Source organism: Cupressus sempervirens, chromosome 5 (genome assembly GCF_028749045.1).
Source record: "Cupressus sempervirens isolate cs-2001-9-10 chromosome 5, ASM2874904v1, whole genome shotgun sequence".
In the NCBI taxonomy this organism is placed as follows: Eukaryota; Viridiplantae; Streptophyta; class Pinopsida; order Cupressales; family Cupressaceae; genus Cupressus; species Cupressus sempervirens.
This window is the reverse complement of record NC_143122.1, coordinates 994,302,788-994,374,876: the sequence shown is the minus strand read 5'-3', so window position 1 is coordinate 994,374,876 and position 72,089 is coordinate 994,302,788. Positions and strand designations below refer to the sequence as shown.

The following is a 72,089-nucleotide window of genomic DNA, read 5'->3' as shown; positions in this document are numbered from 1 at the left end:
TAGTTGTAAAGAAAAAAGAACGATTGGTATGTAAAGGTTACTCACAGCAAGAAGGGATAGATTATGAGAAGACCTATGCTCCAATGGTAGAATATAAGCAGTAAGATTATTTTTAGCCTATGAAACATAAAAGAAATTCAAAGTGTATCAAATGGATGTCAAGTTAGCATTTCAAAATGGAGAACTTGAAGAAGAAGTGTACATAGAGCAGCCTGAATATTATCCTTTGATAGATGATAAGGATATAGTATGCAAACTAAAGAAATCATTGTATGGCTTGAAGCAAGCACCCAAAACCTAGTATGGAGGGTTGGAAAAGCATTTGACAAAGCTTGGATATAGAAAATTTATGGCAGATAGTAATCTATATTGGAAATAAATTAATGATTTTGGTAATATTTGTTGATGATATCATATTTGGAGGAAATGATGATGAAAGTGAAAAAATTGCTGAAAAGATGAAGAAAGAATTTGAAATGAGTATGATAGGAGAAATGAAATATTCTCTAGGATTATAGATTTTATAGAATAAAGAAGGAATCTTTTTTTTTAGACTAAGTACTCGAAGGATTTACTAAAAATTTTTGGGTTGGAAACATATAAACTTGTTAGAACACCTATGGTAACTGGACACAAGTTATCTACAAAGGATGAGACACCTATGGTTGAGTAGAAAATGTGCAGATATATGATTGGAGGATTATAATATCTTACTCATACAAGGCTAGATATAGTAAATGCATTTGGAATTGTTGCAAGATTCCAAGATGATCCCAGAGAAGCACATTATGTAGTAGTCAAAAGGATATTTAGATATTTGAAAGAAACATCTAAGTTCAGATTGTGGTATGATAGATCTAATAATTTTACTCTAAGTGCTTATATTGATGTTGATTGGGTAGGAAGTATGGATGATAGAAAGAGCACCATTGGTGGAGCCTTCTTTCTTGGAGGAAGATTGGTTTCTTGGTTAAGCAAGAAGTAGGATTGTACATCATAAAGTACAGCAAAAGTAGAGTATGTTGCAGTAGCAAACAATTGCAATCAAGTCATTTGGATAAAGCAGATGCTAAAGGATATAAGGATAGAAATCAGTGAACCTATTGTCATACATTGTGACAACACAAGCACAGTAAATATGTCTAAGAATCCAATATTGCATTCAAGGACTAAATACATTTACGTTAAGTATCACATGTTGAGAGAGAAAATTATAGAAAAGGAAATCAAATTGGAGTATGTGACCATTAAAGAGTAGATTATAGATATATTCACTAAGCCTCTTCCAAAAGAGACTTTTGAGTATTTGCGAGGTATGATTTTGGTTATGCCCCTTCCCACTTTAGAGTAGAAGATACAAGTGTGTTGGAAATATAGATGAAGTAACTGAGAGTGGAGGGGTGAATCAATTACTTCAACAATATATCTCAAAAATAAAATCCCTTAGATGTCTTTACTTACTGCTGTAATCACCTAAAAATGGTCATCTAGACTATTAGCCCCCTTTTCAACATTTTGGCTAAATTAATTTAATCACTTACTTAAGCCAAATTGCTAATAATCAATTTATTTGATTATAACCTATAGTTTGACTATGCTATCCTAAGTTCATTATTTGATTAAAAGAACATGTCCCCTTTTAATTAAATAAAAGACCCCATTCTTATAACCCACTTAAAGTGCACACATAAAGTCCTTTTTCTATTTTGCAATTAAAAGAAAAGGCTTTGTGACTTTTGTCTTATATGACAAGTCAACTTATATTCTATTGGTTGATTTGTGTGTGCACATGGATCACTCCTATTTTTGAATTCCACCGTTGATCATCCACTATCTTCATCTTGATCTCCACCGTCCATACATCTTTAAAAGGGAGAGAGCTTTCCTCATCCATCAATCCTCATTTTTGAATATTGTTATGCTGCAAGTTTTCTAACAGGTTTCTTTGGAGCTTTGTGGAGAACTTCTATTTCTTGTCTACATTCTCTCATACCATAGCATCTTAGCTTAGCTTTCATTTTTACATGTAGCTTAATCTCACATAGCTTAATAATGGTATTGTAACACTCTCATACATGTTTTAGCATAGCTGCATTTTGCATTATCATCCTAGTTTAATTTTCATTTGCATTGCATTCTTGAGGAACTCCTTGGGACATTTGCATTCTTGCATCTTGTCTTTGGAACCTCCCATTGCATGGTTTACTAGCAAGAAGAGTGTCTCTAAGGCTCATCTGAGAGCCCTTGAACTTGAAATACACTCTCTTGCACTCCGTGGATAGGGAGCTCTAAGCCGGCATCCAAGCATTCCAAACTCATGGAATCGTTTGGATAGAAAGGTTTAGAGTGGGACACTTTCGAGTGTACATTTTTGGCGCCCACCGTGGGGCTTGAATCAAGTTTCTAGTTCCATTTGCTTTTATTTTTCATCTCTAGTTTTTTACAGCAGCATATTGGATCTAATCAAATGCTTTTGTAGAATTATCACTTTGATTTTAAGGCCAACCCATAAGTAAATTGGTTTGAAGGTCAAAAACTTAATTGGTTTAAAGATTTGATCATATCTTTTAAACCGCTTGGAGTTTGGTTCTGAAATTTTTTTTTCAAGTTGAACATATGATCAAAATGTCTCAGTACAATTTGTAGAGCATTTTGATCTTATTTTCGAGAGTTATGAGTTTTTCTTATTTTTTCATAAAAAGCCGTTTTTGATCGCAAATCAGTGAATTTTTTAAAAAAACTTATATTTTCAGAAATTGTTTTCAATTCTAATGGGGGTTCATTTTTTGTATTTTGAATTTTGAAGTCTTATTAAAGATCAAAAACTCGATTTGATAAATTTGGTCTGTTTTGACAAAATTGATCTTTAGAGCGCAAATGAAAAGATTTTTTAAAATTTCTTGCATTTTTGGAAAGCTCTCTGATTTTTAATAGGGTTCTCTTCTTTTCATTTTCATTTTTGGATACAAAATCATAGTAAACAAGTCTAATCTTGTTGACTAGGTCAAAATCAAAGAGTAAAAATGAGAGCATTTGTGATTAACTTGCACTTTCTTTGCATGCACTTGGTTGGAAGATAAATTGGATTTTTGAGGCAACTCACCACTTTTTATTGCAGATTTTTATGTTATTTCATACTAACTTTTGGTGCTAACAAGTTGTGATTACAGGTTGCCATCCTTATGAAAAAAAAAAAATTGAAACATTGCATAAAAAGAACGCATGTCAAAGCTTCAAATGCGCAAGGGCTGCTAACATTGTTTGCAGGGCTGCCCAAAGCATAAAAACCCAAAATTTCTTGTTTTTTAGTTTTCATGTGCAGCATATACTAGTTGTTTATTTTTAGGCACATTAAAACTTACAATTGGGATCTTTTGGTGATAGGAGAGTATGCTCTTCACCCTTGTGGTGAATCAGAAATCTTGACTTACCATTTGGTTTCAAGAGTAAGAGGCAATTGAATCTTCTTGGCGTGTTTGGGAGAAAATGATTGGAATAGGAGAGTATGCTCTTCACCCTTGTGGTGAATCAGAAATCTTGACTTTCGAAAGTTGATCCACTCTTTGTGTAGTTAGAATCTTTTAGAGGGCCTGCTCTCGGACAACCTGAGAGGAACGACCCAAGTGGGAACAAGCCGATTACCTGGCTCTTCCAACCCACTATAAACTCAAAGCTATCAAGGACACAAAACCTTGGTAGACGTAGTGTTTATCTTCGTCTAGTGTGATCGCTTATGGGATTTTGACCATAGGGAGATCACTAGGCAAGAATGCTTAAGGTACTCTTGTGATCACGAGATCGGTTACTCATCGCAAGGTGAGGTGTCCTGTAATTGGGAGCAAGAGGAACACTATGAACGGAAGCCCTATCTAAACACCCTAAGTTAGTAACTACCCTTTTTTAGCCGCTCAACTTCTTGGTGCAAGGATTGATCCTAGTGGATTACCCGGATCACCCCAAGATTTATACTCACCATCTGTGTTCCCTTGGTTGTGCTTATGGCACTTCCATGACAAAGCTAATATCTCTTGTGGGAAACCACTTGGTGTGAGGCAAAGGAGCATCAAGCGTGGGCCAATTTGTTGAGTAATGAACCATGGCATTTAGGTAGATATTGCTTGATGTGTTCTCGAATGTGGTATACTTGTGAAAATCTTTTGAACATACACATGACGATAATTCTAGGAAATTCTTTTGAGACATCACATATGCTTGTATCATGTAAGGTTGCTTTTTCCCTTGCTTGATTGTTTGAAGAATACTCCATGTGTCACTATCTTGCTTGGAAAGAAATTGTTTTTGAACATCAAACTTGTTATGCTATCAACTATTGTCAAACTTTGTCAACCAAGTCTTAAACATTTTTCTTTTGTTGCTTGCTAAGGGGAGTCTCATCATTTGATTTTTATTTTCTATGTCTCTAGTTCTTGAACATGCTTAAAGTGACTCTTTGGTCTTAGTGCTCATGGTCTTCCTATCTTCATGGTCTATGTTTTCTTGCTAGTTATCTTTTTGCTGAAATGGTTTCCTTGATTTCTTGACTACACACTTGGGTTGGAGAGTTGTTCACTTGTCACCCTGCTTGCTCTATCTATTTGGCTATTTGGGCATCTTGCCTTGCTATTGACTTGAGTCATTCATGTCGTAAGTTTTTTGGACATATTGTTTGACAAGTCACTTTAATCTCTCTCTACTATCTTGGCAAGTGGACACTCTACCTCCTATAGTTTCAACATCAAGTTATCTTCTAGGCTCTTTTATGCTTGGCTTTGCATCTAAAACTATGGGATCTAACCCTTGTGCTATCAAACCTTGGCCAAATTTAGATGATCATGATATCCTCCATGTCACTAAAGAGTTTCAAGATCTATATGCACAATACAAAGAACTAGAAGAGACAAACAATCTTTCTTACCTTCGTCTCTCTAAGCGCATGATGGAAATGAAGTCTAAACTTGAGAAAAGGTTAGAGGAGAAGATTGTATCACTAAATGAATCTTCCTTAAGGTCTTTACATGCATGTGAGTCACCTTCTTTGAGTTCATCCTCTTCTTTTAGGTCTACATGCTCTACTTCAAGACATCAAATGTCTTCATCTTCTAGATCTAAAGACCTTTGTAGAGAACAAGCACTTGAGGCTATGCCAAAATTTCATGATGGACCTATCTTTGAAAAAGATAATGATGAAGACATGAACGCATGTTATTCACTTGAGAAACAACAAGAAGACTCTAGACATACTTCTAATAGAACTTTTGCTCCCTTGGAAGATTCTTATGATGAAACTTTGCAAAAACTTCTCGGCAATAAGATCATCATGTTGCCTAAGTCTAGCTCCTATGGAAATCCATTCTTGGATACTTATTGTGCCTATCATCGATCTAATGACTATGCTACTTTAGATTGCATTGAGCTAAAACATAAAATCCAAGATCTTATTGATAATGGAATTATTGGAACCTCTAGTGACCCATGTGATGAGGATACTTTTCTTGAGCAAGATCATATTAATGAGCCTATGTCTAGTGATGGTTTCCTTGATACCTCCACTTCTTCCAACACTCATGCATCTCCCAACACTTCAAATCTTTCCAACATGCCTCCATCAAATAAAGAACCTAATGCTTTCCACATAGACTATGTGTATCCTCAAGGGCTACCTCTAAAAGAAACTCAAGCTAACCTTCACTTGGCTGCAAACCTTTTCCATGCTACTAATCCTAAACATCCTCAACCTTCATGCACTACTATGCCTAATCCAAGCACTACTCCATTTACTCTTCATTCTCCCTTGTCCTTAGAAGTGGCTCTATGTCAAGAGGACTCTCAAAAAGACAAAGCTATAAATGTCAAGAAAGATCAAGATCAAGCACCCTTTCATCTCTTTCAAGATTTTTCCCCTCCATATCCTATATCTTGTCCACCTCCTAAGTATGATGAAGATAGCACTTCCATTATCTCCCTTGAGCTTACTGAAAATTATGAGAAAAGTTCTCTTCCTATGCTATCCAAAGCTACTTGTCAAGATCAAAGCATCCCCTCATGTTCTACTTCTCCATATCCACTTCAAAATTGTGCTCACGGTTCAAGTGCTCCTACTAAAAATGTTATTCCTATCAAAGCTACTCATGAGTCTATTGATGGCTTTGACTATGTTGCTCAATCTAAAGATGTTGATATCCCTTTTCACTATCCATTTGCATCTCCTAAGTCTATCCTTGGTCCTCATCCATCAAAGCTAAAGTCTTCAAACCTTCCATCTATATTGGGACCTTATGTTCCTCCATCTCCTACATTCACTCTTAGCTCATTCCTGAGCTCTCCCATCATACCTCAAGATCAACAAAGACACTCATCCTTGATGACTTTTCACCCATCTATCCACCTAAACCAGTCATATCAGCTTTATTCATCCACAAATCCCAAGTCCTTTGGAAGTGAGAATAAACATAAGAATCCATTGAAAAATGAAGATCATTATGTCCCATCTAATCGACATGTGAATGCTAAGAAGGAAAATACACAAAAAAGACCGCAAAGCTCCACTACTCAAAGAGCTAAACCAAAGAAAATATGGGTTCCTAAATCCATCATTGAAGAAATGCACTCTCAAGCACCCAAAGAACGAGGAAAATATAAAGCTATGTGGATTCCCAAGTCTCTTTTAAAAGAATTGAATATTGAAAATACTTCAAAGTTGACATTCAAGCTTCCAAAGGCTTCCATTCCATCTTCTTCCAAAAATCTTCCTAAAATTATTCCAAAGCCTTCCACTCCACCTTTTTCCAAATCTCTTCTACCACCTCATACATCTAAACCTCAAACTACTTCATCCATGATTCCTCCATCATTCCAATACCCTTCAAGGTGTGTGTCAATGTTGATCTTGTACAATATTTCAACTACCCTCATGAAATTCTCTAAAGCTTACACCTTCTTTCTATACATGAACTCTTATCCTCCATATATTCTTCCTACTACCATTTCCCTTTCATCACCCTATCAACATCTTTGAGCATACCTTTTTATGGTCTTGGCTTATCATGACTTATCTTTTCTATAGTAGCACTATCTACATTCAAAAAGCTTGAGCTCTTTCTAAAAATTCAAAAAAAAAAAAAAAAAAAAATGAAAAAAATGAAAATGTGCCTTAGTGAAAACCACATCTTGTGGCACCTTGGTAGCAAAAGTAAAGACAAATAAATTTATCCTATGGTGAAAACTACTTCTTGTGGCACCTTAGATAAGTACCATGATGAAAACCTAGCAAACAGGCATCATGCGTAATTCTTCCATCATCCATCTATCCGCTCTTCTCTCTTTGATCTTGAAAATGTTGAGCTATCTTTGCATATTGGCTATCTTATCCATGAGATTCTCTATTTGTTCTTTCTCATTCCCTCATAGCCTCCATCTTGAGCTTTATTTTTATTTCTCTATCCCATCGCTATCCTATCTAGTTGACCCCTTGGTCTTGATCATAATAAATGAAACATGGTTCTCATAGGTCTCTTGACATGGCTACTCTCTTGGATTGCACGCTTTTATGTTATCTCTCTCATTGGCTTCTATTGCTTATCCTACATGATATCTTACTCATTGGCTTCCATTGCTTATCTTATATGCTATCGCACTTGTTGGTTTCATTTCTTATCCTACATGCTATCTTTCTCATTACTTCCATTGCTTATCCAAAACATGCTTCATATGACTATTTCACCTCTTTCCCTAGCTTGGGTACTCTTGAGGAGTCAGTCCTTGAGGATCACTTTCACTTGCTTCACATTCCTTTCTTATGCATTATTGCTTATCCACTAGCTTGTTTCTCCATCATGTCCTATACCTCGCTAGACATTAGGAGAAAATGATGTGATCTTGCTCGAGAACTAGCAATCTCTAAAACCTTCTAAAAAATTCCAAAAAAAATCATATATGATCTTGAAAAAAATCCTAAAAATCAAAAAATGTCCTAAAAAAATGATCATCTTAGTGAAAACCTCACTTTGATGTATCACCCCAAAAAAATAAAAAATTGAAAAAAGTCCTGAAAAAATTTGTCAAAGTGGTGAAAACCTGGAAACAGGCGCTACTTGAAACCCTTGCACCTATGTCTATCAATCTCAATCATCCACTTCACTACACATTTCCTAGCTTGGAATTGTTTCTTGTCCTCATCTTGGGGGCATAGCTACTTAGCCTATTGAGGTATTCTTGTGCATTAGGGTTTCTTTGACAACTCACAAAATAGTTTTTCTCAACACTTCCCCCACCTTGACATCAAGTGTTTTTCAACACTTTTCAGATAGTTTACCTACGGTCTCCGATGTTGTGATATTTCTCACTATCAGAATCAAGTCTTGAAGAAATGGCCAAGTGACTTGCACACATGCACTTTAACGCTTAAACGACTGAGCTATGCTGATCTATATCTACTTTGTGTATTTTCTATGATGATTTCTTTGCCCTGTGTTCCCTCCCTAATAGTCTTTCGAGGATATCATTGACTAGAAGACTGGGGGCATGGGACATATTTTCTTGATTTCTGCCTGTGGGTATACTTTTGTTTTTCTATAGTGTTGTAAGCATTTATGTTGGTCCTATTCAACACGTTGACTTACAAATGTATCATTCTTGACTGTTTTGCAAGACCGCACTCAGGGTTTATCCTAGTGCTTATGCCTTGATACAGGTGTAATCTTGCTAAATTAAACTTAGAGAATCTAATCACGTAGTTATCTTGACTTACATGTCTCTGATGCTTAGATTGGATTTCCACATACCTATCTGATATTGATCATATTCATATCCTCATAGTTATACTAGTGATGGTTGTATGATCTCATGATGTCCCTAATAAATGCTCAATGATGAAATTAAGAGTCTAAATGTTATGCGCTTCTTGCTGGTAAACCACTTTGCATATTAACTTGCATCTTAGGTTCATTTTCTAGCTTAATCTTGCATTCTTGCATACGGGGAGAGCTCTCTCTTCATCTTTTTGTGGACATATCAACTAACTCCTTTCATATATTTCTTTACTTTCTTCTTGTTCATGTTTTTTCACCTTCTTAATCTTTCACTTCATCTCTTTTCTATCTTATCATCACATTATATAAAGTTTTGACCTCTTAAATAATTTCAACATCCTAGATTCATTTTCGGGATCAAAATCCAAATTCGAGTTCATCTTGATGGTCAAAATTGTCTTTTAAAATTCTACTTTCTTCTAAGCAGTTAGCTGACCTTTTGAGCTCTAATCTTCGAATCATCACTGGGGCATCTTAATTTCTTCATGTCTTCATCATTTCTATGCTTCATATCTACTTCAATTCACCTTTTCACATCTAAATCCTCTTTCTACTCAATTTGACCTAATTTTTATGATTTATCTTTTGCAGTCAACTTTGGTCAAATTGGGGCATTTTATCAGTTTCTTATAGTCATTCTTGGGTTCTAATCATCTATCTGTCATCTTGGACATTGCTCTATTCTAATTTTCTCATGTCTAGCCATTTTTTGCATCCCCTTACCTCATTTCAATTTCGATCCCGAGGGGGCAGAAATACTCTATCACTACTTAGGAGCATTTGTTTGATCTTCTCACTTGCTCTCACTCTATCCACTTTTCTAAGTATTAGCATTCTTCTTGAATTCTGACATCATCTTTTCCTAGTGTTTAGTACTACCACTATCAGGCTGTACATTCAGGACTTGCTATCTATTTCTGAATTTCACTCTTCGGAATCAGACATCTATATCTACCACTGCCTACTTGGCTTCTATTTTCTTTGACATAATGTGTTTCCAGATCGATCACGCATTAGTCAAAGAGGGGCAAATGTAATCACCTAAAAATGGTCATCTAGACTATTAGCCCCCTTTTCAACATTTTGGCTAAATTAATTTAATCACTTACTTAAGCCAAATTGCTAATAATCAATTTATTTGATTATAACTTATAGTTTGACTATGCTATCCTAAGTTCATTATTTGATTAAAAGAACATGTCCCCTTTTAATTAAATAAAAGACCCCATTCTTATAACCCACTTAAAGTGCACACATAAAGTCCTTTTTCTATTTTGCAATTAAAAGAAAAGGCTTTGTGACTTTTGTCTTATATGACAAGTCAACTTATATTCTATTGGTTGATTTGTGTGTGCACATGGATCACTCCTATTTTCGAATTCCACCGTTGATCATCCACTATCTTCATCTTGATCTCCACCGTCCATACATCTTTAAAAGGGAGAGAGCTTTCCCCATCCATCAATCCTCATTTTTGAATATTGTTATGCTGCAGGTTTTCTAACAGGTTTCTTTGGAGCTTTGTGGAGAACTTCTATTTCTTGTCTACATTCTCTCATACCATAGCATCTTAGCTTAGCTTTCATTTTTACATGTAGCTTAATCTCACATAGCTTAATAATGGTATTGTAACACTCTCATACATGTTTTAGCATAGCTGCATTTTGCATTATCATCCTAGTTTAATTTTCATTTGCATTGCATTCTTGAGGAACTCCTTAGGACATTTGCATTCTTGCATCTTGTCTTTGGAACCTCCCATTGCATGGTTTACTAGCAAGAAGAGTATCTCTAAGGCTCATCTGAGAGCCCTTGAACTTGAAATACACTCTCTTGCACTCCGTGGATAGGGAGCTCTAAGCCGGCATCCAAGCATTCCAAACTCATGGAATCGTTTGGATAGAAGGGTTTAGAGTGGGACACTTTCGAGTGTACAACTGCTAATACTCGGTAAACAGTGCAGGAATACTGTAACTCAGTAGATTAACTAATTATTGATTATCTGGCATTCATAGTTATTAATATGCTTGCAAAGATTAAAATAAATGAACACAAGAGACACCAGATTTAACGTGGAAACCCAATATGGGAAAAACCACCAAGTAACTAGTCACCAATTTTCACTCTTTTGAAGTGAGCCCTGTTAGGAGTCAACCCTGTTAAAGGTTACAAAACACACTGTTAGGTGTAACCTTGTTAGAGGATTTAATCAACCTGTTAGGAGTGGCCTAGTTAGAGGTCTTGAGAACAATTCAACTGAACTATCACCTTCTTAGAGGATTTACAAAATGGTTGTTAAACCAACTCTGTTAAGATATTTGAAGTCATTTCTACAATGGTTAGAAAGCAACAATGAATTGACCTAAATGATATGCAACTTATCTTTTTGATGATTACAGATCTCTTTACAAATCTCTTTTCTTCTTTACTGGATCCTTACTGATCGAATACAACTTTGCAGGTCCTCCAGGATATCTAATCCTTCATCAAAATTCGCTCAATATTCGCTTATCTTATCCTTATTCATATATTCACTCTCACACCAATTCACAACTTGAACATCTATATATATACCTTTCAGATTATGAAGTCCGCTTAAATATAGGTTCTAATAAATTAAAAAAACATTACATCAGTCGGCCACATGAAACAATTAAACTTGATATCAAAATAGTAAAATCCTTTGTTGGTTGACCGAGCTCAATAACCACTGCTCTAGAATGGTTTTCTAGTGTTAACCAAGTGAATCTCGGTAAACACTACAAATCTTGCAAAAAATCTTTTGGAGACTGAGTGAACTCGGTTAGCACTGATCTTCCTTTGCTGACCTTTGGAGCTTGGTAAAAACTAACTTTCTACCACTTTTCCTTTGATAACTGAGTGAGCTCAGTAACCATTAGCTTTTCTTTGTTAACCTTGGGAGCTCGGTAGAAGCTAACTCTCTGCCACTTTTCTTTTGATAACCGAGTGAGCTCAGTAAACATTATCTTTTCTTTGTTAACCTTGGGAGCTCAGTACAAGCTAACTCTCTGCCACTTTTCTTTTGATAACCGAGTGAGCTCGATAAACATTATCTTTTCTTTGTTAACCTTGGGAGCTTGGTAGAAGCTAACTCTCTGCCACTTTTCTTTTGATAACCGAGTGAGCTTGGTAAACATTATCTTTTCTTTGTTAACCTTGGGAGCTCAGTAGAAGCTATAAATTGCTTCGGTGATCATATGAGGTCGGTGGACTCTGTCTGATGACTAATATGACATTTGTGTAACATCAAAGACAATATACAATTGACAATTGTATCCAACAAAGTGTGCATCAGTCCAATGTAGTAGAGAACCATTGTTGTTTAGACTAAATGTTGATGCTTCTTGTATGGGGGAGAATATGTGATGGATAGAGTCATCTAGGACTCTTGTTGAATTTTGTTTTGAACAGTGTCTTTGGACACTTGTGCTAAGTAAGAATCAGTTGTTGCAAAGTTTGATGTAGTAAAGTTGGTTGCTAAAACCTTTTACATTGATGTCAATGGGGGAGAAGTTTGGCATGAAAAATAGCATGTTCAAAACATGTACAGCATGATAGTTGGAGAATTTTAGCATGAGTACAGTATGTTCGAAAGAAGTACAGCATGTAATGATAGTTTGGCAGAAAGCACATTGAGGTATATCAATGGGGGAGAATGATTGATTAAGAGGATTTGAAAAGAAAGATGAACAGTCTTTTGTTGGTATTCTTGGAACTAGATGTTTTTCATCTATGTTGCCATCAATGCCAAAGGGGGAGATTGTTGCAAGATTATTGGAAGCATGAATATTGATGATATTCCTATGGGAAATTATTGTAGATATGTTACTATGATGATATGTTACATTCATGACTGAGTTTGTCATTGATGTCAACATAGCAATTTTTTGTGGTATTTGACAGAAGAACAGTAGAAAGATCAAGTTGTTGCACATAGCTAGTTGAGTATTCTAACCATTTGAGGTTATGGGAGAAACATATGAGTATTTGGTATATGTAGTTAAGATCGAAAGAAGAAATGATAAGTCTAGAAGAAGTAATGTAAGTTTTGGTGATGTATGTTCTAAGATAGAGTTTATAGAGGCATGTTCTGGTAAACATGTTAAATCTCCTAGCAGATTTGATACTTTGAGAATCAAGGTTGAGGATGTGAAGAAGGCATGTTGATGATGATGTGGCTAAGTTTTCTCATCATAATATTACATGTACAGAAAGTTATCCAAGTTGCAAGGCAGAAGATTAATGTTATCGCTAAGTGTAACATGTTCCTAATGTGGTCATATAATGATCAATTGAGAAGGTCTAACAATCGACTCAAGTAATTATTTTGAGGACTCAGTATAAAGAAAGGACATTTTCCTTTATCATGTGGATATGAGATGACATGGAAAATTAATTTTGTAAGTAGTACAAATGCAGAATGCAAAGTTGAGTAGAGCAGAGTGGAAGAGAAAGAAACTTCATTACCGAGGTTTTGTTGAGTGATTTGAGGTTTGATATTTGGATCTGAGGTTTGTGACTTGGTCTAAAAGGTCTGATAGTGATTGGTTTGGTTGATAGAACAAAGGAAAGAATAACATAATAGTAAATTGCATATTTGAGTAGTGAGCTCTTCTTGTAGTTGAAATTGCATGTTTGGGCAGTGCACTCATCTTGCATACATTGTACTAAAACTCCTAACAGGGTTGGCACAACTCCTAAAAGGGATTCAAAGTATCCTAACAAGGACTCTATGTACTAAATGTTGTAATAGATTCCTAATAGGGTCCATCCTCTAACAAGGAATATTTATATTAGTACATCATCTTGTGGGCATCTTTCCCACTGAGGTTTTCCGTCTGATCAAGGGTTTCCCTAGTCAACATATCTGGTGTAATTGTCTATGTGCATTTTATTATAGTTTTTGTTTACTTTTGTTGAATGGTTAAGTTTTTTTAAAGAATATAAATGTTTTAATTGTTGGATAATTGATTCACACACACCACCCCCCCCCCCCCCACCAATTATCTTGGTGGACTATTGTTTCTAACAATTAGCAGTAGTGAAAATGTTTTGGTATCTATCTTTTATATTAAATAACTTCATTGTACATTGCATTTTTGGGCATTGGGCTCAACTTGCATACATTTGTAAATTGTATATAACAACTCCTAATAGTGTTGAGGCTTCTAACAAAGGCTAAGTCCTCTAACAAGGACCGAGACATTATACGAGTGTAATAGACTCCTAACAAGGTCAATATCTTTAACCTTTTGATTAGTGGATCATTTTGTGGGTACCATCCCCACTAAGGTTTTCCCTTGGCTAGGGTTTCCTTAGTTTAAAAATTATGGTGTTACAAGTTACTTTGTTGTATGGTTATGTTTACTATTCAACTTAGTTAGTTTACTTTCTTATGCAAGTTATTAAAGATATCCAGTTTTGGGCAAAAGTTTGTGAAATACTAATTCAAAAGTGATGTGAATTTTGATGTATGATTAGAGAAGTGTGAATTGTGACAAAGTTTTGTGAAGAGCATCAAAATAAATATTAGACATTGAAGATATCAGCAGCAGTACAATTTGGTATCTATCTTTTGTATTGAAGAACTTCATTGTACATTGCATGTTTGGGCAGTGGGCTCATCTTGCATACATTTGTAAATTGCATATAATGACTCCTAATAGAGGTTAAGGCTTCTAACAAGGACTAAGTCCTCTAACAAGGACTGAGACACTATACAGATGTAATAGACTCCTTACAAGATCAATATCTTTAAACCAGATGCTTTTGACTAGTGGAACATTTTGTGGGTACCATCCCCACCAGGGTTTTCCCTTGGCCAAGGTTTCCCTAGTTAACAAAATATGCTATTATAAGTTACTTTTTTTTATAGTTATGTTTATTGTTTAGCTTAGTTAGTTTACTTTCTTATGCAAGTTATTAAAGATAACCAGTTTTGGGCAAAATTTTGTGAAATATTGATTCACCCCCACCCCCTCAGTATTTCCTATTTCTAACAAATGGTATAAGAGCACAGTTACTCAAAGAAGGCCTAATAGCTTGTGTAAGATCCCTCTAAATATGTAACAATTATTGAAGAACCAAGAAGAAGCTTTTGAGCATATTGATATTCTAACTAAAGAAAGAGATACTCTAAAGGAAAGATATAAAGATGCTAAAGATTGCATTGGGGAACTAAAAGATAAGATATAGATTATCTTAAGTCCAAGAACGTTCCTAATGATCATATCAAGGGCAGTGATGAAGATATCAAGGACAATGATGAATTTTCAAGACTAAAGAAAGAAAATGAGATTCTAAAGCATGAACTAAATATTGCTAATTTGTAGTTGAGCTTGAAGGATGATGTTAGTATAGTTGAATAAGATTTTTAAGATGAAAATGCAAATCTGAGATCCAATATTACCAAAGTAATATCTGAGCTTGAGTCTACAAAATTGGAGTATGAAGTACTTGAAAAGTACAATACTATTGTGAAAGGGGAATTAACTCATTCCAAGCTATAGCTGACAAGTTGTACTCTAGTAGAGAAAAGCTTGATGAGCAAATCTTTATACAAAAAGCCTCTTATGATAAAACAAGTCTTGGATATCCTGGATAAAATTCAGCTAAGAATTTTGAAGTTAGAAAAGAGCTAGATCTTGTCATCCATTGGCCTAAACACAAGGAAGATAATTAGAACAAGATTGAGCCAAGTAAATCTAAAGATGTACCTAAGCAAGTTGAGCAAGTTAATCAACCTGAGAAAATTGATGTACCTAAGCAACCTAAGCAAGTTAACCAGCATGAGCAAACTAATGTACATAAGAAACCTGAGCAAGTTGAATCACCTAAAGAAGTGAGGAACAAATTTAAAGGTAGATGATATTCATGCAATGAAGTTGGTCATATGAAAACGGACTAAACTAGTGAGTCATTTAAACCTATCTATGGTTATTGTTATAACTGTCATGCTTATAGTCGTAGAGAAGTAAATTGTAAAAATCCAAAATTTGATAATAGTAATAGCAATAGTAGAATTTTTAGAAGTACTAACCCTACAGCAAGATCTAATGAAGGAAACAATGGAATGAGAAGTAACATTGTATGTTATAAGTGCAACAACTTTGGTCATATTGCTAGAAATTTCAGAGCACCTATTAACTAGTTTGGACCTAGATTTGGAAATAATATGTCAGTATGTTAGATATGTAATAATATGGGCCATATAGAAACATTATGTAGAATGAACATGAGCAACAACATCAGGAATCCAAATTCTAGAAAAAACACAAACAAAAATGTCAACAACAGTAATAGCCAGAAAGATAATATAAGAGAACATGTAGAAGAGTATAATGAAGTATTTGTCAAAGCCAAAGATCTAACAAGTTCACATGTGGTATTGGAATGTTAAGCAAGTGAAACACCTAAAAGTGGATAGAAATCTATTGCAATGGTTGACCCATCCCAATGAAATCAAGCATATCTTTAATAAATTAGCATTAGAAAGTCAGAAAATGTGATAGAGAAAGAGTTTTGGTATGTGACGCTAGTATAAGGTGGAGAACGATGTGTAGAAGCTATGATTAAGTTCGCATAAGATTTGAAATTCATATATGAATGTGCAAACTAAAATAAGCTTACTTGTAAATAGAAACAACTTTTTTCGATTGCATACTTGTGCAATTAATGCAAAAGTCATTTCAAAGAGATTTAAGGATTAAAAAGAATTAATTGAGTATCAGTTGATCATGTGAGATTTGAAGAAAAAAATTAGGAGCAAACTAAAGGCACTAAAAGTGAAATTGAAGAGCATTCATCTACAAACCCTAGTTCTGCGACAAACAGAGGTATTTTATGATTCACGGTGGTTAAATTTGCAAAATTTGAGTTTAGAATTATCACTTAAGATGGATATGTCATTGATTCATAATGAGGAAAATGAACCTAGACCTAAATTGAAAGTCAACCCTATTAAACCCTTAGAAGATAATGCCACAATCACATTTTCAAAAATACCAGATGAAGTTTTATATTTGGAAGACATTGGAAATTATATCAGGAGAAAGTTTAATCTATAGGAGAACAATATGTAGCAAAGGAATTTGATTCCATATACAACAAAGATATAAATTCAAAAACTTATATGAATACATTGAGCAAATTGACCTAGTTAAGTTATTATTTTTCTATGATTTTGACAAAGATGAGTGGACAAAGATTACACTGAGTAGAACTCATGATGGAAAGTTTTGGTTAGGAGATAATGTGATAGAGATTCATGAAGTCCCTAGTCTGAGTAATGAAGGAACCATACTTATTAATGAGAAAAATGTAAAGAAAAATTGTGTTGAAAAATACCAAATCTGAGTACAAGGGAAGAAGAATTGTCATAAGCAAGATCAGACAACATGATGTGAGATTTGTGAGTAGGATCATAATATACAAAATATGTTCAAGTTCCAAAGAGCATGAAATTACAATAGGTTTTATTCATGCATCCTATAAAACATGTACTAAGAGAGTCAAGGTGAATTTATGTGAAATTCCAAGAGCACAACTAGTTGAGAACTTTGAAATAATAAAAAGAGTGAGAAACAATCAATTCAAGTTTCAAACTTTAATCACCCTTATGTATTTCCATCTATTGAAAATATTCTCATACATATCAATATCTAATTTATTTAGTAGTGACAAATATACTATGGAAAGATAACAAAGTTACATAAGAGATATCCAATTAACAAGATCCACAACAATGCAAACCTGATTGTGAAAATATTTCAGGATGAGATGAAGCAAAGGTTTCGAGTTCCACCCTTTTTTGTGAGAAAATAGAAGGAAGACATTTTTTTTATGATAGACACTGATTTTACATACATAGAAGCAATTGAACAAAGAATGGTGTATGTTGAACCACTTCGATATGAAATTGTAGAAATAGAAATAGAAAGTTATGTTAAAAGTATTCTTGAGTCTAATAAGGATGAAGAATTTAATAGACTTGGCACCTATGGAAAGTTAATGAAGTTGACTTATCAAGCAAAGCTTGAGAAGTCTACTAAGAAGGTAGAAGCTACAATGAAGAAGATATGGAAATCACAAATGAAACCACAAGAAATGAGTGCAGTTAAACAAGTAGTATTTGTGAAGATAATTGGACAAGAAGAAATAATGTTTGTTCCACCTTTAGTAGCAACAACATCACCAGTCCTAGCTTCAACAGAAGGAGTGACAATTGCAATTCCATTAGCACAAACTCATATAGCACCTTATGCAATAGTCTCACAAACTCGGCCTCAAACAACACTAGTCATTCCACCTTCTTAGCCTAGAGAAGAAGAAGAATAAGGATAGTGGAAGTGAAGAGAAAATCTGCTAGATTGGCAGAAGTGAAGCAAGTGTCTACAGAAGCCCCAAGGCAGAAACGAATGAAAGCAATGGCAAGTAGACTTGGCAAGAGACCTAAGGTATTGATGTCCTATGAAGGGAGGGAAAAAATGAGAGGACAAACTAACACACCCAAGGCCATAGAACAACGTGAACAAGAGATGAACAAAGGAAGGAAGGCTTGGAAGCCTAAAATAGAAAAGTTGAACAACACAATTATGGATGAAGGTAATTTTGTGCAATTAAACTGCAATTTTTATGAGTTATACAGTAATCTTGATAAGTTACAACTAGAGAATGTAGTAATAAGGCATATGATATTAGCTAGAAAGAAATTTGAAGACGTAAAATAACAAATTCCCAAAGATCTATACGACGAACCGATAAGCAGGAAGAAAAGAGTAATTGAAGAAGACAAGAAGATAAGGGAGAACATGATACAAAAGTTATGTGAAGTTAGTAATGATGAACATCTTGCAAATATCATGAAGAGTATTGATCCCTCACTAAGGAACAAGAAAAGAACAATACTCATAATGGGAGGCAATTATGAGGAAACCAAGCAAGCAGTTGTGAATTACACGACCTTGGTACCTAATCAAAAGAAAGAAAGCAAGGGCTTAAGGGGATCAATCCCTTTAAATAAAGCACAAACAGAGGATGAAGGAGCACCATCGGTAGTAACATCAGTAGTAGCAACAACAGACAAATTGATGATAGAGGCAATCACCACCCCACAGGTAGTGATTATTACTAGAACTATACAAGTAGACAGTACAAGAATTACCTTGGATACATAGGGTGATCCTTTTAAGGATTACAAACCATCTATTGTCAACAATTTTGGTAGACTATACTAGTTTAGAAAATGAGGAAGATGGAAATAGAGGAGAAGAAAAGAGAAGAGAAGAGAAGAGAAGAAGCGGAAAAGAGGAAGGAAGAAGAGGTGAAGAAGAAAGAAGAAGAAGAGGTGGAAGAAGAAGAGGAGGAAATAGAGGAGCAAAAGCAAGAAAAGAAGATTAGAAATAATTGGATAATAGTGATGCAGGAATCAACATTTCTATCCAAACTGAAGCATATAGAGACTGAAGTTGAAAAAGTTGTGATCCAGCCTAAGGTAGATATTCTATTACAAACACCTGTGAAGTCTAAACTCCACTGGAATCAACATTGGAGAATCTGTTTGGTGATGATTATGATCAATTAGGACTAATATCATCTTTGAGAAAACTATTTGAAAGGAATAAGAATGTGAAAAGCCTTGAAAGAACTTTGGAAGAAGTATCAGAAAAGCTACAATGTTCCATATCAACTAAGGTAATAGTAAAAAATCCACAGATGAGAGTAAGGAAATTGGTTGAAGCCTTCAGCAAAGAATTCACCAAATTATCTAAAGTGGCAAACTCATAGGCATAGACAAAGCATAATACACAAATGTTTGACACAATGTGCACAAAGATCAAAAATTATCTGATAACACTTGATACTTGTATCAAGGAACTAAGAGAGTGCCTAATAGAAGGAAAGACGTTGTATGGATAATGTACCATGTCATACAACTATGTCAAGGACATGAATGAAGAGTTGAATGGGAAGCAGAATGAGTTACAGAACCTGGTAAATCAGCTTTAGCAGCCAGCCTCTAAGATTGAAGACTTAGAAGTAGCTACTGTGCAGATACATGATGCTATAAAGCTTCTTGAGTTGAAGAAAGAAAGAATCATAAAAAGGTTCTCATTACTAAGAGAACACCTTACATTAAAGATCAGTAATGTGCAGAGGCACTTGGATGAATGTCTTGCAACAAAGACATCATATGAGAAATTTTTCTATTTAGACCTCAATACAATTGAAGTAGAATCATATGGACTATGCACCCTAATTAGTGTATCTGAGGCAGTCAAGGACACAAGACATAAATAGTTTGAGAACCTAAAGTGAAATTTTACATATTGTATCTTAAGGATAACTAACTCAGCATGAAAAGAAAGGTAAGACAATTTTGGCATGTATATAAGTTTGACACCTTTGTCATTAATGTCAAAGGGAGAGAGATAAGGAAAATTGTATATATATATATATATGTATAGAATTATAGTAAAAAGGAGAGTTATATTATAAGTATGAGATATAAGGAAAATGGTATATATGATAATCCAATTTTTTTTAAAATTGTAAAGGCCACAAGTTTTGTAAATTTTGAAATTATGTGAAGTTCTATTTTAGGACTTAGTCAATTTTCCCATTGGTTGCCATCACTGCCAAAAGGGATATTGTTGGCAGTCTAGCTAAGTTGGTTAGCATCGTGTTGTCATTTATGGTAACATATAAGTCATGTGAAGTGAGCAAATCATAAGGATGAAGAATTGAGTTAGAAATTTGTATAAGGATTACACAACTTATTTGACAAAATAGTTAAGAGTTTTGATCAGTGTTGTTTATAGAAGCAATATTGACACATGCAGAGTTAGGTATAGATAGAAAAGACCATGAGGACGATGTTTGTAAGAGCGTAGAATAGTACAATCAGTATAGACAAAGTTATAATTATTTTATCAGTTGCAATATTGTATAGTCAGAACAAAGCAAGAAAAGAAAATGAGTATTTGGGTTTAAGGAATTATTTTTACCAAAATAATTACTTACCTAATTAGGGACAACAGCCTAGATTAACCCTAAGCTAGCAAGAGTTGATTTTATATTTTGACAAGCATGTAAACGTATGAAGGCTGATAGAACAGATAATTATAAAATAAAAGGTATAAAGGAAAATTGTAAATGCAAAGTTAATTGTGGTTCTTATGAAGTGATTGTGATCTATATATGATGTGAATTCTGATGTATGACCATAGTAGTGTGAATTGTGATAGTTTTGTAAAGAGCAGCAAAAGCAATATCAGATATTGAAGATATCAGCAGGAGTGCAAAGTTTTTTAGTATCTATCTTTTGTATTAAAGAACCTCATTGTATATTGCATGTTTGGGCAATGTGTTCATCTTGCATACATTTGTAAATTGTATATAACAAGTCCTAATGGGGTTGAGGCTTCCAACAAGGACTGAGACATTATTCAGATGTAATAGACTCCTAATAGGGTCAATATATTTAACCAGATACTTTTGATCAGTGGATTATTTTGTGGGTACCATCCTCACTGAGATTTTTCCTTGATCAAGGTTTCCTAGGTTAACAAAATATGATGTTATGAATTACTTTGTGTTCTAGTTATGTTTACTGTTCAGCTTAGTTTGTTTACTTTCTTATGCAAGTTATTAAAAATATCTAGTTTTGGGAAAAAGTGAAGTGTTCAGAAGCCAATTGGTATTTGGTGTTATGAGAGGTCCCAAGTGAAGTGTTCAACATCCCTACTTCCTCCTAAAATTCTTTAGTGTATTTCCCTTAGTTGTACATATTTCCAACAATAATTTTTAGATAGTATGCATTTGCCCTTTCAAGATGGTAGACGATATTGTTGGTTATTCTAGTTGTCACCTTTCCTTGATGTTCAGTTTTTTGTCTTGAGATTTTTGCTTTTATTTTCACCAAATTGATGTTTCATTGTTGGATCCATTCTCTTCTAGATAATATTTACTTTAGATTTTATTGAATTTCTTTTTAAATTGTGATTATTAGTAATTTTTTAGTAAATCTCCTCTTTTTTAAATTGCTTTAGTGATCGATGTTTAGGTACTTTTTAAGATTTCAAAATATGAAGTCCTTGGTTGATTATTCTAGTTGTCACCTTTCCTTGATGTTTAGTTTTTTTTGTCTTGAGCTTTTGCTTTTATTTTCACCAAATTGATGTTTCATTTTAGATCCATTCTCTTCTGGATAATATGTACTTTAGATTTTATTGAATTACTTTTTAAATTGCAATTATTAATTATTGTTTAGTAATTCTCCTCTTGATTTTTTACATTTAAGATTTCCAAATATGAGGTCTTTTTGAACCTGTATCTTTTGTATTATCCTACTTAGATCGTTTATGGATATAGATGTAGTTTTATTTCATTCTCCTCATGTTTTTAAGGATATAGTATACAAGCATTTCTTTTAAGGTTTAGGTAAATTTTAGGGAGATAGTTTTTTCTGGCATGATAAGATATGATAAAATTTGAATTCAAATATAAAGCAATGTACTGAAGCAAATTTTGTTCCCTTATGTTTTGGCATTTGTATTATTTGATTTCATTTGTTTGATGAACGAGTTACTCTTATTTTCGAATCTCAATATACATACATGGAAATATTTGGAAATATGACACTCATTGTTATGTTATATAATTGTATATTTTGGAGTGGTGTTTTTGTAACTTTTATCCATTTACCACTGAGCCTGATACATTTTATAATTATATGATTATTTCTAAAGCTAACATACAAGGTTTTTGTTATATACGAGCAAGGAAGTATCTTTCAAATGTTGTTGATTAACCTAAACGAGGGAGCTTGATAACAAATTTTTTGTTTTGACTTTGAAGTATGAGTGATACTTAATTTTAGAAAATTGTTATTGTCATGTTTACTAGCAATTGTGGTTGCTTAACAAATAATTCATGACACTGATTAGTCCCTACCTCTGTGTGTGTGTGTGTGTGTGTGTGTGTGTGTGTGTGTGTGTGTGTGTGTGTGTGTGTGTGTACACACACACACACATATATAGGCAAGGACTAATCAATGTCATGAATTATCTGTTAAGCAACCACATTTGCTAGTGAACATGACAATAACAATTTTCTAAAATTAAGTATCACTCATACTTCAAATTCAAAACTACATACATACATATATACGTATGTATGTATACATACATACATGTGTGTATGTATACATACATACATGTATGTACGTATGTACATATATACATATACATACACATACATACATACATACATGTATATGTATATATGTACATACGTATATACATATACATACATATATGTATGTATGTGTATGTATATGTATATATGTACATGCATACATGTATGTATATGTATATATGTACATACATACATGTATGTATATGTATATGTATAAATGTACACACATACATGTATGTATGTATACATATATATACATATACATACACATACATACATATATGTATGTATGTATATGTATAGATACATACATGTATGTATAGATACATACATGTATGGGTATATATACATATATACATATATATGTATATGTATATATGTATATACACGTGTGTGTGTGTGCAGGAAATTAATGTTTTAATTAGAGCCCCTCCAATTAATTTGTATGACAAACAAATAATTAAAAACTAAGGTTTTGAGAAGATTATTTTTTAAATTTATTTTTCATGCAAATTTCTTAATTCTAATTAGTTAGATCGAATTTTCCTAGGGTTATTTTTCCTTTTTAATATAGAAAATAGCAAAAAAAAAAAATTGGAAAGATAGACATGTATTTATTAGATTGTCAAAATATACGTGGACAATTGGCAATGACATCTGGAAGCGCAGTAGAAAATGGTGAAAGACCAATTTCCTCAGCATAAATTTGTTTTGAATAAAAAATTAATAATAAATTAAAGATGCATTTAATGTTGGTCAGAATCTTTATGAACTATCATGGTATTGAAGAATATTTATGCAGCATATTTGAATGTTCATCGAAATAGCGAAATCCACACAGCAAAGTATCCACCAAGTGGCATTTACTTGCAAGCTACATTCAATCATGAGTAGGAAAGGAAGTGGAAGATAATATGGAAACTCACGCTTTGCCTCTCACCGCAATCACATTCATACGTTTTTACTAGGCACTCCTTGGTTTTACCTCCCTCAACATTACTATTTTGTTTTTGTTTTTTTAACTTAGGCCATAGATATTGGCTAAAGAAAAATAAAACTAGTAAATATTTAACTTTATTCCAATGTTCAAAATACTGGAAGTAAATTGTTTATCGGAATCAAGTTTTCATTAAGGTAATATAATTGTAAATTAGTTTGTCACTAGAACACAATAAATCATATCATATTTCAATAAATAAAAATATAATAAATTTATGTTTCAAATAGTTGCGAATTATAATAAATTAGAGATAATAGAAAGTAGTCAAATAATTAAAATGTCTTATAGTAAAATAATTAGAGTGTCAAAGCATTAATTTTATTACATTGTCATTGATAAAAAAATAATTTTGTTTTGGGATAGTTATGTTGTAATGATAGAGAACTCATTAACATATAATTAATGACATTGGAATTTATTTTTTAAAGTTGATTGTTTCAAAATATTAATTACAACTAAATAATAGAAGTTCACGAGAACCAATCTAATCAACAACAATAAATGGAACATTGTGAACTATGCCTTCTTTACCAAGGTCTCCTATCTCAATAGTGCTCCAACTCAAGCACACTTAATAATAAAATTTCATTCAACATTTAATTAATCATTGTACCACAAAAAAGCTCAAAATTTTGGAGGACACATGAAAGCATAAATAAGTGTACAATTAATTGATGCTTGTTAAATAATATTTTGTAATATTATTTTAGTGGTATAGTGCATATTCCGAAGTGGTATAGTGCATATAATGATTATTTATGTAAATTGTTGTATTATTAGTCCCTGCCTTATCTATAAGACAAGGAACTAATGTTCCCCATGCTCCATGCATTAATTTTAGGTATCTAAATTAAACTCAAGTCCTAAGGTTTGAAATGCAATTATTTAAATATTATTTTTGTAGTCATTTTTTTCCCATTTTCTGATTGGCCAACTCGAATTTTGCTCGGCTTTTTGGTAATTTTAGACGAAAATAAAATCGGTAAAAAATCACGAGGAAGGACAGTTGTATACATTCGTATTGAATGCGACATCGGACAGACAGCTATATACATTTGTATTGAATGCGAGATCGAAACGATAGGGAACAATATAATGTATTTAGCTGGAGAGCACTAAAAAGCAGTGAAGGTTAAATGTAGGTTAGGTGAACATACGAATACAGAGGAGCCATTTACAGTTTTCTTAAGCATAGCACAATCACTGTCTACATATGTGGTACAGATTTTTGTCCTAAAGACCACAAAGATAAGCAGTTGTTGGATATGCAAATTCCCTAAAGACATCTGCTGATGATGGAGGTCTCTAAATTAATGATCTTGAACTTTTCATTTGTTGCTTTCTCTATTGCTTCTTCTACAGTTTACTGCTTTCTCTATTGCTGAAATTGTTGCCTCCAACCATATATTTATTGGTGCATATAAAGTGTTGTTATTTTTATCTCCTATCCATGCACATCCATGGCACTATAAACAATTTTTTGAGATAGTCGAAGGCCTTTCTCTTCCACTGCTGCTATTAAATTTATTTCTATTTATAAATATTGATTTTTCTTTCAATGACAATTACACATCCATGGCATTGTAAACAATTTTTTGAGATAGTGAAAGACCTATCTTCCATTGCTGATGTTAATGTCTATCGATGATGTTGTTAAATTTATCTATGTTTATAAATATTGCTTCTTCTTTCTATTCAAATTGTTGTCTCCAACTATATATTTATCGATGCATATAAATTATTGCTATTTTAGACTTCAATTTATCTCCTATCCATGCACATCCATGGCAGTGTAAACAATTTTTCAAGTGCAAATTTGAACAGGACATCACTATAATTTGCAACTTCAATTAAAAATGTTGTGAACTTGCTCTCCATCTACTTCTTTCATTGTTTTTGGGCTAAAATGCTTTCTCTCTTTCTCAATGTAAAGAGCTCTGATCTTCATCTCTAAGTTCAAAGATATTAGTTTTGAGAATCTATTAAAAAAAAAATTGGTTTCTTGTTAGAATTTGATTATGCTTAGCTTTTTAAGATATCTACACGTTATCCTGATTCACAATTGAATTCATAGGCTGTTATCAAAGTTGTTATTTCCGAATTGAATTGTGTGAGAACTTTGTATCTGTGTAAAAATGCCATCAATTGTAGCCTAAATACACCAGAACTCCTCTGCAAGCAGAGGTCTATTCAAGCATAAATATTTTGAGCTATTTGCATTGTATTGAAGAGACTGGATTTTCTAAGTGTTAGATTTTCCTGGTTCAATTATTATTGCCTAATATCGTGAAAATAATAATTCAAATTTATATGCAAACATAATTATTTTATTTATTTATTTTATACTATAGAAATAACTTACATTTGAATATAATGACATGATTTTGCTAATTCCTTTTGTTTGTCTTTTCAGTGCGTGCTTGTCTAGTCCAATAGTCTTGTCAACCTCACACTTCTTACAAGCGAACACCGTCATAGCTTGATTGAACAGGTGAACAATGCATTTTCATGTCTACAAAATTCAATTTAAGAAAATAGAATTTATGCAAATTGTGTACAGATATTGTCTATGTCCTCTACAATTTCTATTATGACATGTTTACAAATTAGAAATATGTTGACATAATTGATATCAAATGCTTTGAATAAGAGTTAAGTTTTCTTGCTCTCAACTGTAGTAACATCTTTCCTAAACAACAAGAAATTGACAATGGCAAGAGCAAATGACATCAACATGCAACAACTTCATGTAGTTGACCAAACCAGTCACACTGACTCTCAGCTAATTACATTGAAAGAAAATACTCACAACAAACAACATGTGATCATAGGACATGATGAAACAATTGAGGACATAGATATTGTAGAAGCTCAATAGTTGAAACAAGCTCTTCTACCACTACGAACATAAGAAGAAAATGCTCAATGAAAAGATTGAAGGATACAATACGTGATAGGAAAAAGCAAACACTCGAGGACAATGCCATTAGTGAAATAGGAAAACATAGGACACTAGCAACTGAGTTGAATATGCAACAATACCATGCAATTGACACAAATACAGACCCTATGTGTAAGGTAATGGCAGTGAAATTAGGTATTGAAAAGAACACTGAAACAACACCATCCAATTCTACAAATAGGACTCAATGTTCACTACGATGCCTGAAGAAAAGAATACGCAATAGCAAAAAGGAACAAGAACTTAAGAACAAGGCTCTCTTACAGATACAAACACATAGAAAGCAACAATTTTCTAAGAACATAAATCAGACATCGATAAACAGATATTTGAGAACAATAAATGACACCCCAACATACGTATGTACCCTTTATGAAACTTTACATTTCCAAATGAATATACAAAATACAGACAGCACATGTATTGATGCTTTTTCCTTGTTATCTGGTACAAGTATCGAAAAGAAACTACAAGTTGGGCAAATGATTTGCAAACAATGCCTTAAATCCATACTAATAGGCAAAATATCTTGTTTAGTTGTGCCTTGGAACATCGGACGTAACCCACAAATAGAATCAGTACAACTGTTAACATCATTAGAAGAAAGACTTTGCGTAAAGCTTTTGCACAGATCAGACAATTAGGATTTAAAAGATCACAATTTGGCTTAACGGGAACAATCATCAATGTACCTATAGACATTGACAAAGTGCAACATGCATTGCCTAGAGAAATAAACAACAACAAAACTATTGCAGTTAAACTAAAACGCAAATTAGAATATGAAAATGCATATGTACAAGGAAATGTAAGAGCATCTTGCATCATGAAGGCATTGACAAGTTTATTAAGAACTCTATTGTATGAGAGTGAAAGTGTTTCCATAAACAAAGACTGGGAAGCTTTGTTTTAGATTCAAAAACACATGATGCAAAAAAACACTGATACAAATACGAAAACAAACATTGATATATTAGAGATTGATGACGAGCCAATCACTAAATCATTGGTTCATTGGTTTAATGATGCACAATCAATTAGGGATCTTGACTCAAGCATTATCAAAATTGCACCTTCTGAAAGGCATGAAGTCTTTGGGCATTTTCCAGGACAGATATTCAGAAGAAATAAACTTCCAAATGTTATTCTATGGATTTCCACATCCAACTGACATTACAAATACCCTATCATATCAAAAAATTGCAAAATGGGAGCTCATGCATCAGAAAAATGATTTTGCAACTCATATAACCAATATTTTTTTCAAAGCTATTAAGGTCATTATTCAACAAATATCATCACTAGCATGGGTTTGTATAAGAAAAATTGAACTCGGAAGGGAAAAACTATTTGCCAAAGACATTCGTGGGCCTAGAAACTTGGAAAAAATATTAAGATCACCACTAGGATTTAGAACATTAAAAAATATCCGCACATCACCAGACTACTTGGAAAATACTCGCAAGAACATATTTGCAATGATTAGACAACTAGGCCCACCAACTTTCTTTGTAACATTGACTAGTGTTGAACATTTATGGCAGCCATTATGCAAAGCATTAGAAGCTATATCTAAGAAACAAAAACACAAGCAAATTGAAACCATATGGGAAAAATATTTGGACTTCAACATTAGGCAAAATCCATTTCTTTGCAGTCGTTACTTTTGTCATCGAGTAAACGCATTTCGAAAGTTGATGAAAAACAAAGCACTATTTGGAAAAGTAATCGACTACTCCTTTGCCACAGAATTCCAAAATAGAGGAAATGAACATGTGCATTTTCTATTATGGGTACAAAATGCACCAATCTATAGCAGTTGCAATAACGAAGACATTAAAAATTTTGTAGACAATTACATCTCATGTGACTCGGCACTCCTTGACCAAACATTGGCCATGGTACAAAGATATCACCACACAAGAACTTACAAAAAATATAGGACCTCTAACTGTCAATTTGGATTTCAATTGCCCCCGCTTAAAAGAAGTATAATTCTAGAGTCATTGGACAATGAAAATGCAATTATTAAAGAAAAAGCAAAAGCACTCTTTGTAAAACTACAAAATGAACACTATACAAATGACACCGCATTTCTTGATTTCTTGAACAAAATTGACATGAATGAAGAAGATTATGTTGCAATGCTACAATTTACATTAACAAGAAGAACTATATTACTAAAGAGGCATCCAAAATATATTTGGACAAATGCATTCGCAAAGCAAGTGCCAGCTCTATGGTATGCAAACACAAACACACAATTCATTCTAGATGCATATGTTGTAGCATCATACTATTGCTCATATATGACAAAACAAGATAGGACCATGTCTCTGGCATTTTCACAGATATGAAAGAAACCTACACATGCCTATGATGATAAAACACAATACATAAGAAAACTAGGAAATACTTTGCTCCACTACCAACAAATGTCTACTCAATAAGCTATGCACATTGCCTTATCATTGTCACTATGCAAATGTTCAAAAGGAACTATCTTCATCAACACTGCACCTTCAGAGAGTAGAGCCTTCATACTAAAGAGCCCCAAGTTATTGGCAAAAGAACATGACAATTCTAAAAACATCATGTGTGCATTTGCAATAGACAAATACATACAACAAGAAGAAGCATTTGAAAAATTATCATTGGCTGAGTACACTGAATACTACTACAAAGGGCCCAAAAACATACAAAAAAAAATAGAAACCATATATCTTACACTATGTGAAATACAATCCCCATATTGACCATGAAAACTATTGTAGAGAAAAAGTCATGCTTTATGTACCATTCAAGCATAATGAAAATACATTGCTAGTTGGCCACAACTCTTGGCATATGGTATAAAACACATATAAAACACAAATCATGGATATAGAAAGAAAGTTCAATGCTCAAGTTGATGACAAATGGGGTAACATAGATGAAGCTGCAATAGACCAAAACATTGATAAATGCCCAATATTTGAATACGAAGCTGAACACACCACAACAAACATGGAAGAAGAACATTATGACATTCTTGATGATGTCATGCATCTAAGGAAAATGAAACAAATAAACTTTAATACAACTACAGCATTCAAACAAAAAGCTCATCCATTCTTGTTTAAAACCAAAGAATACTATAAACTATGACAACAATTAAACGAAGAACAACAAGCACTTGTGAGTGATGTTCTCATGACAAAGAAACTAGAACCACACAGGTAGAGCCGAAACAGGTAAAATGTTTACAGCAAAGGTCTTGTATGAGGGCATGATCAGATTCTATGACAAGCAACTGGACAGTGACCCATTAAAGCCCAAAGGCATTGTAGTAGCCTCAACTGGAAAATCAGCATTCAATGCAGGTGGTAGAACTACTCACTCCATACTTCACCTACCCTGTAGCTCTTCAAAAATGCTAGCATTAGATTCAGACACACTTGACAATTTGAGCAAACACTTTGATCAACTAAAGCTTATCCTTATTCACGAAACCTCATTAATTGGGTCTAGAATGCTATACAATATTGATAAACTTCAACAAATAAAACATACACCAACAAAACCATTTGGAAACATCGACATCATATTTTGTGGTGATTTCTACCAAGCACAACTAGTTTGCGATCAATGGATATTTGAACAACTCACAATTGACAATGACATAATCCCCCACACATTTTGGAGTGATAATGTTAAACATTTTGAGTTACACACTGTTGTTAGACAAACTGATGAGCAATTCATTTCAACATTGAACCGTACAAGAACATCTGAATAAACTGATGTAGATATCCACTATTTGAATATAAACTACTATAGGGTGCCACCAAACAACCCAAAGCTACCTCATTTGTTTCAACAAAATTCAACTATTAATGACCACAACAACAAAATGCTAGATTACTTACTACGAAAACTATACACACTAGAAGCAATTGACAAAAATGATACATCCATTGACAACAACCACTACCATACTGAGAAAGCATCCCTACCAAGAAAAATCTTAGTAAAACCAAGGATGTTGGTAGTTCTCATAGTAGGTAATCTAGACACACAAGATGGTCTAGTAAATGGTGTTGATGGTACATTCCAACTCTACACAACCCAACAAGAAGACATTGCCTAGATTGAATTCAACAATCCTAGAATTGGCAAATCACGTCGCCAACATTTAGAGAGGTTCTACACAAATTCCATCCCTCTTAACTGGACACCAATAACAAGAATTCTAAAAAAAAAGTTAAAACAATCACAAAAATTGTCACACGGCTACAGTTTCCCATCCACTTGGCTTGTGCAAGAACAATTCATAGAGCACAAGGTTTAACAATGGAAGCACTCACCTTCAATCCTTCTAGGTGTATTAGCATGGACTTGTCTATTCAGCTTTGTCACATGTATGAAATATAAAATCATTGTATCTATTGCATAAACTACAACACCAAAACTTCAAAGTCTCTAAAAAAGTGATTTCTGAAATGCAACAACTACAAACATCAGCACAATAGAAAATTCAATACGCTTTACCTCTTCCAGCATCAAATGATATTACCATATGCTCATTGAACACCCATAGCTTAATATCACATGCCCAAGATATCAATCATCAACATTCCCTAACCACTGTTACCATACTCTACTTGCAAGAAACAAGAATTGAGAACACTAAACACTTACCCCTACTAAATCATAACTTCAATTGCTATAGTACGAGAAGCATTTATGGTATCTTAAATTGTTGTGCAAAAACATGCATACTACAAACCATTCAGACATTTGCAAAAAACCACTTAGAATCAATAACAATAGACCTATGCCATTCCCACATAGCTATACGTATCACAAATTTATATTCAACTCCAACAGCACCAATTCATGACTTGTTAACATTGGTCAAAAATAGCACTGATACACTTCCTATAGATTCAATACTAATACTTGCTGGTGACATCAACATTGACATACTACAGTCAACAAATAAAACAACTTAGCTTCTTGAATATATGCACCATCATGGCCTATATCTTGCTATTAACAAGCCAACAACACATACAGGAAGCATGTTGGACCACTTTTGGATCTCTAACACTCATAATCCCAATATCAAATCCATAGTACTAGATACATACTGGATAGAGCACTTTGCAATAGCAATGCATTTTCACCTTCACAAAACACAGCAACAAAATACGATACCATCTTCCACAACAATGACTTAAACTCACTCCATCATTACTTGCTCTTACACACAAGTTGCAAAAACAAAAGAAATACTACATCATATATACATCAAACAATTTTGCAAAAGACACTTCCAAATAACAATCCAATTTGTAGGTACTACAACTACTCATTTGCACATCTTCCACTCAAAATATCTGCAATATCACATTATTTCTCCCATTAAGGGGCTTTCTAATGAATGGTTCATAAGGCACAACACTTGGTGAAGGTTTTGCAAATGGGGTTGCAAGCTTTGGGTTTAATTGTGGAGGAAACTCTGTAGTTAAGCGCGCTCAGGTTGGAGTAGTACTAGGATGGGTGACCTCCCAGGAAGTCTCGATGCTTCACCCCTGTGAGCATCACCTAGATCCAATGAGTGCTAACTATTCCATTTATTCTTATGAGAGATGGATTCATGTTGAATCACTACTCATGAAACATGGGTCATCGAGTTTGACTCAAAATCACACTGTTAAATCATGATATTCACATCACAATTTGACTAGCTGTGGAAATCATCTCCTACTTATCAATTGATGAGCTTAAGGGGCTTTCTAATGAATGGTTCATAAGGCACAACACTTGGTGAAGGTTTTGAAAATGGGGTTGCAAGCTTTGGGTTTAACTGTGGAGGAAACTCTATAGTTAAGCGCGCTCAGGCTAGAGTAGTACTGGGATGGGTGACCTCCCGGAAAGTCTCGGTGCTTCACCCCTATGAGCATCACCTAGATCCAATGAGTGCTAACTGTTCCATTTATTCTCATGAGAGATGGATTCATGTTGAATCACTACTCATGAAAAATGGGTCATCGAGTTTGACTCAAAATCACACAGTTAAATCCTGATATTCACATCACAATTTGACTAGCTGTGGAAATCATCTCCTACTTATCAATTGATGAGCTTAAGGGGCTTTCTAATGAATGGTTCATAAGGCACAACACTTGGTGAAGGTTTTGCAAATGGGGTTGCAAGCTTTGAGTTTAACTGTGGAGGAAACTCCGTAGTTAAGCGCGCTTAGGCTGGAGTAGTACTGGGATGGGTGACCTCCTGGGAAGTCCCGGTGCTTCACCCCTGTGAGCATCACCTAGATCCAATGAGTGCTAACTGTTCCATTTATTCTCATGAGAGATGGATTCATGTTGAATCACTACTCATGAAAAATGGGTCATCGAGTTTGACTCAAAATCACACAGTTAAATCTTGATATTCACATCACAATTTGACTAGCTGTGGAAATCATCTCCTACTTATCAATTGATGAGCTTAAGGGGCTTTCTAATGAATGGTTCATAAGGCACAACACTTGGTGAAGGTTTTGCAAATGGGGTTGCAAGCTTTGGGTTTAACTATGGAGGAAGCTCCGTAGTTAAGCGCGCTTAGGCTGGAGTAGTACTGGGATGGGTGACCTCCCGGGAAGTCCCAGTGCTTCACCCCTGTGAGCATTACCTAGATCCAATGAGTGCTAACTGTTCCATTTATTCTCATGAGAGATGGATTCATGTTGAATCACTACTCATGAAACATGGGTCATCGAGTTTGACTCAAAATCACATAGTTAAATCTTGATATTCACATCATAATCCTCTTTCATTATGTTCCCTGATGCAGATCATGGCCAACAAAGAGAGAAATGCTGAAGATAGGGTGCCTCCTGAAAACATGCAAGATGCTCAACGCCAAAAGAGGTAAATCCTTACAAAATGATATCAATAAAAAAAAGTAACTACACTAGGCACAGTCGACTATGAATGAATTCACATAGTAAAATAATGTCCACACATGTAGATTGAAATCAGAAACAACCAAGCCATCTAGCATTCTTGATATCTGCGATCGACAATCAACAACAATTTTCAAAGGAGATGTTCACATTACATATGGACCTGCTTGCAAGAATGACTCTACATCTAACCAAAAAATTGCACATGTAAACCTCATTGACAAATATGGATACATGACCATCACAGCCAGCATAACAAACAACTTAATTGATAAACTTCTACCCTCACTGTTCCCAAGTGCAAGCATTCGGATAGAGAACTTCAGAGTAATAAGGAAAACACAATTTGAAAGAGGAGATGTAGAATAATGCTTACAATTAAGCTTAGAGACAAAATTGAAAAAATTGGTAGAGTTTGCAAAGAACAGAAGCTAGCATCAGATACAACAATTTCTCAACTCATTCAATCGCAGTAACAGTATCCAATGGCCAGCCTTGGTGTACTTGTTACATGGCAACAACAACAACCAAAACAGTTCAAGCTCCACATTCGAGACGGTCACCTTCCATCAGACACTGCTACTATAACACAACTTGCCCATGTTCAAAAAAAAAACAATATTTTGCCAACATAATAATGCATTGTACAAACTAATATACATTGTTTTTTTCCTTGTAGTTCATTGTTCCAAAAATACATGCACAACAATTTAATAGCCTGCAAAAAATCTTTGGAGCACACCATCAGTCAGCAGATCAGCTCCTACTCCTTAAGAACGTTGTTTGCAGTGGTGCAAGAGGGTCTACAATCATCAAGACAGCACTATCCAGCTACATTGACATACTCAATGACGAGTACACCGTTAATGCTCTACAAGCATTGGCCTCAGCAAATTCACAAGTAAATAAACCCAACACAATTTATGTCTTGATAATATATACGTAACTAAAACTATTGTTATTACTCAATTTTGTATATTTTAATAAAAGAAATCTACATATTGCTTCTCAATCACAACTTCCAATAGATACTAATTAAAGTACATTTCTTGCTTCTCTCCACCAGGTAACAGGTACACTAAGGGCCAAAAATGTGCACCTAACACCATACCACCCAGTCTGCAGTCTCTGTGAGCAAGCCATATCCTTGACACATGTTCCATCAGACACCACTGCTCATTGCACCAAATGCAGCATCGACACAACATTCACTTATGAGCCCTACCTTCAATGTGTCCTCCAAACTAAGGATCACACAATAGAATGCAATCTCCATGGCATACTCCTCCAGCAATACTTCCCACAACTTGCTAAAATACCATACGAAAAGTACAAGAGCAACCAGTCTACAGTAGTATATATCATGCGAACATTTGAACTACCTGCAACCTTTACATTGGCTATGAACAATTCAATAGTTGTTGTAGCAAATGAGGCCACTACCATAACCTCTGAAAAATCTATGACGGTGGCTTCTAAGGATCAGTGAAAGATACGGGATTCTAGCTACAAAAACATAAATCTTCAGCTAGGCCTATCATACTTGTCTGGAATTTTTTCCTTGCAGAATGTAACTACAAACTAAATTTGAAACTTGTCTACTAACGATCAGCAGAATTTTGAACTTATACACTAAGTATTAGAGAAAGATATAGGATTTCATATTGAATCTTAAAACATGTTAAAATTAACTTCTGAATTATATTCATAATTATAAACTATGTTCTAATCATAAATATGTCAGTTAATTTTATTATTATTATTGTTCTAATTTTGATTGTATTGCTCAAATATAAAATTCAGACCACTGTTCTGATCTTTATTATATGTCAAATGTTCTCATTACTACTCGATTTTATTAGCAATTACTCAAATAGACTTTAGCTTACTACCTGGGCAGCATACTTGCATAGACGACATGTACATTATATGATACAGAATAATTTAATTCTAGTATTATATGGCATGGAATTCTTGATTTAATTTTCATTGTATTACTGTAAAATTGGAGATCAAACAATCTAAATGCTACCTTTTTCTCGTATCGAGTTCTCCTCCTTCCGCCCGAGGACACAGATCTCAAAACCGCATATGACCAAAGAGTCAATCTAACCTCTTCTTGCAACCAGAGCAACTCAATAATCATTCCGTCATATAAAACAATTGACTTCGTTGGGGCATTGTCTTTTCTTTGAGGTTTGTGATTAATAATTATTTTCTTTAAATGGCATCCATTTATGTCATTTAAGCATTTTATGCCTTATTAAAATAGCTACATCTTTTTTTAATGTCTTAAAATTTTGTGGTTTATGATAAGAATTGAAGATAATTTGTAACTCCACAAGGGTCATATTTCTTGCACTTTAGGGACCCATCTTCTTCATCCTTTGCTCCTTTTCTATTAGAAATTTTCCTTCTGGTAGCGCTCTGCACCATTCATAACTTTACCCTTTTCTGAAGCTATGCTCTCTAGTCTCTGTGTTTATCTCTGTGTTTCTGGCTGAATGCAGAGACCTAGATCCCTGTCCAATGCTTATTTATGAAACTATCCAACTTGTTTTTTAAGGTACACAGACTATTTATTTGTAGATACACATTCATTTGTACTCATGGCTCAGCCTTATTGAGAAAAAAGAGCCCTTAAAAAGCCATGCATAAGGGAATTTTCTAGTTTTGTCTCTGATATTTTCTTTGTCCTGTTCTATCTACAAGGGCAATGGGATTGGCAATAAGAAGAACCAGTGAGTGTAAAATCAACTATCATCATCATAGTTATAAGCCCAACGATAATCTCTTTGTCCTATTCTGTCTGGAAGGGCAATGGGATTGGCAATAAGACGACCCAGTGAGTGTAAAATCAACTATCATCATCATAGTTATAAGCCCAATGGAGAGTTGGAGGCATCATTGTTTCACAAAACAACTGAAAAGATGCAATCTCAGGATCAGTGTGAGAACTCGTCGAGGGATCAAATGGAGCAGTTTCTTCTAGATGAGGATTTGTTATCCAAAGTGATGAAGTACATGGATCAAAGAACACTAGCAAGACCCTCATGTGTTAATAGGCTATGGCATAAAGCTGCACAAGATGACAAGCTGTGGGAAAACATATGTCCCAAGCATTGGGCTAACACTGGTTGTGGAAGCCATCAACTGAGATCTATTGTTTTGGCTCTTGTGGATTTCAAAAACTATATTCTCTTTCCCTTTGGCCTATGCTTAATCCATCTACTTCTTCTTCTTCTTCGTCATGTCCATTGCCTTCTCATGCCTTGTCTCCCTTCTTATCAAAGCCTAGTCTAAATAAAAAGCACAGTGCAAAGACTCAATCTTGGGGTAAGGATGAGATTCATCTTTCTCTTTCTCTTGTCTCTATCCATTGCTTTGAGAAAATGAGTAGTCCTCCTATGAAAAACTTGTCCTCTGCCCAATTTCAATCTTCCAAGCATCCCACATTTGAAGATTCAAGCATGCCCAAATAGGGATAAATCCATCTAGCCCCACAATAGATATTGTTGGTATTTCAGTTTTGTGTGTATTAAATTTTCTTGAAAACCAAAGTTTGTATCTTTTCATTCCTAATTTGATCATGCACTTGTAAGTAAGCATCAAAACCAGACAGACCTTATAGTTTTGATGTTAGATATAAATATATAGTTGGATTGATGTCCATACATCTTACACTGCCTAATCAAGAGGAGCGCACGTGTGCTACCTTGAAACCCTTCCAAGTGGCTGAAAAGAAGGTACAATTTATGGATTTTTTTTGTTTAAAGTGTTCCGTAATTGGTCATAGCTATTGATAAACTTCTTAACATGGGTATGACGCTTATGGTGCTCTGTTTCAAGAATGAATCTTGTCATCTGAAGTAATAGATTGTTACCCATCATCATTGTATGTTTTAATACTTTATGTAGATATTTAGAAATCTAAAATTTATATCTTTATATATCATATGCAAGGGAAGTCTGGAAATCTCAATATGACAAGTCGATGGCTGCAAGCTCAACAACAATATTTTCAAGATCAACCTTTTGTATTGATTTTTTAGAATTAATTACTGAAAGCAAATAAATTTCACCAGTTGTGTCGGGCCAACAGACAAGTCAAAACCTTCTTGAGAGAAAATTTAAAAGCCCCAACATTCAGAAACTACCAATTTCAAACTTCGAATATGAACAATCCACTTCATGTATCACTTAGTATTATAATGTTATCACTCAAGCACGAGGCAAGGACTCGTGCTCCTCCAGAGCCCTTGTTTTAGCTATGTTTCTACCCTACCTTTTCTTGTTTAGTCTCTACACTTAAATTATAGAGCAAGTCTACTCTTCCTTTATAACAAAAGGCAGGGACTCTAGCTCTTTCAGAGCTCTAGTTTCTTTAGTGTTGTCAAGATGCACACTTTTTCACCATATTCTACATGCCGATTACACCTGCTACTTAGTTCATATGGTGTGTCTACCATTTTTTGGATGCATGCTATTATACAAATGATAAAAATATTACCAAAGCAGAAATTGAAGCATATTATTTTATCAGAACTCAAATAGACTTTGTTACCTATTCCTGTTTACTTTATTACTTTCTACATAAGCTGATATTCTCTGGCACGAGACTCAATTTGCAGTTAATACATTGATTTCAAAGTGTTTTGCAGTCTACTTCAACTGTAGACATTTAGTCTTTTAGCAAAGATATATTGATCCATCAGTCTTTTTGCTTCTAGTTGAAATTCAATTACCATTAAGAGAATGAGTCTGATTATAATGTATCTGTGATTAGGGTAGTCACATTAGGATAGGCCAATCAGGAAACATATCAAAAATTACAAAATATTAATCATGGAGAATGGTCTTAACTGTACATCAAACAACAGAATTGAAATAGTCTGCTAGCTACAGTCCTTATGAACATTTCTCTGATCTTTATTCACAACATTAGTTTTATTAGCCTTATAGGAATCAACATGGGGAATAGTCACATAAGGGGGAGAAACATTCTCCCCACCACTATTCACAAAGTTCTGACAAGTGATCTCTAAGTCTCTAATAGCATCATCTCTCTCTAGTTCGTACTGGTGGAGTATGCCGTATAATTTTTGGAAGTGACTCTATTCTTTTTGAAATTCATCATCAACCTTTCAAAAGTTATGTGGCCAATAATCGGCTTCTTGCATATCATTTTTGAGTAGTTGTACTGATCCTTCATCCAGAATCTTGATGTATCTATCTACTGGTAACTTCAGTGTCAAGGCCACTTAACAAACAATAGAAACATGAGTCTACAAGTAGACTCAATAAGGCATCCAAAAGTTGCTAGTTTAGATTCTAGTATGGATGCAGGTTGGAAATTCGTCCAATTTTTTTAAAGGTTGGGTTTGGATTCATTTTGGGTTCATCAAGACAAAAATATATGTTTTTTTAAAATATGTATGTGTGTGTACTATTGATGCGAGTTTTGTATCACTTACATAACATGTTAGTAATTGGATATTCGATATGGAGTATCCAACATACAATTCCTCTCTTGAAAAGTTAATGCTCACAAGACATAACTCCAATGTTCCTTACACCAATGGATACTCGCTCAGTTTTATCAATGTGATTTGTTGGTAATCACGTAGGTGGCCTTACACTATTCATTCAAGGATGACTTGGACTTTGGTGGGATGATGGAGATGATGATGGGTTTGTGAAATATGCGAGTGGCAGATAATGTTGATGGTGGTAATGATGTAGGATGTATCTGCCAATGATGATGTTGGTGGGAAAGTGATGGTGGTGGAGGGTGAATGGATGTGTTCTAATACTTAACTAACTTCCCTAACTTCCTTCTATAAACTTCAACTTCCCAGCTACTCACTATTCTACTCCTACTCCTATAAATGGAAGGTTGGCAAATGGACAGGGATTGAACCTAATGAGAGTTGACCAATGGCCTCACTTCCACGGGTGTAATGATTCGAAGGAATAATAAACTAGTTTGCCACACAAAGCTTCCCAACCAACCGCTAGGATGCTAGTGATCTAGTATTGACCATGCAACTATCCATCTACTTTACTCTTGCTTAAACCACTTGAAATGAAATTTGCTTCAACAACTTGAAAAGAAATCTAACTATGTGGAAGTAGAAAACATGCAATAACACCCAATGTTCTTAATCAACATGCAAATCACAACAATGAAGGAAAGAGCAATTTTGGTATTATCTTCACAACAATTTCTCCAACCCTTTACAAATGAGAGAAAATGGCCTTATATGGGGGCCAAAAATACAACAGACGGTGGAGATCAAAACAAGATCAATGATCCAGATTGGATCCTCAAAACCCTAATTAGGGTTGCCACCCCATCGGCCAATGAGATGCTGTCACCTCATCAATGGACCAATGAAAAAAGTGCAAAAAGTGGCAACCAATGAGAAGGCACCAAAATGGTGGCCAATCAGAAAAAGACACTTGTCCTATTCTAGAAGAAAGGGAAATTGCCACTTGGGCTTACATCAAATGATCTTCTAATATAAATCTTCTCTTTTCTTTCATTTTCTTAGCTACGGCAATGAACTTAGCTAACCTTTCATTAACTTCTTCCATAGGAGGACAAGCTATGTGCTTTGCCTGGAGTTTCGCTAACTTCACCACACAACTTGCTACTTGTAGTATCTTTTCATGATCCTTCTCATATTCTTTTGCAAATCCAATAAAAGCACTGAGAGAGGAAAGGGTTCCCAAATGTTTTTTCTTGATAGCAACCTTTCCTAACTCATCCAACCTCGATCCAAAATCTTTTTCATTGACATCCTCTTCTCTGATATCCTCAAAATCAAGTGTCACCCTAATGTCACTAATACTGGTTGAAATAGAAGTGTTGACGCTTGGGCTGTGATGTGCAACTGCCTTTTGTATATCCTTTTATGGTACCGCCATTGGTATTGGTTATTTGCCACATTTTCGAGAAGAAGGGTGTTTTGGGCATCATATCCTCTTTGTCTTTCTTAGTGTTTGTCCCCTTAAGATTTTTGCTTGTACTAACATCCTCTGTCTCGTCGCCCTATTACGGGATGGTAGAGTGGTGGACCAAAAGGCAAGTAGAACCAATGGAAGCAATCCTTAGACTAGAACAAAAGAGAGAAATCTTCTTAAGGACCCCTTTCAACTCTAAATGATTTGAAATTACCTTACCAATAGCCAAGGGGGATTGTACTTCCTTTAGTTTGTCCCTCATCCGTGTCATGTCCACTATAGCGATATTGGTGTCAATTATTCTCTTCATTTTCGAGAAGAAGGTTGTTTTTGGCATCATATCCTCTTTGTCTTTCTTAGTGTTTGTCCACTTGGGATTCTTACTTGCACTAACATCCTCCATACTCGTTTTCCTATTATGGGATGGTAGAGTGGTGGACCAGAAGGCAAGTAGAACCAAGGGAAGCAATCCTTAGACTAGAATGAAAGAAGGATGTCAGCTTAAGGACCCCTTGCAACTCTAGATGATGAAAATTCACCTTAACCAATAATCATACAACAACTTTTCAGAATTAGGACTAGACCTCAAGAACTTCAAATCCACTTGCAAATCAAAAATTTATCATGTAAGTCACCTCCAAATAAAATTACCCAACCCAAGGCCAAAAATTGCAACTTCTTGCAAAAATCAGAATTTTATCTCCCACAAAATTCGGCTCCCACAAATTTCGGCCCCCACAAAATTCACCTTCCACAAAATTTGCCTAGCAAAAAGAGTGCAGATCTGCTCTTGCAAAATCGCCAACACCTTGAGAAGGAGAAATGAGAAGTGAGGAGGAAATGGGAGAGAGGCCTCCTCTTATACCCAACTTTCTTACTCCCCCCAGGCTAGCTGACTTGGATCCTAGGAGAAAGAAAAACAAATAATTAATGCAAAAATATGACCCACAATTAAATACTTAGCTAAATATTAATTTTGCCAAAATGAAAATTGCCTTCTAAAATTGTCAGTTAGTTCTAAGTTGCAAAAAGAAATTAAATGGTGCCTTGGAGATGTTAAATATTTCCATTAATGAGGATTTAGTAATTAATACATCATTAAAATTGGATTTTGGCTAACCAAAAGCCATTTTTCAACATTAAATTGCCAATTTGATTAAAGGCAAAAAGTTTTCAAGGCAATTTTAATCTATTAAAGCCAATTTTTTGCAATTTCTCTCCAAATCGATTTAGCTAAGCAATTTTAACCTTTTAACACAAATAAAATTATTTCTCTAGAGCCTAAAATTGATTTTGTAATTTTATTTCACCATCACAAAAATTAATTTTCTTCACCGAAAAAAAAAATAATTAAGATTTTCCAAAAGACCAAATTTAACAAACATTTCATTTTTTGAAAATTATCCAAATTTATACAATTATATCCAAAATTTCAAAAGAAAATGTATAAATACAAAATTTACAATTTTATCCTGCCAAGTGTTGCTCTTTAAAATTTGTTCAGCCTAAGGATAGAATTGGTGGCTCTGGAAAATCAAGTTTTAAAAAAATCGGGTGAAAATAAGCTAAGTCTCTCCCACTGGCTTGAAGGTGTCCAAGGGTCAAATAAGTACATGTACATATATGCAACAACATGTACATATATGCAACAAAAAATACATATATGTAACAACAAATAAGTCCATGCATCACTATGTTAACAGTGAAGCAACATCGCAAAATACATCTCCATATCTATATTTTAGTTCAATAGGATATTAATTGCATCATTTAGCCATGCATACAACATTATACACTTGCTTGGTCATAGCATGGAACATATTTCCATATCAAGGGGACAGTTTGAGAAATAAAGAAATTGTCAAAAGATAAGTGCAGTTAGCTGAATTTTTATTTTGTGTTGGTTACTGGATTTCTAACCAGGCTAGATCAAAAGTTGAGATTCAAATTTGAAGCCCTGGATTCAAAGATATCATATCTTTTTTAAGAAATTCCTCTATAATCATCAATTTGGATGTTACCTATTGTCAATTTGGATTGTAAGCAAGTGTTCATCTTCATTCACAAATGCATAAATGACATACAAACCACCTTTTGGTCTTTTTAGTGGTCAATTTAGGGTTGGGAGAATTGAATAGACCAAATTAGGCAAAAAAAAACACTTTAGAAAAATTTGAAAAAATGTTTTCAGACCGAATTCGACCCAAGTTCGGCCGTTGGGAAGCAAATTCTTCAAAAGTCTACCTAGATTCCTCTGAGAGAATTTGCAAAAAATTCGTAGTTCAGCAAGAGAATTTGGGGAGAATTTGACAAGGGCCAGACTTTGTACAGAATCAAACTAGATTTTAAGAGTTGCTAGAGAGAATCTGGTAACTTAGAGGTATCTTCTTTTGCCATCATAAAATGCTAATTTCTCCTTTTCTAGATAAGCCATATGACTTCAACAAATAGAACAGATCAAATTAAATTAAGTTCAGCACTCAGACCTTTAATCTCTAATGTAGCCAGGAAAAATCTTAAGCCAGGTAACACTATCCCTATTCCTACCCCGCTGATGAAGCCCAAATCTTAGAGGCATCTTCTTTTGCCCTAGTAAAATGCTCATTTCTCCTTTTCTAGATAAGCCATATGACTTCAGCAGATAGAACAGATCAAATTAAATTAAGTTCAACACTCAAACCTTTAATCTTTAATGTAGCCAGGCAAAATCTTAAGCCAAGTAACACTATCCCTATTCCTACCCCGCTGATGAAGCCCAAATCCTATAGATTTGGGGCCTCCATTTAAACACCTTTTTGTACTATTGATTTTATCTTTTTCACTGTTAAGATGTCACTAGGATTAATAACTTTAGTCACATTTTCATATTATACCCATAACACTATTTTATATAGACCAGTTATAATGGTATCATCTCTTAGTGTAAAAGTAGTTAAAGTTATTTATTCTATGTTACTATGTTGTAGAAACGCATTATCCACACTGAAATCAATTTATTACACTGGAATATCAAACAGAGATGAGAAATTCAAATGAAAAGAAAGCATACATGAAACACTTATGTAACAAACTAGAAGTGCTCAAGGGTAATAAATTACTGGAGGAGTAAAGACATTGATCACAGACTGCTCCAGTCGTTATATTGTTATCCACAGGCAAACCAGAGTCTGAGAATGAAGTTTCCCATTGAATTGTGCATCAAAATAATCAGATTGAATATTACAGCAATATGTTGAAATTGCATGAATAATGATAATGATGAAATTTCTTAGTATATACGAACTAAACTATACAGTATCATCAATTGCAGACAAAAATGAATAGCATCGAATCTATGGGAATCGTCAAATTATGAGGAATGATAAAAAATGGAGTCAGCAATCATCTATATGAAGTGAAGTATTGCACCAATCTGGATGGGCCTGTGTTTTAGGATACCATTAGTAGTTATATAATTGTGTGGTGTCTGTATGCCTTCGAAGAGAATTAGCTAGTTACTTCATGTCAATAGTACTATAGGGTTAAAAATGATATCTCTAAATTGAATCCTCTTTGAAGATATAGAGCACAGCAACTGTAGGGATGTCAGCTTAATTAAAATAGAATTATATTAATCCATGTAATAGCATTTGGAGTTTAGTTATGAAGGGGTGCAATGTATTGGAATTAGTTTCTATACCCCATCAAGCACCTATAAATATAGATGCAAAAATAGAAGACATTCATTAGATATACAGCACCCTATTCTATGATTGAAATAATTATCTGCAAAAGAAAAGACATTGTTTTGGATTGAAATTTTCTAAGAGGAGAAGCAAGGACTTACTTCTAGACTTTGAGTGTTTCAAATGATTGACCCAATCTAGCATTACTTGTTAAGCATTTGGCAATTTTGTTTAGATAAGGAAGAGAGGCAATAAACAGATAAGTTGTGGTTTTATAGTCATTCAGATTTTGTGGGCAATCATCAATATTTGGTACTTAAAGAATTCAATTTTCAGCATTCCATGTTTGATTATCAAAGATAAAATCAGCTTTATTTATTTCCATATATGTCTAGTTGATCTTCATTCAAGTTAAATTCTCATCTAGACTAACAAACAATTGCATACATAATTGATTCTTTACATTTTGATATTCATAGTGTTGATAGTACTGATACTGCCCTATAAAGTTTTATACAAATCATATGTACATGAATTGACTCTGTTGCCCATATAAATAAGGTACTGACCCTTACATTCATGCAGATGCATTTTTGATTCACAACCCACTGATTGATATTAGTTTTCTGCATTTCTCTCTTTTAGAGTCAATCCACTCATAATCATCCATATTCTTAAAATATGTTCTTTTTAGTAATTACATTTACAATTAATTTATTTTCAGAACATTGTAGTCTTAAAAGCATTCCATTTGAAGTATTAATATCCTGAAGTTATTGGTGCAGTTGTGAAGTTAATACAGTTTTGGCATATTTCACCTATCTACTTATGAAGTACAGATTAAAAAAATTCTAAACCTCTTGCCTCCTTTAAGACTTTTGTTGTAATTGTGATTATATTGTATGTTCTACAATCTTCAGAACCCAAGAGATTTGTTCGAGATTAGGTCCACCTAACTTAGCCTTGCAGACCAAGAAGTGCAGGGGACTTGGATCCAGTTGACCAGTCCTATCAAGTTGGCCTTCAACCCACTGGAATCCCAGCATTGAGTTAGCAAGGCTCATAGGATTCCAATCTATGGTTTTTGGAACCAACAACCGCTACATTTCAGCATATTTCACCATCTACTTAAGAAGTATAGATTAAAAAAATTCTTAACCTCTTGCCTCCTAGAAGACTTTTGTTGTACTTGTGACTAGATCATCTGTTCTACAATCTTCAGAACCTAACAGATTTGTTTGAGATAAGGTGCACCCGCCTTGGCCTTGCAGAGCCAAATGTGCACGGGACTCGTCTCTCCTGTCAAGTTGGCCTTCAACCAATTGGAATCACAGCATTGAGTTGGCAAGCCTCATAGGATTCCAATCTATGGGTTTGGGAACCAACACCTGCTACATTATCCATAAAGATGTTTAAGTATAGCATCAATCGAAGTGATATACTCATGAGGGTGGGTGAAGGAGGAGATATTTGTTAACTTTAGCTTAGGTTAGTAAGTCTTAACCCATGTTTAGGGAATGTGACAAGGTTAGGAAGGGATTAGGATTAGGTTTAAAGACATATTCTAGAAGAGTCTAGACTTTGGATGAGGATAAAGACTTTCTAGAATAGTCTAGAACTTCTTAGGATGAGGATGAAGACTTTCTAGAAGAGTCTACAACTTCTTAGGATGAGGATAAATTAGATTTTTAGGAAATAAATAAAGTTTTATTTATTTCAAGGGTTTGGGTTGAGGAGATATTTATTAAAACTTTTTTAACAAACATGAGGATTAATCTTTAATCTTAATTAAATATTTTGAGTTGGGATTAGAGCTAGGAAATGATGGGATTAGCCTTTAATCAAAATTAAAGAAGGATTAGAAGATTTTGGAAGAGGTTGGTGGTCTTAAGAAAATTGGCCAAGTTTTGGGCAAAAAATAAATTTTTTATTTATTTTGAGTTTTTTGGTCAATTTATTAATTAAATAATTAATAAATAAGGAAATAATGTTTAAATAAGATTTAAACATTTTTGGGAGGGATTCCTTAATTAAATATTTTTAATTAAGATAAAGGGATTTAATGGCATAAAAATAAATTAATTAATTAAATAATTAATTAATTAATAAATGATGATGTCATCAGGAATTTTTCAAAAAATAAAAATACTTTATTTTCTAAAAGATTTTTAGGTGTCTACATTTTGCCCCTCTTTGATGTGATGCCGCAAGTGGCATGGCATCAAAGATAAGAAAATAAGATGCCCAAGGCTAGAGCAGAAGAGGAGAGAATGGATTGTGAGATGTCCCCTTAAGAAGGTGGCAGGGAGAGAAACCGAGGCTTGACGGCTTCCTGAAAAGTATAAGAATCAGAGATGAGCAAGGAGACTTAGATTGGCTTAAGAGAAGAGGTTTAGTTAGCTCAAACTCTCACTATGGGAGAATGATAAAGGGAGAATTAGAGGCACAAGAGGAAGCAAGCTTAAGATCTCAGGGATTGCAGAGGATGAAGGAGCAGAGCGCTATAAAAAGGAATCCAGGATAGGGAGATGGATGATGGGATGATAAAGCTGATGCAACTGTAAGGAAACTTGGCAATAAATAATATAACCGTTTCCACATAACCCATAATAAATCTGAAATAAATACGGAATTAAAATCCACATGCAAGAGAATAGACAACATACCCAGAAAATGTGACACAAGATATACCCTGGGAAACCCTCATTGAGGGAAAAACCCAGCCTCCAAAAGCATCTATCACCATGTATTATTCAGCAAAATAACCATTGCCATACAACCATGGAAGCCTTCATGGCCATAGCCACAACCGAGCAAACTATGTGAACAAGCATGAATCCACACATCCCATGCCATGCTTTCAACCTTCACAAATGCTCCCTTGGCTAACCTGTCAAGCCTTGTCCCGCTCGACTCTTGCCTTTTGTCTTGTCCTTGTCACTCTTTTTTCTCTCTCTACAACAACTACCCTTGTTGCTGCTTATATAGTAGCAAGTCCCACAAAACCACCAAGTGGTATTACATAAACCATGTGCTAAAACCATGTGCTACCTAACCCACTGACCCCACATTTAATATTGGGCATTTAATTCTTTTCTCCAATATTAAATAATTACATGAAATATTTTCACAATGTTACAATACAACTCATCAATAATATTCCATGGGAATCTTTACATGTTGCACGTCCATCTAGGTACAACATTACATAATAAAAAATAAAATAATAAAATAACAATATTATGCAATGTGTGCAACACCCATTATCTCAACAGCAACATGATTTCAAAGAGTCAGATTGGCAAAAGATGGATTTCGAAGATCCCTAGGACTAGGATTGTGGAGCTTGAAAGATGAGGCTTGGTGGATTGATTGGATTGGTGGATCCCTAAGACTAGGATTGTGGATCCCTAAAGCTAAAAGTGAAGATTGATTCAAAGAGATACTAATGCATAAGCTGGGGTAGGAGAGACAGATGTTGGATATGGATGGGGGATAATGGAGATGAAGGGAAACCATTGAAGATTTTTTGAGCAGGCGAATACTTCAAAGAGAAGTACCACCATGTAGTTGAGCACTAGATTTGCTATAGGACTGTTGGTTAATTGCCAAGGTTACCAAGAACATTAAGGCCTTTTCACCAACTATCCAGAGGACTGACGGATTGACTCAAAACAAACACGCAAGGATTGCCCCAGCATCACACATAATTCTTGGAGGAAGTAGCATGGAACCAACACTGGATAACCCACAAGCAGAAAAGAAAAATAAACAAAAGACCTGATCAAAACCTTAAGCTTAGATTGCCCCATTCGCAGTATACCATGATATGGAAGATCGTGGCAACCTTGAGGAGGGAACAAAAATATTGCTTGGAAAAGATAACTCAAGACCCAAAGGGAAGATTCCAAATCAAAAGAAAGAAAAAATCCAAAAGAGAACCATTTGCCAACAAAATGGGTAGGACAAGGTACTAATGGACCAAGATCAGAAATGAGGAAAGCTATATCGTGCAATGATCTATCGAAGAGCACCTAAGCTAATGGATTTTGGATGAGTGATGCATCTGGCAAGCTGAACTAAGAAGGATAACACTTTGGTGATAGGAGATCTAGCTAAAGGATGCATTGGAATAGCTAACCAAGGGTTGTGCAATGTGTACAAGATGTTGATCAAGGAGGAACTGACACAAAAGCTGGATAGATACAATGGTACTAAGCTAAGGAGGATGTACAAGCTGACAGACCAAGATATGTTACAAATGTACAAGGTTGTTCATGTTTTGGTTTTGTGAGATGGAAATGTTGGTGAAGGGTGGGATGTGTGTAATAGTTGATAGGCGGATAGGTAGATGGTTTGTGAAAAACTTAAGTGAAAATGGGGTTCTTTGTGTGCATGTGATAGGATACAAGCTAGGATACAAGATTATTTACAAGCTGGAATATGGTCAAGCTTTGGACAAGATGTGGATATACAGGCTATGATACAAGGGATGATACAAGATTTACAAGGTATAATACAAGCTCTGATACAAGAATTACAAGTTGAGGTACAAGATTTACAAGCTGCACAAGGAGGTATTTACTAGCTTCATTGGATTTTGGATATTTGGTTGGAACACCAAGGGAACAAGTAGGTGTTTTATGGGATGGTGGGTGGATGGATGAGGGATAGGATAGTGATAGATAATGGATTAGTATTAGTACACAAGGCGCCTGAATTACCAGGTTATGACCAAGGTACCTATCCAAGGCGCTTGAATTGCCAAGTTTTCACCATTGGACGCTTATTTCTCTTTACTATTTTTTTTGTATTTTTCAAAAGTTGGGTATACCAAGAATCTTCAAGCATAGAACTTCTTGAGATGAATGATGTTAGTAGGATAATTCAAGAGTTCTCCTTTTGGTGTAGATAGCTGATAGGCTCTGGAGCCAAAGGATGCAGTGACAACATAAGGACCAAGCCATGTAGGTTCAAACTTGCCTTTCTTTTCTCAATCGGCTTGGACTTTCATAGTCTCTTTGAGGACCATGTCGCCTGGCTGAAAGTGTCGTGAGAGCACCTTCTTGTTGAAATTCCTTTTGAGACGAGTTTGATAGACTTTGAGATGATCATAGGCTTGTTGTTGCTTCTCGTCTAAGAGATCTAGTTGGGTGAGTCTGGCTACTCTGTATTCTTCATCTGATATTTTCCCTTGCAAAGATATGCGCAAGGAGGGAAGTTCAACCTCTATGGGTAGTACCGCTTTGGCACCATAGACTAAAAAGTATGGAGTTGTGCCTATGGATGTACAGAAGGAATTTTGATAGGCCCATAAGGCTGGATTTATTTGTAGGTGCCAATCGCGGTCAAAATCATTGACAACTTTCTTTAGGATTTTGAGGAGGGTTTTGTTAGTTGCCTCTGCCTGGCCGTTACCTTGTGGGAAATATGGGCTAGAAAAGCGATGATGGATGCGGAGGGAAGTGCATAATTCTTCCATGTTGAGATTTTCAAAGTTACCTCCGTGGTCGATGAAGATGGTAGATGGGATGCCGAAGCGGCAAACAATGTGGTACAAGATGAACTTGGAGACCTGAACTCCTGTAGCTAAGACTAGGGGGACTGCTTCCACCCACTTAGTGAAATAGTCTGTAGCTGTTATTATCCATTTATGTCCATCAAATGAGAGAGGTGTGATAGTTCCAACTAGATCAAGGCCCGAACAAGCGAAAGGCCAAGGTGGTGCAATAGGTTGTAGATCCTGTGCTAGAGCGTGCACAAGATTTGCGTGTTGCTGACATGGGAGACACTTTCTGACAAAGTCATAGGAGTCTTCTTCAATGGTAGGCCAATAGTAGCCTACTCTAAGGATTTTTCATGCTAGAAAAATACCACTCGTCTGGGCATCGCAAAGTTCAAAATGTACTTCTTTTAACGCCATCATGGCCTCATTTTTATCTAAACATCAAGAGAGAGAGTATCATGATAACCTCGATGATATAGGGTATTGGCTATGATAACATAGTGGGATGATTTTCGGATGAGGTTCTGGCATTGGGTACATGTGAGGTGACGGGATATGATACCATCGTTAAGGTAAGCGTGAATCTCATGATAACAAGGGGATTGGGGACCAACCAAGATACAAACACGGTTTGAATCCTCATTCGTGTAGTCGGGTGTGAGGAGCTGCTCGACTAAAAACTCATATTGTGTAGCTGCTTAGGGAATTTCCAAGAGCGAGCCGATAGTAGCCATAGCATCTACTGCTTTGTTCTACATTCGAGGTACTTGTGTAAACTGAAGCTTTGTAAAATGTTGGGTTAGCTGATCAACTAGCTCTTTGTAGGCTAATAGCTTTTCATCTTTGGTTTGATATTCATTTACGGCTTGCTTGATGATGAGCTGAGAATCGCCAAAGATTTGTAACTTAGTGATGTTCCATTCTGCAGCTATCTTTAATCCTGCTATGAGAGCCTCATATTCAGCTATATTGTTGGTGCTAGGGAATTGTAGCTTGAAGGCTTTTGGAATGTAATCTCCTTGAGGTGTGACCAACAATATTCCTGCCCCTGATCCATGAGATGTGTATGATCCATCAAAATAAAGTTTCCATGGGGGTTGTTCTTCAATTACACAGATATGCTCATCTGGAAATTCTGTGATCAAAGGATATGCATCTATTAGAGGTGCATCAGCGAGGTGATCTTCTATAGCTTTCCCTTTGATTGCCTTATGTCCACATATGGATGTCAAATTCGCTAAGGATCATAACCCATTTGGCCAAACGGCCTGTAAGTGATGTTCTGGAGAGCATATACTTGAGAGGGTCGATCTTGGAGACTAGTTGGATGGTATGACTTAGCATGTAGTGGCGAAGCTTTTGAGTTGAGAAAAAAACTGCCAAACAAGCTTTTTCCATAGGAGTATAATTGAGTTCATAACCAACTAGGGTTCTACTAATGTAGTAGATGGCTCTTTCTCTGTCGTAGTCATCAAGCTGTGCTAGAAGTGCCCCTAGAGCAGTAGGTGTTGCTGATATGTACAAGATCAAGGGACGACCAGGAACTGGTGGAACCAAGATAGGCGGATTGGCAAGATACTGCTTGAGCTGATCGAAGCTGTGTTGACATAAAGGATCCCACTTGAAGTTTTCATCCTTCTTTAGTAAATGTGCAAATGGTGTACACTTATCTGCAAGCTGGGAGATGAAGCGTCGGAAGGATTGAAGCTTTCCCTGAAGAGAGCGAAGCTGTCGCAGTGTCTGGGGAGGAGGCATGTCTAAGATAGCCTTGGCCTTCTTAGGGTCGATCTCTATACCTTGTTTAGAAACTATAAAGCCTAGAAGCTTGCCAGATGTGACCCCAAAAACACATTTATTGGGATTCAGCATGAGATGATATTTGGCTAACCTATCAAAGACTTTCTCTAGGTCAGCAAGATGATCCATGAAGGTGTGAGATTTAACCAAGATATCATCCACATAATCCTCCAAAATGCTATGAATGAGATCATGAAAAATGGATGTCATAGCTCTTTGATAGGTAGCCCTAGCATTCTTTAGGCCAAAAGGCATCATGTTGTAACAAAAGGTTCCCCAAGGGGTAGTGAATGATGTCTTATGCTGATCCTCTTCTGCAATCTTGATTTGATTGTACCCAAAAAATCCATCCATGAGGGACAAAATTTCATGTCCAGTTGTAAGATCTACAATCATATCTATGTTGGGCAAGGGAAAATCATCTTTTGGACAAGCTTTGTTAAGATCTCTGAAATCAGTGCAGATGCTTATGTCACCAGAAGGTTTAGTGACGGGGACCATGTTGGAGATCCACTCTAAGTAGTCGATAGGTCGAATAACCTTAGTAGCTAACATTCTTTCTAATTCAGCTTTGACCATTAATGCCACCTTAGGGTGCATTTTTCTAAGCTTTTGTCTGACAGGTTTGATCTTTGGATCGACTGCAAGATGATGAACTACAAGCTTTGGATCCAGCCCTAGCATGTCCTGATATGACCATGCAAATTGGCCAATGTTCTCTTGTAAGACCTCAAAGAGGAGATCAGCTTGGTCTTGTGATAGGGATGCAGCAATGTGAACAAGTCTAGGGATCTCTGAAGAACCAATGTTGACTTCTCTAGTATCCTCAATTAGAATAGAAGACACCTCTGGTTGATTATCTTGAGGAGGCAATACTAAATCCTCATGTTTTTCTTATGACTCTGGCTTTTCTTGCTAAGGGGCTCTCTTCGCTGCCTTAGCTAGTCCCGGATTTACCCTAGTTCTAGTTTTGGGTGTATTAGAACTAGGTTGGGATTTTCTCAAAAATACCCCTTGCGATCTAGCTTATAGATATATGTTGAGTTTGGCTTTGTTTTCTTGTGAGGTGTTTTAGCTCCCATGAATCTCAGAAGCACTTCCTCTGATGTGAACTCATCAATGTGTATGATGCTTGGTTGGTCCCAATCTATGAGTTGTGGATGGACGAGTGGTAGGTCAATGAAATGGATGGATAGTTCTTGTAGAATAGAGTCTCCGAGGGAGATTTGGTCTAGGATATCGTCGTAGGCTCTCTTTTCAACTTCCTTAGGAATGTCTTCAATTTTGACAAGGTCGCGGTGAATGTTCAAAAAAGCATGACCATTTTTATTGGTGCCCCCAGTTGTGGGTATGCCAAATCCAAGACCTGACTTCGTTTCCCACTGGTGTGCTTCGATGGGGCACTGCATGCCTCTTTCTTCTAGTCCTAGACCACCACCTTGATAGTTCCATTTGTCAGTGATGAGCTTATGTTCTTGGGGATACTTTTGGCTAAAGTGATCAAGGCGTGCTTGATTTCTTGGAGGTGCATCCTTATGTAACCAATTGTTGATATTTGGAGTGAGCTCCTCATGAAGAGGAATTTTCGAGGATACAAAGGTTGTTGGGCCAAACTGTTTGTAAAAAGGAGGTGGAATCTCCTTAGCTTTGTGATATGTCAGTTGCCCATGAGCGTGTGGATCAAGTGGGAGTGCCCCGATAGCAAATGCATCTGACAAACTATACTCTCCACAACCTTTGTTATTGATCTTCACGGTAGATAAGGTGGAGGTGAGGATAGTTTCTGGATCATTACAAGTGTGAGATGAGTTGGCGATGGTTGTGCCGATATCAATTTCAGGGCAATGGTTTGTATATGAGGCTTCAACCATATTGCAGTAAGAAAAGGGTTCTAGATCGGCATGGATGGTTACCTTAGTGCCCTGCTGCAAAAATTTGACGCACTAATGGTAAGTGGATGGAACGGCTTTCATAGCATGAATCCATGGGCAACCAAGGAGGATGTTGAATGGTACGTTTAGATCAATAACATGGCAGAGTGTTTCTTGGAAGACTGGCCCAACCTTGATTGACAGCAAAATAGTTCCTTCTGTGGTTCTTTCCAAATTGTCATAAGCTTTGATGGTGATAACCTCACTGATGATATCTGCCTCAGTATACCCAGCTTGTTTTATGAATTTTAGGGTACAAATATTCAAGGCTGATCCATTATCTATCATTACTCTTTTTACGGCAAAATTGCATACCATAATGGCTATGCAGAGTGGAAGGGTGTGATCTGGCTCGACCACGGGTATGTCGGTGGGTTTGAATGATAGGGCACATGAGGATGAAAGGTGTCCAACAAGATTACGAAAATTAGTAGCGTTGATATCTGAAGGGACATGAGATTCTATGAGAGCATTGTCAAGGATGTTCTTGTACATAGGACTAGTGCAGAGAAGGTCTAATATGGAGATTTGGGCTGGCATGTTCCCAAGGTGTTCCAAGATATTGTACTGGCTTTTTGATGGAGCTGATGGTGCTAGTGAAACTAGTGGGCCTGCGATGTTAAATCGTGCTCTTTGAGTGGTGACTGCACACTCATTATTTGGTCCTTGGATATTGATAACATTAACAGAAGGCTCTTTCTCAGATATACAACCTATGAGGCTACCATAATCTATATAGGATGAAGTGTGGTCATTGTTCTTCCCATGATGTTGGTTTGGTTGGCGGTTGTTTGTGTTGTTGTTGTTGGTTTGGATAGGTGCTTTTCCAAGATTTTGGTTGTTGTGAGGAGGAAAAGCATTTTGATAGATCTGTAAGCCTGCATTGGGAGAGGTTTGGGCACCAACGGTGATTTCTTTCCGATCAATGAGGTCTTGCACATAATCTTTCAGTTTTATGCATCTGAGGGTGGTGTGACCTTTTACCCTATGAAATTTGTAGTACTCATTATCTTTGTACCATGCAACTTTGGATTGGCTTGGGTTGATTTGCTAGGTAGGAGGAAATTTGATGAGGTTTTCCTTGACTAATTTTTCAAAAATGACATCCAAAGGCTCACCAAGGGGTGTATAATTTCTAGGTACAGGTTGGAATCTGGGCTTTTGCCCTGCAGCTACATTGATGGCATTAGCTTGATTGCTAGACCCTTGAAAGTTGGGTATTGGATTGTGGTTTTGATAGCTTTGGTGATTCTATTGTTGGTAGTTGATAGCTTGTTGATTGTTTGTTTGATACGGTGGGTTGGGCTGACTTTGGGAAGGACCAACAATATTCACATGCCTAGTGTCAGTGACGCCATCTGTTGCAACGTGCTTGTTTTTGTTCCAATACCTAGACTTGTCATTGGAATGTGTTTGATTTTGGTTGGCTTCCTTCTAAATCTTTACCACACCATCTTTAATGAGTCCTTGCTCAAGGATCATTCCTTTCTCTTTGATATCTTTGTAGGTCTGCAAATAGTTCATGGTCATGTGGTGAGCCAAGCTAGGACGAGCATTATCAATAAACATTTTCTCCAAATGGCGCTCTGGCAAGGTGCAAGATATGCGGGTGGTAAGGGTTTGCCATCTTTGCAAATATTCGAGAAGGTTTTCTCCACATTTTTTCTTAGTGTGGACAAGATCAACTACTGATAGCTCTGTTTCAACAAGATGGGCATATTGGGCTACAAATGCCTCAGACAATTCAGCAAAGTTTTTAATTGTGCCATATGGTATTCTATAAAACCATTCAAGAGCTGGTCCAGCCAAGCTTTTGGGAAGAGGCGCAAGAGGAAGACGTCATCGTATGCCACTTCTTGGCAGTGCATGTAAAATTCTTTGATATGTGTGACAAGGTCTCCTTTTCCTCTAAATTTGTCAAACTTGGGTGTCTCAAAATGATTGGGGAATGGAGTCATAGTAATGGCTCTTTCAAATGGGTAAAGACACACATTCTCAAACTTGAAGGTTTTTGGATCATTTCCCTCCTGGATGTTCTTCAAAGCTGTCTTCATGGCTTCCCATTCTGAATTAATGGGTGATGGCTAAAGTGCCCCCAATGTAGGAGTGCCCTGAGGTAGGTATGTGCTAAATGGGGCAATGGAATATGAATGGCTTTGAGGTATGGGCTGGTAGGGATTGTACATGGCTTGGGCAACTGAATGGTGGATGGTGGGTTGCTGAGGTGGAGGTGGCACATATTGTTGCATGTGTTGCGAGGCTTGCTGCTAATATTGGATTTGAGGTTGGGATTGAGAAACATAAGTTGGCTGTGGGATAAACGGATTGCTTTGTGGAGGTAAGGTATAAGATGGTTGTGAAGCTTGGGGGAAGGATCGAGGAGCTTGTGGAACTTGACATTGGATTTGAGGAGTTTGACCAATATATGTGGGTTGTGCCCCCATTTGGGAAGGTATCTGCATGGAAAAGGAGGCCAAGTAATTGGTGGTTGGTGGTGGTGGATTTCCTCCTAGAAGTGGCATAGAAAAATAGTTGGTGATAGGAGGTAAAGGATTAGTTGGTGGTGGAGGTGGTGGGAATTGAAAGCTTGGGAATGGAACTGATGGGGTTTAATAGCTTGGTGGATGGATTTGAAAGCTTGGTAGAGTGGTGGAAGGAGCTTGGGTCACTTGAGAGCTTGGCAGAACATTGGTAGTAGCTTGTGGGGTTTGACATCTTTGTGGAGTGAGGGTAGTAGCTTGTGGATTTTTGGCTGATGGCACTAAGCTCCAAGGACCTAGTGGAAATGATGGAATTGTGTTCTGAGCTGAGGTAAACAAGTTGGGGGTGATGAAGGGTTGATTACTTGGCCCCACGGGTGGCATCCCTGTTGTATATTGTTGAGGTTGGCCAAAGATACTAGCACCGATTTGGGAGATGGGTGGATTTTGAAGGCTGGGTTGGGGAGCAGCAGTAGCAATAGTGAAGGGAGTTAATGGTGAGGTGTTTTGGGCAAAGGGGGTTTGGGATGGAGTGGTATGGACCAATGGTGGAGTGGTGGTGGCTGGATTGGCTTGCGAAAGGGAGATTTCAACTTGAGTGGAGGCTGGTATGTTTGGGTCAGTTGGATCATAAGGATTGGTTTGAGGCTCTTCTTTTGGCTCATATTGAGGATAATTTGAATTATAAGAGCCTATTAGGAGTGGTAGTTTCCCAAACAACGGGTGAGATGGTTCTGATAAGTGAGGAGGTCTTCCAAAGAAGAAGACTCCTATGTTGTCCCTTCGAAAGTTAGCCATGATTGTTTCTTTGTTTTTTTCTATAATGGTGTTCACCAATACTTCATTTCCTAGTTGGTTCATGAAAGCTTCGATGTCAGTAGGTGATGGTATAGTGTTCTCTGGGCTAAAGGATGGTTGACTGCTCAAGGGGAGCGAAGCTGTTTGATCCAAATGATAGGGCTCCATTGTTTCCTTCTTCTTCTTGCCTAAGCGAGTGACGGGTGGCATGAAAATGCAGAATGTTTCCTAGGGATGAGATGCAACAATGCTAATGGATGCAAAAGAGGAAGGCTTTTCTATGCAAATGATTTCCTAGGTTGAAGCAAAGCTATATGAAAAAACCTAAGGAGGATTGGGTTGGGGATTCTAACTTCAAAGATATCTTGCCAAATTATGAAAGGTTTGCTTTCCTATGTGCAAGCTTGGTGGTGATTGTGTCAACTTAAGGATAGACTGATGATCCTTTAGGAAGAACACAAGATTGACCACTTGTGGATCCCAACCTTTAGCTCAAGGTGATGAGGGATAACAAGTGACAAAGCTAGATTACCCTAGAAAAAGCTCTGTCAAAGGGATAATCTGGGTGAGATTGGTGGATTTGGAAGATGTTAGGAATGGCAAACTTTTGGCAAGGTGACAACAATTTTGAAAGCTTGGATGTGAAGTTTTTGGATTGCTGGCTAGATGGTTTGGTTCTAAATGATATGGATGAGCTAAAATTCTTAAGGGGATGACTAAAGATGGTTGGCTTACTGCAAGAAGATGTGGAGAAACAAGGGGGTCTAATCATAGAAGTCATGCCTAGTTGGTAAGGCATAAGCAGGGTTAACTCCTATATGTTGGTTAAGTTGGATGGTGTGATCTAACCAAGCATCTTGAAGGGCTTCGTCGGTAGCTTTGTCCTCTACTCTGTGGAGTTTGGCAATTTGAGGGCTTGATGTTAGTTCCTTTCTCTTGGCTGAAAGTTCTTGGTATGCTTGAGATGGCTTGAGTTTGGCTTTGTGAAACTTCTGTTTGGGTTTGGGTTGTTCTGACATGAATTCCTAAATCTGCTTAACTTTGAGAAATCTCGATTGTTTTGCTTCGACTTGTTCAACTTCTGGAACAGGCAGTGACTACGCTAAGTATGCCCTAAGCTAGGATTGACCAAGTTTGGCAAACATTCATTCAACAAATAAAAAATCAAGCAATAGATAGGAACAACTAGATAGAAGTTTTTTGATTCTCAGAATGTGATACTTGTGCCAAGGAGTGTGTATGGTTTACAAATGTTTTGATCAGTCACTTCAAACACATTAACACCCTAGATGGTTGTCTACAAGGCTGACAGTTGGTTTAGCTAGGGAGTCCTCGATATACCCAAGGTATGTGAGGCCCAAATCTATAAATGAAAACAAAAAGATGTCACACAGCTGAGAGGAGCGGTAACCCACTTCTCCTCTTTCACTTCTCAAGGGTATAAAGTTCCTTGAGGGTTAGCCCGAATGACAAAATCTTGATTCCAAGAGAGGTGTCTTTGGATTCACCTCCCAATCTTTATACTCCGCTGAAATGTTGGAGTTGAAGTCGTCCAAGGGGTGATGAAATCCCCAAGTAGGCCTCCTAAAAAGATCCTAGTCTTATGCACCCAAGATAGCCTTGAAAGATGACAAGGGGAGAGAAGATTTGGATGACCTTGGGCTAAAAGACAAAGTTCTTTTCCAACTGACGCTTAAGTTTTTTGATCTAGACCTTGCAAACACACATGTTTAGGATGCAAATGTTCAATTCCAACTTGAAGCGTTAACAAAAGTAAAATCGATCGAAGAATGCAAACAAGAAGAAGAGTTAGGGTCAACAAGAAAGTAAACCCGTGCGCCCAGAGGCCCTCCACGTCAAGTATCGATTAATTTCCTTTAAGGCATTCAAGATTGAGTGTGAGTTTATTTTAAGCCCAAAAAGAAAGATGTGTAAAACTCGATTTCAAGCGCGCGCCCGGAGGCCCTCCACATCAAAAGTTGTTCAATTTTAATGTCCAAATGAAGTGTTAATAAGCCTAATGTGCATTCAAAGAATTTTCTAAGTTAGAAAAACTAATAAAAACACAAGTAAGTAAAGTTTGATCTTTGTGGAGCACTTAACACCCTCTTAGGTGGACCCATCCCCATAGATGGCGCTGAGATTGCAAACAATGGTTAAATTGATGGGTGATTAAAGAGGGTGAGTCCAACTACAAACTCACTTAAATCGTCTTTATTTGGTTTTTATAATTTAGGAAATTCCTAGAATGTAGATTCTTTTTATGCCCCAAAAATTGAATTGAGATATTGCAATGGTTAGTTGATCTTTTGCATTCAAGATTGAGTTTGTTTGTTTTAAGCATGCATTCTAAGAAAGATTGATTTTAATCCATGGCATTCAAGATTATGTTTGAGCAACATTCATTCAAAGGAAAAATGTTTAAACATTCAAGTTCATTTTAGCAACATGCGTTCAAAGACAAGTGTTTAAACATTCAAGTTTTTTCCTTTGAGCATTCAAGATTGAGATTTTGTGTGTTGTTTTAGGAACTTTGAAGTGTTTTGTTTTAACCTTAGATCATTCAAAATTGTTTTGGACTCAAAAGTGAGAATGACTCTTTAGACTTTGATTTTCATTCAAGATTTTGTGTTCTAGTTTCCATGTTTTAAGCCCAAAAATGATATTCCTAGATTGTTTTGATGCATGAAAAACCTAAGAAACATTCAAGATTTTGCAACAAGACATTTGTTTAGAATAAATAACAAAGCTTTTAGGACAATTTTGGCAACCATTTAGGACTCTTAGTTTTCATGAGATTTTTAAAAGAACTTTAAAAAATTTGCAAATGAGGTTCATTTTATCCTTGATTGATGCTTTGAGTTTGATTTAGATTTTAGTGTGCACTTAGTGTTGATTTTGAACCTTTTGAAATGGAAACTTGAAGTTCTTTTTAAATTCTCAAAAATGAAGTGTTCCTAACTTTGCATGAATGCATCTAAAACCTTGATGTTGCAAGGATGCAAATGATTGGATTGGTTTAGTTTCACTTGTTAAAAGATTTTATTTTATTTTTGCAAATTTTTAGTTTTTAATGGATTTAAGTATGATTTGGGGGTTCATTTTAAGCACTAAAAAGAAGTGTGTATGATTTTTCTTACTTTAAAAAAATGGCCAAGATCTCCCACAAGAAGAAGAAGAAGAAGTAAATGGAATAAGAAGAATATAGACAAGAAGAGGAAGAAGAATTCCAAGTGCTTTGTCCACCTATAAGCTTGAAAAATCTGCAAACACTATGAGATAGACTATGAGTTCCTTTGTCTTCTTCATGCTCATGTGGACCTACAAAACCAATTTATACAATCCTACCAGTCACAAAAGCAAGCAAAATTAGCCAAAATTAGCAAATGACATACAAAACTTGACTAAAAAAGCTAATGAAGATGACCCATGCGGAGTCCCACCGAGCGTGCCAAAATGTATATGAGCAATGTTAGCATGCTAATAGAAACCAAATTTAAATAAAGCTTCTACAAACTAAACAAAATTCATAAACTTCAAGATAGACTAAGATGAACTCTCAATTGAAAATATGAGCCATTAATGGGCTCTCTCAATGAGAAGCTCTCTTGTTGAGTGGCTTTGTCTAAATAGATAGGATGTATGCTCAAGCTTATGCTTCAAAAAGGGCTTCAAATGGAGTTGGAATTTGGGTGTGAGTGATGGTTTTGATGTAAAATGGCTTCTTAAATGGCATTATGACTTTACTTCATGGATTGTGTTGTTTTGCAAAGGGGAAGGATCCAATTTATAGGCAAGAGGCTTAAGGGATTGAGGGCTAAGATGCAAGGATGGGGAAAAGCTCATGGAGGGCTCAGATTGCATGAGAGGAGAGCACATGGATTGTGCTTCTTTACAGCCAATCAGGGAGTGACACATGTCACAAGGTGAGAGGATGGAGGAAAGGGGAAGGATGGGTCAACAAAGGAGGCTCAAGGGATAAAATCTTCATAAAGACCCTCATAATGGCTTGTAAGAGCAATGAAAGGGCTTTGGAAGAGTCATTTATGGCCTAGTGGCTTCATAAAGTTTTATGGTTGGGATATTTTGAAGGAGATGAGAGGAATTTCGACTTGGGCTTGATTAGGAAGGTTTTAAGCTTGCTTAAGATTGTGCAAATGATTAGAGGATGGATTAGGATGGTTTAGGATTACCTTAGGGATAGGCAAGTGGATGGCATTTAATGAGGGTGGGTGAAGGAGGAGATATTTGTTAACTTTGTCTTGGGTTAGTAAGCCTTAACCCATGTTTAGGGAATGTGACAAGGTTGGAAGGGGATTAGGATTAGGTTTAAAGACATCTTCTAGAAGAGTCTAGACTTTGGATGAGGATAAAGACTTTCTAGAATAGTCTAGAACTTCCTAGGATGAGGATGAAGACTTTCTAGAAGAGTCTACAACTTCTTAGGATGAGGATAAATTAGATTTTTTGGAAATAAATAAAGTTTTATTTATTTCAAGGGTTTGGGTTGAGGAGATATTTATTAAAACTTTTTTAACAAACATGAGGATTAATATTTAATCTTAATTAAATATTTTGAGTTGGGATTAGGGGTAGGAAATGATGGGATTAGCCTTTAATCAAAATTAAAGAAGGATTAGAAGATTTTGAAAGAGGTTAGTGGTCTTAAAGAAATTGGCCAAGTTTTGGGCAAAAAATAAATTTTTTATTTATTTTGGATTTTTTGGTCAATTTATTAATTAAATAATTAATAAATAAGGAAATAATGTTTAAATAAGATTTAAACATTTTTGGGAGGGATTTAATGGTATAAAAATAAATTAATTAATTAATTAATAAATGATGATGTCATCAGGAATTTTTTCAGAAAATAAAAATACTTTATTTTCTAAAGGATTTTTAGGTGTCTACAGTAACTTCTGTCAAATCGATCAAATCGATTTTATCATGAGATACCTTGTTGATGGTAAATTATCTTTAAGATAAATATCTTATATATATAATATATATTATATATGTAATATGATATATATTATATATGTAATATGATGTATATTATACATTATATATTATTATAATATATTACATATATAGTTATTATATTAATATTACATATATGCTTAAAGCTGAGTTATACATATGGTTATTTATTAACTAATGATGTTTAACTATTCAGACATGTCTCATCATGTCTCCTCTCATATTTAGGAGTCCTCAATTCTGCATTTGGAAAACATCAATTACATTGGCAATGTTAGTACATTTGGAGAGAACAATCCTTGATTCTCAACATGGTATCAAAGCCAAATGCAAATGTCACAAAGAAAAAGTGAGTGTAGCATCTAGATCAGACATAAAATATTACAAAGAGACCAAGAAGATTCTTACTTACCATAAGTATTACATGAAATAAAAACTACTGCCATTGATAAATAAAATATGGGAACACCGTGAATCCACTAATTTTTGAGAAATGGTCACAATTTCTATTCACCAAATGTGATGTGAATGAGGAAGACCTTCCAACCTGATACAAGGATAATTCTAGTTATTGAATGGAAATTATAGGTAGACCCTGATATTCAACACAAAAGTACTTGGGAGTTTAATATACTGTAGGGATGACATCCTCTATAGTTCGTTGCGTGAGAAGGGATTAAGGTTGCAGCAATTACATATCAAAAAAACTTGGCTTGCTATCACGGGGGAGTCACAAAAGAATAAATAAAAATAGAGGCATCCAGTGGTGCATCAAAGAGTGAAGGCGAACATATTAAGAATTGGAACTGTTGCAGAGAATATTGCCTAGGCATGACAATAGTGTAATACTATGAATACCAGTTCATGTCAAAGTCAATAACATAGGAAGAAAATCTTTTAATATGACCATTGATTGTATATGCACAAATTCATTTATTGGACTGCATCGAGACTACATTATATTAATTTTTCAATAGTAACATATACAATTCCTTTGCACCTTGAATATGTGGTTGTTGGGTTTCATAACTAACAAGCCAGATTTGATTTGTCCACCTACACAGATCTATATCAGTTGAAAATTTACAGTTGTTGTTTTCTATGAACTCTATTGCTTTAAGGAGCATGGACAGTAGTTCATGTCTAATTATTACTAGTTATTAAAAGGGTGAGACATTTGGAGTCCACAGTTGCGATGTGTGTGGAGACAACTTCTGATTGAAAGCCAAATACATTCAATAAACACAAGCTCCCTACTGAGATTTGGGCCACCATTATGCTGATTAAAAACATATAGGAATCATGACTTAAAAGTATAATTATCGAGATACTTCATAGGCTTCATAATTATTGATCCTCGTTAAATAAAGAGATGGGAAGAGTGTAGAATTCATATGAAGCACACAAGTCTGAGATCACTAGAACTATCGGCAAGAAACAACCACCATCATAGTTCTACATCACATTTATACAAATGACATGATTGTTTGACAAGGGTAAAAGAATCATTATATGGTCGGTTGTTGTGATTCATCTCTGCTAGTTGATATAGATAAGAGAAAGGTAAACTTCGAGGGGAAACAAATTTGGAATGATCAGACTTTGTTGACCATAAATGAGAATAATAACAAGTTTATTTAATCACAATCAAAGTATATCTATCTAAGGCTTAGAAATTAAATATAATTTCTTACTACCTTCGTACTGTTAGTGCCGCAAATATTTCAAATTCCTACTAAGTGTTGCTGGAGTATATGGTCTATAAGAGTTTAGAAACTCTAAAGTTGGTGACCAAATAATTAATTGAGGATTGTTGTAAACAATATTCTAGGTGGCAACAGTGATAAAGATTAATATTCAAAGGATAACTAGTGATTGGCACAAGCGGCGGACTACCTTTCAGAATCGATGATTGCCTCATATTGAATTGTGATTGGTTGCGGGAAGCTTGTCAGCGATTGTACAGATTTCTGAGCATTATAAGTTTTCTATAATTATCCAGACCTGCAAATAAGATGAGAGAAAGACATGGGCTCAAGATTCATCAATGGGGCTATTTTTTAAAGATAAGGTGCATAGCAATAAGAATACACACCATCTGTAGAAATGACACCATCTTGTTACGTCTGATGAGAAATTTATTGTCACAAATTAGTGAAAAACTACAGTTCCACTATGTTTACAACATGGAAGCAGATAGTGATTTTCAGATAAGGTCATTGTGATATGTGTTGTGCATTCTATTTTTGAGTCAACAGTGTTTGGTTGCTGAAACTTGAAAAGTTTTGGCTGCTTGAACACGACAATATTTTGTGGGATCGTTGTAAGCTTGTTGTTGCTCCATCTCTAAAACACATTACTCTGGGCACTTACTAATAATTGCATGGTGAAAATTCCTAATAAACTATGACTTAGCAAGGTGGAAATATTCAATATGGTTGTTCATATGCATCTTCTTTGTAAGCTTGGAGAGGGGAGAAAATTCATACATTTTAACATAGATGGTCTAAGTGATGGTCAATAAAATGGCCTAAGAAGACCTCATAATCTATCATATAAAAGGATGAACCAAGAAGTATAGGAGATTGCATTCAAGGAAGAAAAATTTGATGTGTGTAGTCATGGGGGCAAATAGTGACTGAAAACTCTATAAACTGAAACAAGGAGGAATTTTACATTGTGGGGGGGATAATAACCAATGTTCCATTCCCATTGATTCAACAAATACTTATATGGAGACATTTTTCTGATTTGATGCATATAGGCCCTCCTTGGAGAAACTTGTTACAAGGATGTTGATGTACAGATAAGTATTTAGTATCCTTGAGTATTACACATGTTTGTTTATTATAGTCTATTGCCCATATATATGAATAATAAGTCTTGTGCCTTGATGTACTTTTGTTCCATTCGTTGGTCTCCAGGGATGATCTTGCAGGGAAAGAAGGATGGTACTTTACACATGCTACCAAATATTGTGCAGAGTCTATCTAATGATAGTAGTTCCAAAGACCCTAATGATTAAGATGGATAAAGTGAGACTCTTGAAGAAAACATCTTTGATGATTAAGATTATGAGATTCGTTTACATTAAGAGGGAGTATGACACCTCTTCGAAGGCAACGCAAGAACTTAGAAGATTGATACTTAGAAGGAGTCTACAAATACATGTGTGTGACTACATGATTTTGATGGGCTTACTCCTATGATGAGGAAGTAATGACTTACCACCAGAAAGTCAGAAGATTGATATCAGAATTAGATTGATATTAGAATTAGAGGGTGTTCGAAATGCATCCTTGGATTAAGAAAATTTCTATTGGAGTAACTAGAGGACCTGACTTCCCTTGATCAATGTTCAAAGGGAGAATTTTGAGGTGCAATCCTTTGTTAATAATATCTTCTCTATGAGGAGAAGTTATAAGTGAAATTCCTGGTAATACATTTTTCTGTGTGAGAATGAGGTGAAAGCCTTTGTACCTCCCTTTCACTAGGTTCATGGTGGTTACTATTTCACATATGATATGTAATGAAAGGTGACGATCTTTCATTGACATATATAATCAAAAGGTAACCATTATACAATGATGATCTTATAAATGGTAGACCTGTTATCATGACATACTTCATTAAATTGTTGTCCCAAAGTGTTGGAAATCATGATAACGAATTGACAGAAGGTAATCTTTGTAAGGTAACAATCTTGCAAATGATAGGCCTCTTATTATGATAGTTTTGTTCTGGATACGCCGAAGTCATTGATAATGAAAGCATTATGATTACTCTAGATATTGTTTTCAACAATTGGAGATCATAATATATGTTATGATAGTGTTCATACCATTGTGATTGTAGTTATTTGACAAGTCATTATTTCAGAGTGTTAAAGTTAGATAATATGTTGTGTATAGATATCTTTGATACAGATATCTCATAAATTTTTGTCACTTCTCCCTTGCTAAGGAGTGTTGAAGTATAGCATCAGTCGAAGTGATACACTCATTACATTGAGTATTTGTATTCATGATTTATATGAACTTTGTTTTATGTCTTTTATATTTATATGAACTATATCTCATAAATTTTTGTCACTTCTCCCTTGCTAAGGAGTGTTGAAGTATAGCATCAGTCGAAGTGATACACTCATTACATTGAGTATTTGTATTCATGATTTATATGAACTTTGTTTTATGTCTTTTATATATATATATATATATATATATATCCTTGATACTGATATCTCATAAATTTTTGTCACTTCTCCCTTGCTAAGGAGTGTTGAAGTATAGCATCAGTCGAAGTGATATACTCATTACATTGAGTATTTGTATTCATGATGTAACGCCCCGCCAAGGGATCCAAAAGAATTAACCTAAAGTTTCACTAAGTTTGCTAAACATTTTTTTTTTTTTAAAGTAAGAATGTATAACATACACATCAAACACATAGTAGTGGAAGCAATGACATGTAATCATCGACAAACATACATTGTAAGTTACATTTCTTAAAGATCCCAAGACGTTGAGTCACGTTTAAATTTAATTAATTCTAAGTCTAACAACTATCACATACATATGAAAGAATAATCAGAAAGTCCCATGTCCCTAATATACATTTGATCTGAATGCCTCTTGGCAAATTAATTCGGAATGCTCAATCATCCACTGTACAAGTCACAGGGTATGAAAGGCTTAAAAGAATATACATATGTAAAAATAGAAATGCATCAACCTCCACGAATCCATGATACAAAGTACAGTAAAAATATATGAAACTATTCACTATACATGATACATCCATAATGATAAAACATCTATCATAAAATCTAACTATCCATCATAATAATCCAAGAACATAGTGAAGGTAAATGCCAATCAAGAAAACTCCAGCCACGGTGTCCACAGAACGGATCTCAATGGTAAGAGTAAAAGCACTACCACCCGACCGCGTGGAACCTAAATGGTCCACTCCCACTGCGCTGAGGAGATAGTCTCAAGTCCCAAACAAGGTATCAAAACACAAAATACAAGTACTCTCTAAGTCTGGGAAATCCTAAAAGTATACCAACTCAAGGGTTCCAACATAGATAGACATCTAGACCCAGAGGTACCACAAGACACGTAGGAAACCTAATATGCAAGCGGGAAAGTGTCATCGCAAAAGTCACGAAGAAGTTACCCGAGCAATCCCTTAGGAATCCCGGGTCCCTATTGATCCCTGCGGCCATTAATATCCTCTCGTACTGACGAGGCATACTATGGAATGCAAGGTCGTAACCAAGCGTTCTCTCTACCCCATCCTAGTCTGTACTAGCACTCAAGGCATGGGAGAGAACATACAATTATCTTATTAGGTTCATTTTCCCTTATTTAGTGTAAATGTTTTCACTTATTAAAACAACTTACAATGGGTTACTCCAGGCAGCCTCTTAGGGCCTCGATCCCCATTGCAAGCCACTTCCCGACACTACACATAGATAACCTACCCTAGGCTCATGAAATCATAAATCAAAGAATCATAATAAAACCACCTCAGTCCTATACAAGCAACTGAAAAGACATCATAAAAGATAAGCCACAAAACTACATCAGTTCTTCATGAGCAACAGATAAGCACCAAATAATAATCATATGACCACGACAGTTCTCTATCAGCAACTGAAGGCATCAATGATAAATTACAAAATCCAATGGTTCTCCAATGAGCAACCAGAAAGTATCTCAATAGTAAATTACAATACCGATCGAAGACTTCAAAATGGTCAAGTCAAAACATGACATCATCAAGAACATAACAAACACTTCAGTCCTTTCAAGCGACCGAAAAGCAATCCAAGTATAACTGATCGAGACTCAAAAATGGTTATCAAATATAACTGATCGAGACTCGAAAATGGTTAAGTCAGGTATCTTAAATACATACATCATAGCTTCACACAAGGAAACTGGAAAGCAATAACAAACAGTAATCACAAACATGTCATAGAGCATATCAACACATCAACAGGGTTGGGTTTAAAAGATCGAGATCAAAACAACATAACATCACATTCACATAATCTCCGAGCCTCTCGTAACAACCTAGGACTGGTCAATGCTAGGACAAAACCTAAGCACCCCATAATACAGATAACACATAGAAATATAGAATAGTCTCACAATTTGATTTAATCCTAATAATATAACGTTAATTCAAATGTACGAGTTTCTATTCTCGTTTCCAGTGTATAATTTAGGTACTTATGAATTACAATATATCCCTTAACCTATCCTTATATTACCAACTCCTAGAATTATCAATTATTAATAATTAATATAATTACTAATAATTTTATTAATTAAAATAACCTTATTTTAAATGCATTATTATTAAATAAACAATAATAAAACTTTGTTAATACTTTCATTTAAATACTAATTAAGAATTATTAATAATCTTATTAATAATTTTTATTTAATAATAATTAATAATATCAGTAAAACTTTTTTTTTTAATAAATATTATTAATTAAAATAATAATTAAATACAATTAATATTATTAAAATTAATAATTAAAATCAAAACATAACATAAATAAAAATTTACCTTACTTGATATAGGCCATCGGCCTTTAATTGGCCAGCGTGGCAAGCCTGCTGACGCAGGGCCTGCGCCAGCAGACTGCCGACGGCAGTCTTAAAAGGTAGGTACAGGGGGGGGTATTCCCGCCCCCTCCCATAAACATTTAAAATTTTTTTTTTTTTTTTTTTTTTAATTTATTTATTTATTTTTTATTTTTTTTTAATTTTATATAATACTTTTCAAATATATTTAATTTTAAAAACATTGTTTTAAACAATTTTCTTTTTCAATATATATATATATATATATATATATATATATATATATATATATGTATGTATATATATATATATGTATGTATATATATATATATGTATGTATATATATATATATATGTATATACATACATATATATATATATATACATACATATATATATATATACATACATATATATATATATATATATATACATACATATATATATATACATACATATATATATATATACATACATATATATATATAAAGATATATATATATACATACATATATATATATATACATACATACATACATACATACATACATACATACATACATATATATATATATTTATTTATTTATTTATTTATTTAATAAATGATTGAAATTTTAATCTGATAGAACTAACCACTTAGATCTCTAAATTAAAATATTCGTTAAAAGAATATCGTCTCTTTTCAGTATAAAAATTTATATAACAAATTTTTTCTCTTTCATTTTAATAAAAATTTTCAATCAAGATTTTCTTTTCTTTCAAAAGCTCTCCCTAGTTTAATTTGTAAAATTCTATCATCTAGAACGAGGGTTTCAAATTGATTTATTCTTCCAATTATATTATATAGATGAAATACAATATAGTATCATAAGGTTCATAAGAGGGCGAAAGGATTAAACAGTGAAATCCAGACAATTCGGATTGATAATCCACAAGCACGAAGAAGACAAGATTATCAAATTGCATAATTCAACCCGTGATCAAACACAAGACCCTACCTCAACCTGATGCTATTATGCAATCTCCAAAAACTATAAGAGAATTCGCTCCTCTTCAATAACCTTCTTCTGAAAATCTTCTTTAGAATTTGCCTTCTGAAATTTGCTTCCAAAAGTTGTCTCCCAAAATTTCTGTCTTCCCCAAATTCCTTGTCCAAATTCGTGTCCCAATTCGTGTCCCTCAAAAATGAACCCCCAAAGTTGTGATAAGCAAATTCTCCTCAAATCGGGGCACTAATTGTGCGTTCACCCGAGAAGACTCATTGCATAACTCAGTTAACTCCAAATTAACCTTTATTATCTTTTCTTTTATTTTGCATTCATCTTTCATGCACATTAAGTTGATTTATTAAATAACTTTATTTAATATTCCACTTGACTTCTATTTTAAATTAATTTATTACTTTAATCTCATGTGCACTTTATGAAATTAAAATAACGTTATTAATTTCTATTATTTAATCTTTTAATTTAATTCTCAAATTTAAACTCATGCTTAGATCATGCGATCTAGAATTCTTAATAATTTTATATCTTTCAATTTTTAATTATTTTAGAAACTTAATTGATAACATATTTAATTAATTTAAATAACAATAATATTTAGCATTTATTTAAAAATGAACTCCAAATATATTATTATTAAATTAAATAAATATTATCCTATTCTAAATTTATCTTTGAACTTTTATCTCTAAATTTAATTCTTTTATTTAATTAATTTCTCAATTAATTAAATATTAAAGACATCATATTAATTCTCCATTAAATTAAATCATTAATTAATCTTTTAATTAGACTTAATTAATAGAAAACACATCAAGGACTCATATAACAATATACGAAAACCCATCATAGAAAAACACATACTAAATCAAACAAAAAGGGTTATAATCCCGAAATTACATCATTTGATGCATTTAGAGGGTACTTAACTCAGATACTTGTCCTAATTATCAATTAGGACAATTGGCTAAAGGGTTTAGGATTTGGACTTAAGAGTTTATCTCCCCTCTCTTACCATTGAAACAATGCGATAGGGTACGCTCATCCTGGCAATTCAGGGAAGTCGATACCCGGTACCTGCAACCTACATAAAATCCACGCATGTACAAACACAATATTCTAAGCTAAACAGACAATGGCAGGAAGTGGTGCATCGTGTAGATCCCGACTAGCAGGTGACTACGACTCCCTTCCTTAACCACATCAGAAACACCATACATAAATAAAATAAACACGCACACCATACACATGCAGTATGGGGTAAGTATCCATAAGAAAGCACATGGAATAATAAACCATCTAACTAATCATCATCGATAACTGAAACCATTGAATAATCATCATACTTGCATGAAATATAAAGTACCAAGTAATCTCATCATATAATAAACTGAGTGTAAAACAATATCTGATAATCTCTAAAATAATAATACTAATCATCAAACATAAATTGGCCTAAAAGAGTTTGGCAAGGATGACAGAAATGCAACTTAGGGGCAAGCACTACACATGATTTATATGAACTTTGTTTTATGTCTTATATTATTGATAAGAATTGTGTGTGTGTGTGTGTGTGTGTGTGTGTGTGTGTGTGTGTGTGTGTGTGTGTGTGTGTGTTTATTTATAGATGACTTAACTAATCAAGCTCTTATAATTAAAAGAGACTATTATGATATTAGGTTCCTAAATGTAATTGTTTTACCACCGCATGATTGTCGATTGAGAAGCAAACTAATTGTATTTACTTATACACTGACAATGATCAGTTATGTCCACATAGGGACATGACCCTACGTGCCAAGTCATGTCTCTACAAGAACATGACGTTGGTGTTAAGGTTGTAGCTTATGTCAAATCGATTTTATCATGAGATACCTTGTTGATGGTAAAATATCTTTAAAATAAATATCTTATATATATATAATATATATTATATATATTTAATATATATTATATATATTTAATATGATATATATTATAAATATTATAAATTATATATTATATATGTAGTATGATATATATTATACATTATATATTATTATAATATTATATATATGGATAATATATTAATATTACATATATGCTTAAAGATGAGTTATACATATGGTTATTTATTAACTAATGATGTTTAACTATAGAGACATGTCTCCTCCTCTCATATTTAGGAGTCTTCAATTCTGCATTTGGAAAACATCAATTACATTGGCAATGTTAGTACATTTACAGAAAACGATCCTTTATACTCAACAAAAGATAGACCAAACAACAGTGCCAAAAGTGCACCAAAAACCTATATGATCAATATATAAAAGACAAAAGTAGATTGAACAAACAAATTGGGTAGGTTTAATCACAACTTATTAAAACAATAATAGCTATGTGAAACAACATTTCTTTGGATTGATTTAATTGGACCAGTAGAACTT

The 72,089-nt window shown here is 34.9% G+C and overlaps 1 pseudogene; it reads left to right on the top strand.

The window, feature by feature from the left end:
* The first annotated feature begins 36,755 nt into the window (after nucleotides 1–36,755).
* LOC149559270 (F-box protein GID2-like) lies at nucleotides 36,756–37,417 on the top strand (annotated as a pseudogene).
* Nucleotides 37,418–72,089: the final 34,672 nt, after the last annotated feature.